Source organism: Lygodium microphyllum, chromosome 5 (assembly GCF_053477565.2).
Source record: "Lygodium microphyllum isolate KBCC chromosome 5, Lygodium_microphyllum_v1.1.10, whole genome shotgun sequence".
NCBI classification, from domain to species: domain Eukaryota; kingdom Viridiplantae; phylum Streptophyta; class Polypodiopsida; order Schizaeales; family Lygodiaceae; genus Lygodium; species Lygodium microphyllum.
This window is the reverse complement of record NC_141139.1, coordinates 159,024,625-159,096,713: the sequence shown is the minus strand read 5'-3', so window position 1 is coordinate 159,096,713 and position 72,089 is coordinate 159,024,625. Positions and strand designations below refer to the sequence as shown.

Sequence of the window (72,089 nt, the reverse complement as noted above, 5' to 3'; positions counted from 1 at the left end):
GATGGGGTCCCTTCCCCACCCACCCGTCCATTTTTAACCCACCCTTGGGGCCGCTCCCTTGCAGTTTTCCTTCATTCCCTGATTTTGCTATCCTTCCATGTGAACGCACCTTACATTCCCTGAAATTCCAATCCAAACTTATAGCCCTATTCATCCCTTTGACCTGACCATTTTGCCTTTTTACCAACCCCTGTTCCGACAGACGCTTCTTAAGTTATTAATTTTTGAAGTATTTTGCATAAATTGGACCGTTTTTCATGTGAACTCGTCTTGCTTGCTTCGGACCGGTGATCTGCCATGATAGCCATGTCCTACCCTTCCTCCATGACATTTTTTCTATTTGCTCCATGTCATTTCGATGTACAGTTCATGCGTTATTAATTTTTGCGGGTTTTCGAGTCTTTTTCGTGCTTATTTTTCACAATTTTCCATGTGAATCTGCACTATTTTTACCAGAATTCCAATTTGATTTGACAGCCGTGTCCTGCCAGCCTTCCCCCCAATTTTTCCTTTTTCCTTCCCCCTTTTCCAATTGTCGAATTTTTAGTTATTAATTTTTTCGAGCATTTTTCTATGCATGTTTCGTGTTTTTTGCATGTGAACCCCTTCTAATTCCCTCGGAACTCAGTTTTGATGTGACAGCCTTGTGTAACCCCTTCCCTACATTTTTCTTGTTTTCTACCCTCTGTTCCGGTGAATCGATTTTTTGTTATTAATTTCCAACCTCGTTTTTGTGTGCCATTTTTTCATTTTTCCCTTGTGAATGAGTCCTATCTCGGTCGAAACTGTGTTTTCACGTGATAGGGTTGTTGGACACATTCTTCTGCACCTTTTTCCTTCTTTCCGCCCTGCATTCCGACAAGCGAATTTTCCGATATTAATCCCCGTATGTGTTTTCGGGCTATTTTTTTACATTTTTTCCATGTGGACGTCCTCCTTCTCCTTCGGATATCCCATCTTACTTTTCCATTATTTTCCCCTCCTCTCTCGGCCCATTTTTCCTTTTAACAGATTTTCGTTTCAACGAACGGTTGATGAGTTATTAATTTTTCTTTGTTTTCTCGTGTTCTTGCGCGCCTCACCTTGCGCGTGAACGCGTGCGTTTTCGTTTTTCCGTATCTCAAGACGCCCCTATCGCGTACGCAACTTGTGTATTGATGTCCCTGCCCCATCGGGTCCCACCACCGCGAATTTTTTTACCCCCCCCCCACGCATGCGCGCGGGACAGGGGCATGTCACCTTTTCCTCTCTTTTTTTTCTTTTAATTAATTAATTAATTTATTAATTTTCTTTATTTATTTATTCATTTTTCAAAAAACCCTCCCCTAACGGGCATCTCCCCGCATCCCAACCGCCCCCCTCACACACACACTCTCTCTCTTCTTCTTTTTCTTCTTTCTCACTCCCCGACCCTTCCTCCCCCTATCCCTCACCCTCTCACCTTCTCCCTCCACCTTCCTCCCACTCCCTCTTCTCCTCTGCCGCCCCTTCATCCCCTCCCCATTCACCCTCCTCCCCTATTCCTCCTCCCTCTCGCCCTCCTGCCCCAAGCGTACTCCCCCTCGTTCCCACCTCCTCTGCCCCTCCCACCGTGATGCCAGGAGGCATATCTCACGGTGGATTCCGTGCCATGGTGGATTCCGTGAGGTTTTATGGTGGATTTCGTAAACTTTGATGACCGGGGCTCATACACAAAGTGGATTCTTTGTGCGAGAAGTTGATGGGGACGCCTATCCTTTTCTGGCGTTTCATTAATTTAGTGTGTACATGGGTGATTCCATAGCGGGTGATTCCACAAAATGCATATTAAATTAATAAACGTTTATGAGTTTAGAGTGCGCACTCGTAATAAATTAAGGTTAGGATTAATTTCTAACCGGTTGATTTATTTATGTAGTTGAAGACTGCTAGGTATTTACTTTTGTCGGTTTAATTGTATTATTTTACTAACGATTGTGAATGCTTCAGTTGATGTGTAGCGATAGCAGCAGTGGCAGAGGAAAGCATTGGAGGATAGCGTGTATTCGCATTATTACTTATATTTTGATGGGCGCATACCTTAGGCATGGCGCCTATATTTTGTCATGCCTATTTATTGAGGCGTTGGATATTTATTTATTATTTTGTATGCACATGGGCGCATGATTTTGATATTTGTATTTGGACATTGTATTGGGTACGCCTGACTCTTTGGGCGCCGCCCATTATCTTTATTTCTATTTTGTGCTAAAGCAAACTCAAAAGCCAAAAGCGTGCTATTTTGTAATTTGGGCTATTATTTGAGCTTGAAGATGATTAATACATAAAATGTATGCTTTGTGGAGCGCTCACACAAGGCATGGGGGGAGATTGCACCCAATTGGTCTCTTGTTCATGTCGTGCATGCTTTTTACCTTGAGTTTTGTGCAAAAAGTAGAGTTCTTTTATTCTTGGGAACCTTCCGGCATTCACTACGCAAGCATACGGCATTCGATCTGCACACCAGTGGTATCAGAGCGAAGCTGAGATCAAGAGCTTCCAATCACTACCCATCTTGTGCGAAGGCGGAGCTCCTAGAACGATCGAGCTCTATGGTCAATCTCATCGCAAACGGTCGATACGGGTGGATTCCTGGCGGTCAAGAACCCCTATCTGCATCCTCTGATCGCGAAGGACCGGCCTGAGGAGGCGGAGGACCGCGTGGATATCTCCTACATCAAGTTGTCTTCAAACAGAGATAAGACTCCATAGCTTAAAAGCTTAAAAGCTTTAATTCAAAGGTTTAAAAAAGCTTATTATTAAGCTTAATAAGAAAGCTTAAGTCAAGAATTTCAAAATTGGTGGCAGCGGCATCTTCTTGTCAGAGTCGGCGGCGAAAAACAGCCCCCCCTCCTAAATCCAATTCGTTGGCAAACAGACTTAAGCCTTCTAAAGCTTAAGTCAATTAAGCTTAAAAGAAGCTTAATCATATGAGTCTTTCAAGTTTGCTAAATTCTACAAGTCTTCTAAGTCACTCAAGTTCTACAAGTTCTAGTACTCTGCAAGTCTCATAAGTCTGCAACTCTGCAAGTCAGACAAGTCACTTGAAGTCAAAACTGACTTCTGTTCAAAACTCCTATAAGGATTGTTCCTGCGCAGAAACTCCGAACTGCAAAGTTGTTCTTTGGAAGGTACTGTTCGCATATGCAGACTTGTTGAACTAGTTTCAGCACACACAGAAGGATAAAACATAGATTTTTCAAAGATTACAAATCCCGCAATAGCCAAAGACGAAGATTGTGAAAGCCACACACAAAAATATGTAAGCCTTGTACACCCGATCTTGAGCTACGCTCATCCCGCTAATTGGATTTTGAGAGTGTGAGGTCTTTTGAAGTTTTGCAGGATTACGAGACCACATATGGATGATTTAATGGCTGAAGGCGATCTTCCTAAACTTACGATGGAGCAAAAGCTGGATTTAATTATGATGTAGTTGGATGAAGAACGACGAGTCCCCCGGCAAGCATTACAAGTTCAATTGGCTAATTTACAAAGATCGACTACTGACAAAGAGGAACCACAATCTGAAGATCTTATCCGACGTACCATCAATGTGACTCTCGAAGCTCAATCCATCCGCAAAGAAACAAAGATAAGTAAAAGAAATTTCAAATTTCTTACTTTCAATGGCACTCGAGATGGAAAAACTGTTCTTGCATTCATCAGTCAGTTTGATGATTACTTTCATGAGGAAACATATGCAGAAAAAGATAAAATCAAGTGTGTCACTAATCATTTAGTGGATAGAGCATCTCTTTGGTGGACCGTGGTTCGTAAGAGCATAGATTGTCCCACTACCTGGGAGAATTTCAAGAAGAAGTTTATGCAGAATTTCCTTCTTCCACAATTCCATGAAAAAGCCATAAAGCAATGGGATCTTCTTCAACAAAGAGATCGTGAGCCCATTCCTTAGTACACCGAACACTTTTGGAATGTATTACTCCAGTTACGCATGCTTGAAGACGTACCTGAAGCGACACACAAGCGCAAGTATATGTCTAGATTACTTGGGCATTACTACGCTGAAGTCAATATGTTCAAGCTTGCAACTCTTGAAGATGCAATTTCTTTAGATCATGACACTGAAGACAAGCTTCGAGGAAGAGACAAGCGTTCACAGCAATTTCAAGCCAATGGTAACTATGGATCTAAGCAATTCAATTCAAATTTTAGAAGATTTAATCAAGGTCAATTTCCTTCATCATCTTTCCGTAAGTCTTAGGCAAAACCACCTGCTTTACCATCCAATATCAATCAAAACCCCAAGCCAATTCCACAGCCAAATCCTAATATTCCTAGACTTCCTGCCATTGCAAACAATGTATCTAAAGCCAAATCTATAGTGTGTTACAAATGCCACCAACCTGGACATCTAGCAGCCAATTGCCAATCGAAGAAGCCACCTATCCATATCAACTATCTTGGAGCAATGGAAGATAAAGAACATGAAGAAATGCCTGATTTCACGGAAGATGAAGATGACATTACCATTCCTTCGGATACTTTACCAGGTATGCCAACTCCACATTCTTTATTGACAATGAAATGTTTAGTACATGGAAAAGAAAAGATTATTTTGTATGATGATGGTAGTACTCATGATTTTATTTCTGCAAAGTTAGTGAAAGAATTGAAATTACAAACTATTCCTACGCATTATCGCATTAAAGCAGCATTCTTAGGTACAAGATATAATGGAACACAAGAGGTGCATGATTTAGAAATTCAAATTGGTGAATATATTGAAAAAAGGAATTTTCTAGTTGTACCATTATAGTCTAGTGATATTATTTTAGGTATGCCTTGGCGACATCAGCATAACCCTGATATAGATTATTCCACGCATTCAATTAATATTCATTTTCAAGGAAAACATATTACATTGTATGGTATGCATGCATCTAATGCTTTTCCACTCCTTTCTCATACTCAAGCTAAACGTGCATTACACAAAAGTAGTAAATCTTATCTAATTTGGGTGAATGAACTGCAAGTTAAAGAAAAACATATGCACCCTAGGCATAAAGAATTTCTTGCACACTTTAAAAACTGTTTTACAGAAGATCTACTACCTGGTTTACCTCCTTCACATCCTGAAGACCACAAAATAGATTTAATTCCTGGTACACAACCACCTTGTAAAGCACCATATAGGCATAACCAGATAGAGCAGAAAGAAATTCAAAATCAAGTTGAGGGATTACTAAATAGAGGATTGATTAGACCTAGTAGTTCTCCATTTGGTGCACCTATTTTGTTGGTAAAGAAGAAGAAGAATACTTATCGTATGTGCATTGATTATCGTGCTCTAAATAAGATTACTGTAAAGAATAGATATCCAATTCCTAGAGTCGATGATCTTATGGATAAACTGCAAGGTTCTGCCATATTTAGTAAAATAGATCTTAAATCTGGTTATCATCAGGTGAGATTAGATAACTCTAACATATTCAAGATTACATTTAGAACACAATTTGGTCATTATGAATTTTTAGTGATGCCTTTCGGATTGACTAATGCACCTGCTACATTTAGTAGAATGATGAATCATATATTTTTGAACTATCAACATTGTGTTATTGTATTCTTTGATAATATCTTGGTGTTTAGTCAAAATGAGAAAGAACATTATGAACATTTGTCATTGGTTTTCAAGTTGTTGAAAGATAATCAACTGTATGCTAATCCGGAAAAGAGTGAGTTCTTTAAAAAAGAAATTGAATATTTAGGTCATATTGTATCATCAGATGGTATTAAGGTTGACCCTAAGAAAATAGAAGCAATATTGAACTGGCCTATACCTAAAAATGTGCATGAGTTACGATCTTTCCTAGGTCTTGCTAGTTTTTACAGGAAATTTGTGCGAAATTTTTCATTAATTGCTTTGCCTTTGACTAAACTTTTAAAGAAATGTATTGTTTATCATTGGTCGGGTATGATGCCAGGATGCATATCTCACGGTGGATTCCGTGAGGTTTTACGGTGGATTCCGTAAACTTTGATGTCCGGGGCTCATACACAAAGTGGATTCTTTGTGCGAGAAGTTGATGGGAACGCCTATCCTTTTTGGGCGTTTCATTAATTTAGTGTGTACATGGGTGATTCCATAGCGGGTGATTCCGCAAAATGCATATTAAATTAATAAACGTTTATGAGCACACTCGTAATAAATTAAGGTTAGGATTGATTTCTAACTGGTTGATTTATTTATGTAGCTGAAGACTGCTAGGTATTCACTTTTGTCGGTTTAATTATATTATTTTACTAACAATTGTGAATGCTTCAGTTGATGTGTAGAGATAGCAGCAGTGGCGGAGGAAAGCATTAGAGGATAGCGTGTATTCGGATTATCACTTATATTTTGATGGGCGCATACCTTAGGCATGGTGCCTATATTTTGTCGTGCCTATTTATTGAGGCGTTGGATATTTATTTATTATTTTGTATGCGCATGGGTGCATGATTATGATATTTGTATTTGGACATTGTATTGGGTACGCCTGACTCTTTGGGCACCGCCCATTAGCTTTATTTCTATTTTGTGCTAAAGCAAACTCAAAAGCCAAAAGTATACTATTTTGTAATTTGGGCTATTATTTCAGCTTGAAGATGATTAATACATAAAATACATGCTTTGTGGAGTGCTCACACAAGGCATGGGGGGAGATTGCACCCAATTGGTCTCTTGTTCATATCGTGCATGCTTTTTACCTTGAGTTTTGTGCAAAAAGTAGAGTTCTTTTGTCCTTGGGGACCTTCCGGCATTTACTACGCAAGCATACGGCATCCGATCTGTGTACCACACCGGGCCGCCCTTCATCCCCTCCCCATTCACCCTCCTCTATCTTCGATAATTTTAGGGAATCACTTAGGAAGGGTGTTAATTGATGATAGAGGAGGGTGAATGGGCAGACGGATTGATATTGCACAGACAGCGCACCAAGGGAGGCAGCTTCAAATTGCTTACTGAAGAGGTTCTGGTGGTGAGTCTGCTATCCTGAACTGCGGGGTGTTACCACATTTTCCATAGTGTTCTCGCCCAAGGGTGTTTCCACCTTTTCTTGGAACGAGGTCTATTATGACAGGGAATTTCTTCCTTTTCTCCCATAACAATTTTGTTTGTTTTTCTTTTTTTTCTTTTGCTTTTTCTTTCCTCATTTTTTTTCCTTTTTTTAACTTTTTTATTTCTTAATAAAAGGAATGGTAGAAATACCATATATCAGGAATAACCCCGCCACCGTTGTTGGATCAGACGAGAAGAGAAATGTTTCTGTGAGGGGGTAGTAGAACGAGACCGCCTCATGAGGATAATCATCATGGCTATCAGAATCACAACAAGAAGGACAGTGTGAGGCCCAAAAGGGAAAGGGTAGGTCGACTGTGATTGTTAAGATCCCCAGGGAAGGAAGTACTTTTTCACGCGATAGCCATTCATGAGGAAAGGATCATTAGAGGCATCAACGGTCTGCACCTGAACAGAGCCGTTAGGATTGAGGCAAGTACCTTGTACGAGCCCATCCACCATTGTTGAAACTTGCCAGGAAACTTGCCAAATCTCAAATCATAGGCTAGAACAATATCACCTTCTTTGAACTCCTTGTGCTTGATGAAACTGTCATGATAGGCCTTGCGTCGCGCTTGAGTAGTTTCCATGCACTGTAGAGCCATTCACCGGATCTCATCCAAGCATTCCAAGTGCAGGAGACGACGTTGCAGTGACTCACTATCTCCCAAGCGTTCTTTAACTGCCACTCGCAAAGAGGGCAATTCCAGCTCAACAGGGAAGATAGCTTCTGTACCATACACTAGTTGGAAAGGGTTTGTCCTGTAGCTGCCTTATGGGAGGTTCTAAACGCCTAGAGGGCCTCTATAAGTCGATCGTCCTAGTCGCGATGATGTGCGGCAATCATTCTTGTCAGAATCGAGCAAAGGTTGCGATTGGTGACTTCAACTTGGCCATTGGCTCTGGGGTAATAGGGAGTGGACTTACGATGGCGGATCTTATACAGTTCTGTCAGCTCCTCCATGATTTTGTTAAGGAAATGAGTACCTCTATCACTTACCAGCTCGAGGGGACTGCCAAAATAGGTGATGATATTCTCATACATGAACAGGGCTACACTATTACCATCATCCCGCTTTAGGGCTTTAGCTTCACACCACTTTGTGACATAATCCGTACATACTAGGATGTATCTGTTCTACTTCCGTCTGGTGGGTGGATCAATGGGACCCACAAAATCAATCCCCCACTTCTCAAACAGCTTTAGGGAAACAATGGGCTGCAGTGGCATGGCACTTGTTTTGGTGGGTTTCCCCATTCGCTTACAAGCATCACATCTTTTACAGTAATCATAGGCATCCTTGTGGAGGGTCGGTCACCAGTATCCTGCTAATAGAGCCTTCCTGGCTGTCACTTCTCCTGTGAAGTGTCCACCACATGGTTTGTCATGACATGCTTTCAATACTATGCCAATTTCATCCCCTGAAACACATCTTCGCAGCACTTCATCTTTGCCCTTCTTGTACAGTGCACCGCTTAGCAAAGTGTAGGGGGCTGATTCTAACAGAAGCTTCTTCTTCTCACGGCTTGAGATGCCAGGAGGATACTATTGAGTTGCTAGGAGATTGGCTATGTCTGCATACCAGGGAGTAACTGTTTCAACTAGAAACAAGGAAGCATTAGGAAGGTCTGGATCATCCTGTTCCTCTTCTTTTATTTGAGGGATCCGGATAGATGATCGGCTAGCACATGGGAGCGGCCAGGCTTAGTGACTACTTCGAAGTCAAACTCCTGGAATAGGAGCAACCATCTCATCAGTCGTCCTTTAACATATGCTTTGTTCATCAAGAATGGCAGGGCCTCATGATCCACATAGAACTTATGTGTGGACAATAGATAGTGTCGAAACTTCTCCAATGCAAACACCATTGTCAAGCACTGAAGCTCTGTCACTGTATAGTTCCGTTCCCTATCCGTGACCTTTCGGCTTGCATAGTATATTGGTTGATCTAATTTGGATTGGCATTTTTGACATAGGACAACACCTAGCCCTTCAACTGATGCATCTGTGTGCACATGGAACTCCTTCGTCCAATCAGGAGGCTGTAAAATAGGTGCTTGAATTAGGCATTGTTTTAAGGTATTAAAAGCTTCTTCACAGTCATACGTCCAAAGGAAATCCGCCTCTTTCCTTAGGATCTTGTGTAGAGGAGCTTCCTTGGTTGCAAATGTGCAATAAATCTTTTGTAATAGCCCACATGGCCAAGAAATCCTCTCAATTGCTTGAGGTTCGTCCGTGCTGTTAAGGCGGCAATCTTTTCAATCTTTGCCGGGTTTGTTGCAATTCCTTGTGCAGAAACAATATGGCCCAAAAGCACTCCCGAAGAGACGCCAAAGACACATTTGTCAGGGTTGAGAGAGATCCCATACTCTAGGCATCTATCAAAACATTGCTCTAGGTGTCCCCAGTGCTCCGGATCAAACTATAGACACAGAAGTCATCAAGATACACCTCAATGAAATTATGCAGATGATTCTGGAAGGCAGCCATCATTACTCGTTGGAAGGTGGCAGGAGCATTAGAGAGCCCGAATGGCATCATCTATAGGCATAGGTCCCCCATTCTGTGGTGAAGGTTGTTTTAGATTGGTCCTCTTCTGCGATTTGGACTTGGTTATACCCACTAAATCCATCCAAGAGGGAATAAAGCTCATGGCCTGCCACTGTGTCGAACACTTGGTCTGTAAAAGGGATAGAGAAATGATCCTTCTTGGTCTTTAAATTGAGCTTTCGAAAGTCAACACATATTCGAAGTTTCCCGTTCTTCTTGGGTACTACCACAATGGGCGAAACCCATTCATTGTTAGCCACGGGATAGATGAACTTTGCTTCAAGAAGTTTCAATAATTTGGCCTTCACCAGAGCGGAATAATTAGGATTCATCCATGTTTGTCTTTGCCGTATAGGTTTGGCATCAGGATCTAGATCAATGTGATGTTGGCATACTGTGGGGTCAATCCCCTTTAGGTCTTTGTAGGACCAAGTAAACACATCTAAGTTCTCCTTTAGTAGGTGTAGAAGGACCACTAATTCTTCTTCTGGAAGATTGAGACCCACTTTCAGGTGACGTTCAGTACCCTCAGCATCCAGGAATGTTACTTGTCTTTCACCTTCCACTTTGCGGATAAATGTTCCACGAATTGCTTCTGGATAGAGGTCTGACTCTTTCAAGAGAGTAGTATCCTCGTCTAATGTCCCACTAGAACTAGTGTCCTCCTTCTGAACATATGACTCATTTGTCTGTTTAAGTTGCTGGAAGGGTATCAAAGCTTTGTTTGCTTTTGTTTGAGTGGTGACCTCTTCAGGACTCAAGGCTTCATCTTCAGAGGATGCGTCCAAGAATGTCACATAGCACGAACCTGCTAGAGGCCGTGGCTTTAAGGGCTTGGCCTTCTGTTGGGCAGGGGGCATCATCATCATCTTTTCTTTGGACTTAACAGTCAGGATGATAGGAGCCATTGGTGAGCTTAATTTTTATGCTTTTAATCCATTTCTTATACAAATTCTGCATACTTTGTGATCCATTGACCAACCCAAACGGAACCATGGTCGTTCCATCCAGTACCCCGAGATATTCGGCCTCTAAGGCCTCTGTAGGGACATCAACAAGATCATCCTCTATCAGAAGGAATTTATCATTTTCACTTTCATAACCTGCTTCATTTTCTTCCTCATCATTTTCATCCTCTTCCTCTGAAGGCTTTGTCTCTGCTTTTGTAGAGGCTCTATAGGAGAAGAACAGATCTTCTACCTCTACATCTGCTTCTGCTTCTGTCAATCAATTCTGACTCTGCTTCTGCCTCTGGCTTTAATTCTGGCTCTGTTACTGTCTCTGTGACTGTCTCTGTATCCGCTCTATCTCTGTTCTATAGCCACTCTGTATCTGCTCTATCTCTGTACTGTCTTTGCTCTATAACTGTACTTTCTCTGTACTGACTTTGCTCTATCTCTACGACTATCATATAACAAGGAGAACAATACATCCATGCTTCTATTTCACTGTCAGAGGTGATTTCAAAAGTGAATTCTAGTTGAGGCAGGAGGTATTCACCCATGGACAAGGATTTTACATCCCGTGGCAGCAGTTGGGTTACAGTGCCCACTCTTAGGGACTGTGCCTCTGTTTTCTTAGGAAAGATTTGCTTAACAGCTTCTTCATCTCCTAATGTACCATCTGTTGCCTCGTTAGAGGAGTCGGTTATGACGTCAATGGATGTGGATCCATTTCCTTTTTGCAATCCATACAGCTTTAACACTGCTTTGTTGGTTCCTCTGCCTAGGGTTAGGGTTCCTTTGAACCAGTCTATCCTGGCTCTTGCTTCAAAAAGCCAAGGTCTTCCCAACAGCAGAGGGTATGAGGTCCCATAAGAATTTTATTTGACCACCAAATATGTCAGCCAATAGTCTCTTCTTGCAAGGGTTGTTTTTACATATGGGAGGATGCCCAACGGTTTGACTCTACTTTGGTCTGCCAATCTGATAAGCCACTGTGTAGGTTGAATTCCTTGCAACCCTAAGTTAATCCATCTCTTCGGGATGGATTCCATTCACGAGACATAAGCTTCTACTCTTTCTCCAGAGGACTGACTTAGATTCATGAACTCCTCTCACATCTGCTCTTCAAAACCTTCACGCCTGAATTTAGTGAGGAAGGCCAACTTTAGGTCGTTCCATATGCCAAAAATTCCTACTGCTTGTCTCTCATACCACCAAAACGCCGCGCCCTTGAAAGTGGCAGGGAATATTGCTAACCAATGCTCAAGGGTTCTGGCATTGTTAGCCACACATGCTATCATAAACTCTGCTACATGAAGATCAGAGTCTTCATTGTACTCTCCCTTTAAAACAGGCAATGGGGCTACATTTGCTGGCCTATCATCAATATTTCACCAGGATGAATCTGACTAGGAAGGGGACCTTGAGTCGCCATGGGGAGTTCCGTAAAGAGTGCTTTTAGGGTGTCAAAGGAGGCTTCTGCTGCTGCGAGCTTGTTCTCAGATTTGATTTTTACCTTCTCTCTTCTCACGTACCTTTGGACTCGTTCCAACGCTTGCCTCTTTATTGCGTCATTCATCAGGGGGCTGGCTTCAACCAGTTGTTCTAGACTCAACAGAATAGTATCAAAGGGGGCTTCAGTATCTGATAGATTCTCTGGCCAACATCTCTTCTACTTCCTTCTTCTCAACATCTCTAAATTCAGCTTTCAAACCACTACAGAGGGGAAGATATTATGTTCTGAAAGTATCAAAGCTCATTCTTCTTAGAATTGTTGTTGCGTCATTATAATAATGCCAGCTTCTGAGGGTTTCAACAGTGTATGTTGTGAAAAATACTCTGTCTAGCAACTTCCAGTGGGTTGCTAGTTGGACAAACATAAGATTATCAGTGCACCAAGCATCCCATGTATCTTGCTATTGAGCATCCGCGAATAAATTTCAACTCTTTTCCTTCTTGTCTTTGTGAACCTCTACAGACCAAGACTCCTGAAGCTTCTTCACAATCTCCCACTTGATGATGTCTGGAAACTTCTCAATGAATGCCAAATCTTCCATGGATGGTCATTCTCTCTGTTTCTGCTCTTCAGTTTATTCCCAAACAATTTGCCACCAAGATGTAAGTTTCTGCTGCTTCAACAGGAAGAGGAAACAATCCACCACATAGAGCATGCATCATGATGGTGATATGTTTCTGCCATTGATGGATGAAAATATTGTGGAAAGTGGCTTTGATGATGAGAAATTTCAACTCTTCAGTGGAAGGAGGAACTTTACAAACATCCATTGAATTCTCCTCTTCTTGACAATGCCATTTCCTTTATTTTTAGCCTCTTCTGGTGCTTGTTGATAGCAAGTTTCCCTAGCTGCACACTAAAAACATGGAGCCCCAAGAGGAACACCAAGGAAAAGGGAATTCTCTTGCAAGAAAATCTATCTTGTAGCATCAACAAGCTTTTATTTCATTCTTTTGATCATCAAAACAAAGAAAACAACAATTCTTCATGCAGCATCATAGTAGATTTCTCCCACAGATTTGATAGAATCAACCATATTCTTCAACATCTTCACAAAATCCATCAATAGAACAAAGATCACAAGGGAATACACCATCTTTGAATGGAAATGAATCACGTATTATTCATCTTCAATGTCTTCATAGTTCTCTCTCTCAATCTCTCATATACAATTACATTGTTTTGATAGAATTGACTATCTCTGACTCTCTCTCTCTCTCTCCATCAATAGGACATCATATCCTCACTACAATTCTCTCATAATAACTATCAATAATCCTTCTTAGGTCGTGGATTCACCTCCCAATAGGTATGTCTGATATGAAGAGTCACTAGAGCCACTACAGTGTCTTTTCACAGCTCACTATTGTCAATGTCACTCAGTCTTCTCTTCAGTCTTCAGAGCTGCTTCTTCCACTTGTTTTAGCTCTTTTGAACTTAGATTCATCCTTTCCAAAGGTTAGAAAACTTTTCCAAAGTCACAGGTACATTCTACAGAACACTTACAGAAGGTCTAGAGAATAGTCACAGTACAGCACCAGAATAGCTACAGTACAGTTACAGTACAGAGACAGAGCAGAGACAAAGGGTCTACAGAAGGTTACAGAAGGTCATCAAAACCTCATAACTCATACTCAAACCATTCCAAAATCTCAAAAACTATTCAATAAGCTTTCAAAAGATCTCAATCTTCATCAATCATCAATCCATACTTTATACAGAAGACAATCAGAACAAAACATAATCTATACAGAAGGTATACAGAACCAATCAGAAACTATCAGAACATCACAGAACCTTATATCTCCATTGAGAATCATCATGAACTTCCAAAACATAATCAATATCATCGAAAACACTCTCAAATACTGCCATTAACAATCATACATCACTCTAATCCCATCAAAAATCAATCATTTAGTCCTCAAAAACAACAAAAATCAGTCAAAAATTCAGTCTTTTTCCACTCTCAACATATCTCCACACTTAGAAAGAAAGCGTCCTCGCGACCCAAGGAAAAGAAGAATATAAGTTCACTAAAGAGCTCAATTTTGTCTTCTGTTAGATCTTCAATAATCTTGCCAAAACACGATCCCAACTTATCACCTGTATCTGAGAGAAAAAACTACTAAAGGAAAACTCCATTATTCATTAACTCATCTGATTAATCATTTAAAAGCCATAACAAATTTTTAAAGGATATAAGAGGTTCTCTTCAGCTTTCCATCATAGGCTTTCCATCCACACCAGCAATCTTTTGAAAAGAGCTCTCGAACAAGTATTCGCAATCAACACGAACTCATCACATACAATTAAGACAACACATACACAAACACTAACACAACCATTTGAATGACACCTCCAAAAAGAGATATATATCATTAAAAATCTTCCAAAATACATTGCAAAGGCATTAATGAAGATGATCTCTTTTAAAGGCTTGGTGGTTTTGAAAGTGTTCTGTACAATGTATGTGTGACTTTGGGAAAGTTTTCTAATCTTTGGAAAGGATGAATCTAAGCTCAAAATAGCTAAAACAAGTGGAAGAAGCAGCTGCTGAAGACTGAAGAGAAGACTAAGTGACAGTGACAGTAGTGAGTTGTGAAAAGACACTGTAGTGGCTCTAGTGACTCTTCATATCAGACATACCTCTAGGGAGGTGCATCCACGATCTAAGAAGGATTATTGAGAGTTATTATGAGAGCACTGTAGTGAGGATATGATGTGCTATTAATGGAGAGAGAGAGAGAGAGTCAGACATAGTCAATTCTATCAAAACAGTGTAATTGTATATGAGAGATTGAGAGAGAGAACTATGAAGACATTGAATATGAATAATATGTGATTGATTTCCATTCAAAGATGGTGTATTCCCTTTTGTTCTTTGTTCTATTGATGGATTTTGTGAAGATGTTGAAGAATATGGTTGATTCTATCAAATCCATGGGAGAAATCTACTATGATGCTGCATGAAGAATTGTTGTTTTCTTTGTTTTGATGATCAAAAGAATGAAATAAAAGCTTGTTGATGTTACAAGATAGATTTTCTTGTAAGAGAATTCCCTTTTCCTTGGTGTTCCTCTTGGGGCTCCATGTTTTTGGTGCGCAGTCGGGGAAACTTGCCATCAACAAGCACCAAAAGAGGCTAAAAATGAAGGAAATGGCATTGTCAAGAAGATGAGAATTCAATGGATGTTTGTAAAGTTCCTTCTTCTACTGAAGAGTTGGAATTTCTCATCATCAAAGACACTTTCCACAAGAAGTTCATCCCACAATGGCAAAAACATATCACCATCATGATGCATACTCTATGTGGTGGACTGTTTCCTCTTCTTGTTGAAGCAGCACAAACTTGCATCTTGGTGGCAAACTGTTTGGGAACAAACTGAAGAGCAGAAACAGAGAGAATGACCATCCATGGAAGATTTGGCATTCATTGAGAATCATCAAGTGGGAGATTGTGAAGAAGCTTCAGGAGTTTTGGTCTGTAAAGGTTCACAAAGACAAGAAGGAAAAGAGTTGGAATTTGTTCGTGGATGCTCAACAGCAAGATACATGGGATGCTTTGTGCACTAATAATCTTCTATTTGTCCAATTAGCAATCCACTAGAAGTTGGTAGACAGAGTGTTTTTCACAATATACACTGTTGAAACCCTCAGAAGGTGGCATTATTATAATGACGCAACAACAATACTAAGAAGAATGAGCTTTGGTACTTTCAGAACATAATATCTTCCCCTCTGCAATGGTTTGAAAGCTGAATTCAGAGATGTTGAGAAGAAGGAAGTAGAAGAGATGTTGGCCAGAGAATCTATCAGAGACTGAAGCCCCCTCTGATACTATCCTGTTGAGTCCAGAACAACTGGTTGAAGCCAACCCCCTGATGAATGACACAATAAAGAGGCAAGCGTTGGAACGAGTCCAGAGGTATGTGAGAAGAGAGAAGGCAAAAATCAAAGCTGAGAACGAGCTCGCAGAGCAGAAGCCTCCTTTGACGCCCTAAAAGCACTCTTTACGGAAGTCCCCATGGCAACTCAAGGTCCCCTTCCTAGTCAGATTCGTCCTGGAAATATTGATCAGCAAATGTAGTCCCATTGCCAATTTTTAAGGGAGAGTACAATGAAGACCCTGATCTTCATGTAGCAAAGTTTATGGTAGCATGTGTGGCTAACAATGCCAGAACCCCTGAGCATTGGTTAGCAATATTCCCCGCCACTTTCAAGGGGACGGCGTTTCAGTGGTATGAGAGACAAGTAGCATGAACTTTTGGCACATGGGATGACTTGAAGTTGGCCTTCCTCACTAAATTCAGGCGTGAAGGTTTTGAAGAGCAGATGCGAGAGGAGATCATGAATCTAAGTCAGTCCTCTGGAGAAAGAATAGAAGCTTATGTCACGCAAATGGAATCCATCCCAAAGAGATGGACTGACCATCATTTGGACGAAGGAATCTAAAAAGGAGTGTTTCTCAGGGGCCTACAACCAGAAGTTTGCAAGTTCGTGAATTGAGAAGACCAGTCAATCTACAAGCTGTAGTGGAAGGTGCAAGATTGTATGACGAAGTTGAAGCAAGGCTCTCAATGACTCCAGGAAGAAGAGTCCTACCCCCTCATATGCCTGGAATGGTATACCCACCAAATGCAGTTCCAGGGACGATCCCCTATCCTTATCCCCAGATGCAAACAGTGCCACAATATAGTGCACCTAATCCAGTATGGTCACCACAGACGACAGCACCTCAAATGATGGTTCAACCACAACAACAGTGGCCTCAAACAGTTCCTCCAATGGCGAATCAACAACAGTGGAATCCTACCAACTGGAATCAACAACCCCAAGTCTCAACCAGATCTCTGAATCAGAGCCAGAGCAGAGAACCTTCTGGATCTACCCAACCAGTGTATGCAGTAATTATAGAAGCTTCCCAAAATCCCACAACAAGCACTTCAAGAGGTGAAAATCTGAAGGACTACTTATCCAACTCAATTGCAACTATCAAGAAAGAGCTTTTGGATGTGATTACAGAGCAGTTACAGATGCTAAAGGTGAATACCACCAATATATCCACTCCTGTGGGAGCTGGAAGAGATATGATGTGCTCTAATACCTGGTGTGGAAAGTGCCATCAAGCGGGACATTTATCCACTAAATGTACCCGAAAACCAACCATTCTGGAGCCTTCTGTTCTTACTGTTTGCGGAAAAACCATACAGAGGATATTTGCTCTCTAAAAGAGATGCATGAACAAAGACAGAAGGATGAAAATGCAAGATTCAACTTGCTAGACTCCAAAATGACAACACAGGATATTGGACCCAAGCCTAGAGTTTTTGGTCCTAATTTCGGTCCAAGGAGGTTTCCCTCTCAAAGTTACAGAGGAAAACAGTCGTGTGGTGGTCAGAGATCAGAGGTGTAATGTTATAGGTTTGGAGAAAAGGGACATATCTCCCCAAATTGTTCAAATCCTAGAAGATCAGTGGATTACAAGCCCTTATGCAGCCGATGCAAAGGAGAAGGCCACACTGCAAAGGACTGTCCCAGTCCAGTCCCTGTAAAGGCCAATGCCACTGATAACCAACAGAAGGTACAAGAGCCTGCTTCCAATCTGGTAGAGTTGGAAGTTGTTGTTGTTATGCGCACTAAGAAGAAATAACCAGTGGTTCAGAATGGAAATGACTCTCCTGCCAAGATTGTGAAGTTCAACCTACCTACAGAGGGACAGAGCAATAGAGAATAGAACAGTACAGTACATAGCACTACAGTGCCACAGAGAGCTACAGAGACAGTCCCAGAGACAGGGCCAGAGGCCCAGGAGATAGAAGATATAGAAGTATTTCTAGAAACAGAAGAAGTGCCGATGTTGCAATTGTTAGAAGAAAAAGGAAAGATGAAAATGGGTGTAGCCCCATTCCCTAGCCGGCAGGAAAAGCCTGTGGATCCTATTAAAGATTATGACTTGGTCAAAGACCTAGACACTTTTAAACCAAACCTAACATTCCGGCAGTTGCTGATGCTGTCTCCCAGCTGCTGTCGAAAGAGATTCAAAAGCATCTTGACACGAAGACGTGGACTGAGGATTGCTCCTTCAATAGCGACCGAGACCAATAAGGCCCCGAAGCCTGTAAAGAAAGTAGATGTGGCTAATGCCTTCCTAGATCCTAGAACCCAAGAGATTAGTGTATGGATAGAAGGATGCTTCATTTCAGATACATTGATTGATGGAGGCTCATCAGTAAACATAACGACGGATGTCACAATGAAGGATTTAGGGTTGCAAGGAATTCAACCTACACAGTGGCTTATCAGATTGGCAGACCAATGTAGAGTCTAACCGTTGGGCATCCTCCCATATGTAAAAACAACCCTTGCAGGAAGAGACTATTGGCTGACATATTTGGTGGTCAAACCAAATTCTTATGGGACCTCATACCCTCTGATCTTGGGAAGACCTTGGCTTTTTGAAGCAAGAGCCAGGACAGATTAGTTCAAAGGAACCGTAACCCTAGGCAGAGGATCCAACAAAGCGGTGTTAAAGCTGTATGGATCGCAAAAAGGCAATGGATCCACATCCATTGAAGTCATAACCAACTCCTCTAACGAGGAAACAGATGGTACATCAGGAGATGAAGAAGCTGTTAAGAAATTTTTCCTAAGAAAACAAAGGCACAGTCCCTAACAGTGGGCACTGTAAGCCAACTGCCACGAGATGTAAAATCCTTGTCCATGGGTGAATACCTCCTGCCTCAACTTGAATTAACTTTTGAAATCACCTCTGACAGTGAAATAGAAGCATGGATGTATTGTTCACCCTGTTACATGACAGTCGTAGAGACAGAGCAGGGTCAGTACAGAGAAAGTACATTTATAGAGCAGAGACAGTACAGAGGCAGAGCAAATACAGAGTGGCTACAGAACAGAGACAGAGCGGATATAGAGACAGTAACAAAGCCAGAGTCAAAGCCAGAGGCAGAAGCAGAGTCAGAACTGATGACAGAAGCAGAAGCAGATGCAGAGACAGAAGATATGTTCTTCTCCTACAGAGCCTCTAAAAAAGCAGAGACAGAGCCTTCAGAGAAAGAGAATGAAAATGATGAGGAAGAAAATGAAGCAGGTTATGAAAGTGCAAATGATGAATTCCTTCTGATAGAGGATGATCTTGTTGATGTCCCTACAGAGGCCTCAGAGACCGAATATCTCGGGGTACTGGATGGAATGACCATGATTCCGTTTGGGTTGGTCAATGGACCACAAAGTATGCAGAATCTATATAAGCAATGGATTAAAAACATAAAAATTAAGTTCACCAATGGCTCCTGTCGTCCTAACTGTTCAGTCCAAAGAAAAGATGATGATGATGTCCCCTGCCAACAGAAGGCCAAGCCCTTAAAGCCACGGCCTCTAATGGGTCCGTGCTATGTGACATTCCTGGACGCATCCTTTGAAGATGAAGCCTTGAGTCCTGAAGAGGTCACCACTCAAACAAAAGCAAACAAAGCTTTGATACCTTTCCAGCAACTTAAATAGACAAATGAGTTATCTATTCAGAAGGAGGACACTGGTTCTAATGGGACATCAGACGAGGATACTACTCTCTTGAAACAGTCAGACCTCTACCTAGAAGCAATCCATGGAACATTTATTTGCAAAGTGGAAGGTGAAAGACAAGTAACGTTCCTGGATGCTGAGGGTACTGAACGACACCTAAAAGTGGGTTTCAATCTTCCAGAAGAAGAATTAGTGGTCCTTCGAGACCTAATAAAGGAGAACTTAGATGTGTTTGCTTGGTCCTACAAAGACCTAAAGGGGATTGACCCCACAATATGTCAACATCACATTGATCTAGAGCCCGATGCCAAACCTGTAAGGCAAAGACAAAGACTTCCGCTCTGGTGAAGGCCGAATTATTGAAACTTCTTGAAGTAGAGTTCATATATCCCGTGGCTAATAGTGAATATTACTGATCACCCGTTATTTACTGAGTCCTTTTTCAAGACCTTAATTTTTGTTGTTCTATTTATCCATTAGATCCTGCAAATCTTCTTTCTTATTCCCTTATGTATTATCATTTCCCTCTTTATGTTTCTCTTCTTTCATCTAGTCCAGACACCATTCCTCTCTTATCCTTTACCCCTTCAGGATTTCCTCATATTTCTATTTTTACTACATGTCCTTTCATTACAGATCCTACCTTACCTCCAACTCCTTCTGAACCTCCACCTACCGTTCCTCTTATTCCTTCTATTTTTCCAGCAGAATCCCTTCATTCTTTTTTTATGTATTCTTTGTCTTTTCCACCTTCTTTATCCCTTCATTTACCTTCCTTATATGATCTATCCTATCCTCCATTACAATGTTCCCCTTTTATTCCATTGCCCTCTCCATCCGATTACATTAACCTTCCTCCTCAGATAGTGCTAGATACACCAGGGTATGATAGTGACATACTTCGTTGACGACAATGGACACGACATGATTCTGTGACAGGACCTGACCTTTTATTCCAGGGTCATGGGATACCTTTGCAGCATGTTCAAACTCTTACCTCCATTTTGCTAGAGTACATGTTAATTTTGGGGATACCACTGTTCACGTTGTAGCTCATTTTTGTTGGTATCTTGCTTTCATGCATCAACAGTCCACCCTTAATACTCGAAAGAGTATCCCACAGTTGGCTGATTAATCCAAATGAGGATGTAGCTGTTGCTCACATGGATGTTTTGTATTACTTTGCACAGGCCTTCCCTACCAGGTTCATAATTTTACTAGAAATGATGTGTTGTCTACATTTCCTCCAAAATGTACCTTAGTACTTTGTAGATGAGAACAAAGCCTTGGACCGCCTTAAATTTAGTATGCAATTTAAGAAAAAATACCTTCATCTTACTTAGTAGGAGGGTTTTCATGATCATATCCTCTCTTTCTTAATGGAAACTTCTTCTTTCTCTCCAAATTTTTGGGGATTTGTGCCATTCAGACTATATTTGTATATGGGTATTTTTTGTGTTGGATTTTGTTTGTTTTTTATATTGTAAGGAGCTGATGAAGATGAAGCTGTGAAGATTGCTAATGATGGTTATAACATGGTTGCAGTGAGAAATTGGATGCTGAAATCTTATATCTTTTAATAGTTTGAGTTATTTTGGTTTTATGGTGTGGGAGCTTTTGCTCAACCGCCAAGACCCACTGACCACTTATTGCTTCAAGCGTTCCAAGCGAGCTCTCAAGGCTATCTCTCACCTAACCGATGTGTTGTCGATCCTCTCGGGGTGTAGTGAGCTTACCTTGATGCGGAAATGAGTTTCCTCCTCCCTCACACAAGCTGATAGCTCCACAATCCTAGATGCTAGCTCAAGCATCCTCAAGCCTCCTCCATCTCCAAACTCCATCCACCATAGCCGCATGCAAGACAAGAGAAGAGAAGAGAAGAGAGAAGAAGAGAGAAGAGGAGATGGTGAAGAGCTTCACCCTCTTGATCCCTCACTCCCACACACTCACTCACTCCCTCACACTCTCACACTCCCTTCCTCAAGAGCACACACACGAGCAAGATGAAGAGAAAAAGAGAAGAAGAGAGGACTCTTGTTAGCCACACACCAAAGAATGAGCTTCCATTCACTTTTTGAACTTTATATATATAAACCCTAAAACCCCATGGGCACCCATCCCTTTTTACATGATCGGCCATTGTGGCAAGGTCCCTTTTTATAATTCCCTCTTCTTGCTTCATGCCCTAGCGTCTTTTATTTTACAAGTTGCACAGGAGGGATCCTGGCGCTCTTTTGCAAGAGTTTTTAGAGTTTTTGAGGTGCATTTCCTTTAAAATTGCTCTTTTTGCCTCAGTTTAGCTTTGGAGGCCGCCTCTACGCCTTTGCTCTTTTTCCATTCTTTTTCCACCTTTTCCTTTATTTTTCCGCCATCTCGATTTGAGGTTAACATTACCCCCCTTCGAGAGGCGGGTGCCAGTCCCATGGCACATTGAGCTGGTTATTGGGGAAGGGTAGGCGGTTGGCAAGTTGTTGGTTAGGTGATGGTAGGGCCATATGTGGGCTGGGCTGCTTTGGAAATGTGGGAAATGATGGTTGACGGAGAGCCAATGAGATGTCAAGTGGATGATGGGGCTTCCGAAGTTGATGGTTTGTCACATTTTGCAGTATCTGAAAGGAGAAAGTGCGGTGCTCTACCTAAGGGGAGTGTCTGTTTTAATGTGTGGTGCATTGTGCTTATGCTGGTGGAACGGGGAGCTGGGTCTGGCTTGGGTGATGTCCCATACTTGAGGACCCCATTTGTGCGATAGGGAGGTGCGGTGAGTATAGCATAGGGTGACAGGTCTAACCATAGGCAACCATAGGCAAGTGTCCTGCCCTTGGGGTGACCTATGCGTGAAGTGGGGGCAAAAAAGGGCTAGGGGATTAGAAACGAGGCCAGTTGACCGAGGTCACCGGACGTGCCTAACTTAAGGACCCCTAGGTGTAGGGATTGTGAGCCATGTGCTGCGACCTGCGGGTGGATATGTTTTTCCTTCTTTCTTTCGTTCTTCTTCTTCTTCTCTTTTTTTTTTTGGATTGGGTTTAGTAGTAGGGAATTGTTAGTCCTCATCCTCAGGAGGGGGTGGTGAAGGAGATTTAATGGAATGGCTCAAAAATCTCTAGCTCTGCATGAAATTCTTAAGGTTTAAGTGAACTTGGAGGGGAGTGGTGGAGAGGAATGGATGACTGCAGCGAGTGAATCGCTCATGTTTTCAAGAACAATGGGGCAGAAAGAAGGGAGGAGGCTTGCTTGCATCATCAGGTAGGTCATCGCACAATTATATCGATTGTGTTAGGATAAAAAAAGAGCAGAGGAAGGCCGTGTTCGGTTGGGGTGGGTTCTTGCCTAAGTAGGATTTTTAGGAGCCTAAGATAGTTGCAAGTGGTGATGAAGGCAGGATCCGGGCAGGAGGAGAAATCAGCGACAATAAAGCATGTCATGGTGGCATCTAAGCTGTTAGAGGTGAAGGTGAGGGTCTAGGTTAAAGTGGTGGTACAAGGGTTGTATATTATAGGGAAGTCGTAACGGCCATGGGCGTTTGGATCAAAGTCTACTCCTATTCGTTGAGGGTATGCCATGTGGGTAAGGTTGTTCCTCTTCGAAGGGAGAGTGTTACAGAAGGCCATCAATGCAAATACGTTGTCGTCGCGCAGATGCGCCTTTGCCATAGTGGTTGGCACTTGTATCCAGGCACGGACCGAGGCACTTCAAAAAATTTATTCTACTAGTATTCTGCATCCTTGGTGCCCCAGAGGGTGGGATTCCTCTCTCTTTCCTTCAACCACTGTTGGCTTAGCCGGCTTCCGACGTTGATCACCTCGTCCAATTTTTTAGTGGGAAGGACTCTATGCAGGGCATTGGGGATGAGGAAGCTAAAGGTGAAGGGCTGCTTCTCCTTTTCTTGTCTCTCCCAGATTATGATCTCAGCATGAAAACTAGGAGGCATGTCATTTGGGCATGGTGGGAGGGGTACAGATGGATGGGCCATAGGGTTAGCCCTTAATCTTTGTCTGGCTTCTTCCACCAGCTTCCTCCTCTTCTCCCTCATGGTGGTTTTCCTCTCCGCAGATGCGTCTGGGCTGGCTGCCCTTGCCCTTCATGATGGGGTGAGGGGGTTTTGGAACCACTTCATCTTCAAAACTGCCTAGGTCGATTGTAGTTCTATCTCACTTCCTGGGCGCTCTTGCTGTTGTACCCCTTCTACGAACCCCAGAGCATCAATCTCCTAGGGGTTTAGGCTGGCCGATAGCAGATACCTCTCAAGATTGTGGGAGAGAAGGAATGAGTCTCACTTGTAGCTTTCTCACTTACACAATGGGGGAATACACACAAAGATGGAGGCTGAAAACAGTTTTCCTCTTCTTAGTTGTGTAAGCTAAAAATAACTCTAGTACAAAGAAATAGAAGAATCCTATATATGGGTCTCAAACCAAACTCAACTAACTAAGGTGGCATACTAACTGAGCCACGAACTAGAGTAGATAAGGATAGCTGTCATCTAGCTATTATTCATGGGCGGTGCACCAACCGCATCTGCAGCTAACAAGTCAGTGACATAAATGCACAACGGTCACCCTGGCATATCACGAGTGGAGCTCGATATCTCAACAATCCCCCTCGAGCTCAATCCCAATTCCTGCATACCAAGTAGGTCTCTGAACTTGTACAGCTTCTCTGCACCCAATGCCTTCGTAAATATGTCAGCTACCTGATCCTCTGTGCTGACATAAACTAGATCAATAAGACCTAGTAAAACCCTCTCCCGCACATAGTGATAATGCACCTCAATGTGCTTTGTTCTAGCATGATAGACTAGGTTATTTGCCAAGTGTATACTACTCATGTTGTCACAATAAATGACAACTGGCCCATCTGTAGGCTAATGCATATCATAAAGTAGCTTATGCAACCAAGCTACCTCACATGCAGCCATTGCTCCGCCCCTGTACTCAGCCTCTGTGCTCGACAAGGCAACTGTAGGCTGTTTCTTGCTGCTCCAAGTGACTGTAGCACTCCCAAAAGAGAACACATATCCACTGGTAGATCGTCTATCAGAAATACTACCAGCCCAATCAGCATCAGTGTATCCATGCAACTGTATCTAAACCCCAGTCTCATAAAGTAGTCCATACTGCAATGTGGACTTCACATACTTGAGTATGCGTCTAGCCGCATCCAAATGTGGTTTCCTTGGAGCCTGCATAAATTGACTTACCAATCCAACAGCATAGCTCAAATCTGGCCTGGTAATAGTCATATAAATCAAACTTCCTACTATGCGTATGTACATAGTAGGGTCTTCCAGAAGCTCACCTGCATCTGCGCTCAGCTTCACATTTTGCTCCAAAGGAGCTGAAATAGGCTTATAGCCTGTCATCCCATATTTGGACAGCATGTCCAATCCATACTGCCTCTGCAAGAGCCGTATCCCACTTGGTGATCTAATCACCTAAATGCCCAAGAAATAACGCAGCTCTCCCAAATCCTTCATCTCAAACTTCTACTTCAATAGCATTTTCACATGAAGGATATCTTCATCACTGTCACCTGTCATAATCAAATCATCAACATAAATGACAAGTAGCATAATGCCTTTCTTTGTTTTTCTCACATAAAGTGAGAAATCTACCTTGGAAATCTGAAAGCCAATAGTGACAATATATTGTCCTATCTTGTCAAACCATTCTCTAGGTGCTTGCTTCAAGCCATACAAGGCTTTCTTCAACCTACAAACAAACTTAGGATGAACAGCATGTACATAACCTGGTGGCTGCTCCATATAGACCTCTTCTTGCAAATCACCATGCAAGAAGGCATTCTTTACATCCATCTGATGTAAAGACCATCCCTTTGATGGAAAGCCCCCATTACGAGGAGAAGCCTTATGTGAGCATGGATATTGGTTGAGTCCTGACTTGTATGTTAGATGAGGTCTATGTGATCGGAGGACAAAAAGGTGACCATTGTGGGTAATCTTTGGGTTAGACGACGGAGTAGTTAAGCTGGTAATAACTCAAGGCACATTGCATCGAGTTGCAGGGTAAGGGATTATCAAGGGCCTCTATTTTGGGGTTTGGGATCTACAGAAGCGGCCCCTGGCTAGGGGGGTCCTAGGGGGGCTAGGGGTCCAGGGCCGACTAGTGGAGCCTCATATGGTAGGTTGGATAGGCTGGCCCAATCGCCTTCACAAGCTATAAAGGCTAAACCCCTTCACAGCCATCTATTATCTATCTTTCACCCAGTTAGAGTTGTTCCATCTATCCTAAAGCTCTTCATCTATCTTCTATCTATATAGCTATAGCTTCACAGTGGAAGTCCACGGCTGGATGGAGCCATCTTTGTATCAATTCTTTGGAGCTAAAGATTTATTTAAATTCTCCTCTTATCTATTGTGTACTCTCTATCTCTTCCTTAGATTCTGTTTGCTGCACCATGTAATTTTTATAGAAGGAATCAAATTTTTTATAGTACTGTCTAGGAGCTTGTTGTAGACCATACAAGCTTCAGAACAAGCTTCTCTTCTTAAGCCTACACACCAAATGCTCCTTTCTTGGCATAACAAATCCCTCTACTATTTCATGTACAACTCTTCTTTTAAATCACCATGTAGGAATGCAGTTCTAACATCCATCTAATAAAGTTCAAGATCCATAGATGCTATAATAGCAAATAATGTTCAAAGAGTGGTCATTTTGATAGCAGGTGAAAAAACTTCTTGAAAGGTGATCCCTGCTTTCTATGTATAACCCTTAGCCACAAGTCTAGCTTTGTATTTAGGTATGCCATCCACACACTTGATTTTATAGACCCATTTGTTCGGAATAGCTTTCCTATCTTTGGGCAATGGAACCAAACCCCAAGTATCATTTTGATATAAAGCTTTCATTTCTTTCTACATAGCTAGCTCCCACTTATCTTGAACTCACATGATAATGTCTCTTTATATGTGAGAGGCTCACTCTCATTTGTGAGTAAAATGTAGTCCAAAGAGGGAAAAAACCTCAGTATAGGTCTCTTGACATGTGTAGACCTTCTCACCCAAGGATATGTGTTATCAGGCAAGGGATCCACATGCAAAATTATCTCATTATTTGGCTACTGAACTGCATTTTCATGTTGTTATAATATAATTTCAGTCTACTACAATTCATTTTCAACATGCTGATTTGATTGCCTAAGCCGATTTTCAACATTCCTTTGCTACCCATTTTCATGTGGCTCAATAGTGATACGTTGATGATCAAAACCAGCATCAAGTGGAGTTGAATTTTTAGTGGGTGACTAATGGTAGTTCAAGTGACTGATCATGTTGAAAATTCACTTTCTTTTTGTCCAAATCATGAGATGTGGCATTTTTCAGCAACTTTGACTCATTAAATACCACATCTTGGATGTGTAGTACCTTTGTCATGCTTGGAACCTAAACTCTATAACCCATTTCACCTTCGTCTCCATAACCCATGAAGATGCCGCTATGGGATTTCATGTCATGTTTGGTTTTGCTATCAAAAGGTAGATGTACATAGCATTCATCACCAAAGATCCTTAAGTGGTCATATAAAGTAGCTTTGCTAGACCAAATCTCTTTACAAATGCCACTTTGAAGTACACTATGTGGAGATTGGTTGCAAATATGCACCACAGTTTCAAGTGCCTCTCCCCAAAATGATTGCGGGAGATTAGCTACGGACAACATGCACCGAATTTTCTCACATAAAGTGCGATTCATTCAGTGAGCAACACCATTAGATGATGGACTGTAAGGGGTTGTAAACTCTTGTTTAATCCCATTTACATCACAAAAATGATTGAATTCTTTAGATACATACTCTCCCCCATTGACTATTCTTATGCGTTTTAATTTTAAATCCTTTTGAGTATTATTGAAAAATGCATAAAAACTTTAAAGACGTCCAATGCCTCACTTTTCTCCTTAAGCAAGTAAACCCATAGCTTTCTAGAACGGTCATCAATAAAAGATACAAAATAACGGAAACCACTATGAGTTTTTATTGGCATGATACATATATCAAAATGGACTAAATCCAAAATACATGTCTTCGTAGAGGCTCCATGAGAGTACGAACTCTTTACATGTTTTTCCAAAGCACAGTCATCACAGAAGTCAAGCTATGAGTTTTTCACATCAACTCTTCCAATTGAAGAAAGTGCCTATAAACCCTTTTGACTCATGTGTCCAAGATGCTTATGCCATAACTCCATGTGTGATTGTATTTTTGCAACTGCAACAAACTTTCCAGGAATTGCCTTGTAGTGAAGATAATATAGAGTTTCCTTTTTACTACCTCTAGTGACTAGCATGGATCCTTTCTATATCTTCCACATTCCACTAGCAAAGGTAGTGAAGTAAGCCCTATTGTCTAACCGCCCAACAAAAAGCAAGCTCTTCTAAATGCTAGGTACATACCTAACATAATGAAGAATCAATTCTTGGCCATTTTCAAGAGCCAAGTATATGGTGCCTACTTCAATATCACATGTATGGTTATTCCCTAGGTAAACTTTCCCAAGGTTACCTATTGCATAAGAATAAGAAAAATCCAAAGATGGAGTTACATGAAATGAAGCACCACTGTCAACAATCCATGATTGTGACAAACCCTCGAGGGGTTCACTATATATATATTCTCTATATAACGTGCATTCATGGCCTATTTATAAATATCCTAATCTATGAATTTTTCTTGAATAAAACACAACCCTTTTCTATTCAATCTATAAGTAACCCCTTTATATGACACCCTTCTGTATGTAAAAAATGTATAAAAATGGTATTTTAAAAACCCCTTATTTTGAACTCACGTTATATATACATATATTCATGCATTGAGAATAGAACCACGTACACAATCAAATGTCAATTTGGGGTTGTTGCTAGATGACACAACCAATGCTTGAGATGAATTTGGCAAAGTCATGAGTAGGAAGATAGTCCTCATCTTAGGATCAAAAGCTGGCAAGGTTGCATCTTGTAAAATTGACTCAAAATACCAGTGAAAGAATTTAAATACTTTGAGGCGGCCTTAGACTCATCAAGCTTCGAGTTGACCAACTTTCACATGAGATGGACCTAATTGATAGGAGTCATATTCTCATACGTAGCCTTGAGTTTCTCCCAAACTACATATGCAATGGTGAACCCCTCGCAAAATATAATCTCTGACTATGATTTTGACATAAGTGATGAATTTTTTATTCATTTTAGCCCAATCTGCATTGTTTGCCATTGACTATGAAAGTGTTTCATTGCATGCTAGCATGAGTTTTATGCATCCATTGATGCTCATATGGACATGTTTTGATGCTAGGATATTGTGGTGATGTCTTGCAATATTGTTGAGCTGATTTGAGCTTGTGTTGTGCTCATTTTATCTATCATTTTGTAGTTATAATACAGTTTACAACCAACACTCATCTACATAGGCTATCCATAAAGCTTTTTGATACCTATTGAGTACATTGAATGGGATGTATTGCATATTTGGGTGTCATATACATGTATGGAGATGTTTATGGTTGAGCTATAGATTTTTATTGTATTTTCTATTTTTCAACTTAGTTATAGTACTATTGACTGTGATAAATACACTTGGTTTATATTGATGATATTTACAACTACAACTAGTAAACTATAATAGGTTTTCAGAGACTATTTGAAGGCATTGTTGTTACCTAATTGAAAAGACATTGCATTGTCTTGAATGGGTAGTATTATGGCTAATGCAACAAGAAGTGATAACATCACTTAGATTGTGGGGGAGAAGCTTGACAATAAGGCTTTACTCTATGGAATCTCAGAATGCAAAAATTTATAATTGGAAGAGGTTTTTGGGACTTATGTACTGGAGATGAAGTTGAACCAAAAATGCCAACAGATAGAAATCTGACTCCTTAGTAGCAAAGAGTTCATAAACTGTGGACGAAAAGAGCAAGTAAAGTACTATATTGGTTCTCATTATATATATCAGATGCTATGACCATGCAAATTATTAACTATCGGTCTCTGAAGAATGCATGGGAGATTCTTATGAAAAACATGCAAGGAAAATTTAGCTTAAGCAATAGTTTAATAACATGATTAGAAATGACAAAAGCATACAAACTTACACCACTAAAATTAAAACCATTGTTGATTAGCTTTCTTCTATTGGATCAAAGGTTGAGGATGATTATATGGTTGTATTAACTACCTTGAATGGTTTGGGTAAAGAGTACAAAGACTTTGACACATCTATTTCTGTAAGACCGAAACCCCCTGATTGGGATGAATTACTTACATTGATCCTATGTGAAGAAGTCAAACTTGGTTTGAATACAGATTCTAGTACCTCTTAGAGTAGAGATACCATCTTTTACTCTAATTAGAGAGCTAGAAGTGGTAGGGCTCATGGAGCCTCTCGAGGTTATGGTGATATTTGAAATGCTTATGGACAACAACAAACAAAAAATGCTTGGTAGAATCAAAATGCAGAAGGTCAAAGAGGATTAGGATCCTTTGGAGATAGGGAAAGATCACCCAGAGGCAAAGATAGTCCTTGGCAATCTCATGATTAGTCAAATAGAAAGACTATCATTACTATGGTAGGTATGGGAAACATAGCAAAAGACAGTCATAAAAAGTAGGCTAACATGATAGAAAAAGGAAAACAACATGGTAACTTTCCATCCTCTAGTAATGCTAATGATGATCAATTAGATAGGCTATTTTCTATGACACATGTATCGAGGGGCACACCCTAGCAAGGTAAGGCTTATGAAAAGTTGTATATAGACTCAGGTGTATCAAATCATATAACTCTACATAGAGAGTGATTTGATGAGATGACTGTCAGTTCTCATGGCTATGTATATACTAGTGATGATACATAACATGACATCAAGCATACATGTGTTGTACCGCTAGTCACGCATGGTGGGAAGAAAAAGAGTCTGTATGATGTGTTGCATGTACCATATATTATTTTAAAAAATATTATTTGTGGAAAAAATGGCAAAGGAGAATCTACAAGTAAGATTTAATAGAGATGTCTATTTTATTGAAGAGAGTATGGAAATGGCTACAAATCTAATTACTACAGGAAAAAGGGATGATATGATATTTACATGGATGCTACTGTTCTTGAGTTAAAGGCACCCATGTTTTCTCATTATACTTGAACAATTAGAGGTGTGGAAATCATGCGTAAGTGCATTAGACATGTAAACATTTAATGATTGAAAACCATATAACAAAATGAGATTGTACTTGGTTTGCCAAATTTCAAGTATATGGAGCTAGGACAAGTATGCTTTGCTTGCCTGTTTGAGAAGCGAGTAAGATTTCCATTTGTTAGACATGTCAAAAATATTACTAGATCATTGTAGTTGGTGCTTTCAGATGTCTAGGATCTAGCACATAATGCATTCCTTTGTGGTGCAATATATTATGTCTAATTTATTGATGATTTCAATAGATATACTTGGTTGCATATTCTAAAACACAAGGATGAAGTGCTAAATGTTTTCAAGGATTTCAAAACACATATTGAAAAAGATTTTGGATGCTATATCTCATGCTTGAGATGTGATGGGGGCGTGAGTATGTCTCTTGTTAATTTGATAGGTACTTGGTTGAGTATTGTATTAAAAGGTGGCTTACATAAATTTATACACCATAATAGAATGGCATGGAAGGGAGAAAAAATAGGATGCTTATGGAAGTTGCAAGGGCCATGTTAAATGAGAAGAATTTATAGGCTATGTATCGGACAAAAAAGCCTACAAATACTACAATATGACTACTTGTGAGACATTGGATATCAGGGATATAATATTTATGTGGTTATTTGTGATAGACCAGCCAATTATACTCATTTTGAAATTTATCTTTCTACTAGTACTATAGTGATGGACCTACAAGTGATGTGTCTTCTACTATTAGTCCTTGGACAACATGCTTGCATGGTCTTGGTTCTATATCCACTCACATGGATATGTCAATGGGGGGAGACTAGATAAAGGCAAAGAGAAGATGTTGAAAGATGTTACTAGGACACTAACTTCTGGTTATGAGTTAGCTTGGCAATGACAGTCTTGATAGTGGTATTCAAGTTTAATTTTTGAAATGAGAACTAATTAAGTAGAAAAAATACCATGATGATCCATACTTCTAATTTTTTCTATTTGTTGCTAAGACCCATTGACTGCTTATTGTTTCAAGCCTTTCTTTCAAGCAAGCACAAATTAGTAGTTATATTAAGCTAATATTAGATAACCATGGTAGGAGACTATAGTCATGATTAAGGCTTGCTTTAGGTTGATCATTGTGGGGTTGAGGTGGAACTTTCCCTACAAGGTAGAATTAATTTGGATGAAAAGGGATCAATTTGTGCACACCTTAGATTGACTTTATGATCTTTCTGCATTATGAAAGGTGTTGGATATGGAATGGCATATATTGCTTCATCAAGACCGATCATCTTCCCTGTATTAGAACCCACATTAAGTAGATATAGTGGATAGAAAATCTAAAAGTTGTTTAATGTTTATTTTGAAGGAATCTATGGTTAACCATACTATTAATGTGTCTAATTTCCATGTAACTAAAGTTTTTATGTGTTGTAAACCAAGAACTTTCAGTTGACATTAATTTTATTGAGTCACGTGTCCTTTCTCTCAATGCAAGCTGGCAATCATATGAAAGCATCACTTGTCTATAGAACATGTGCGATACTTTGGTAAGTTCAAATCAGAGATCATTGATAATGTGATCTCATACTTTGAACAAACGGTAATAAAAATATATATCAATCATGCCTTATATTTGTAAACTAATTGAATATCATATCATAAAACATTAGACGTGGCCATAAAATTTATACAGAGAGGTGACATCTCATCCCAAGGAGGAATGCACCTAGTGTGGCCAGTTAGAAGAGTTCATGGGCATGTGATGGATGGAGTGCTTGAGCTAATCCACCACTTGGAAGGCACGACCGATTCTATACTATCAATACCAAAGGAGACATGTATCCTTTCAGACTTTCCTACAAACTTGGAGCCTGAGATGGAGGCAATGATCTATGCATTGATTCCCATGGATGCCAAGACATCTTATCCGCTAAGAGAGGAAGCATCCATACCATTATATGATGGGTACCAAGTATCTCACTCGAAGACTCTACTTGCACTCCTAAGTGGGCAAGAAAAATACGGGTGGAGCGATGTGAGTGTGACTGAGTTGTTCAAGTACATTCTACATACGCTTCATTGATTTCTTTTTGGCACCATTATAAAAAATCATTGTGATTTTTCAAGGTGTTTTATGATTTCTTTTCAAGTTGCTAAAGTATGATATAGTACTACTTGAAAATACCATGCATGAGTCTTGTGATGATGCACAACATGTTTTACGAAAGCTTGATATGGATCATAACAGTATCCATGCATGTGTCAATGATTGCATGCTATTTCGAGGAGAGTATGAGACTATGGAGACATGTTCAAAGTGTGGTACTCAGAGGTATTGACAGGACTTGCAAGGGCAAACCATCCCTCAAAAATTTGTTAGACACCTTCCACTTATCCCCCGTATATGTCACATGTTTCATAAGTCAAGCATGGTGAGCTTGATAACATGGCATGCATAGAATAGATCCACAGATGGAGTCCAACAAATATCAGCGGATTCATGCGTATGGAGCCACATTAAATCTACCTTTCTGAGCTTTGCACAAGAGCCAAGGAATCTTCGACTCGGTCTTGCTATGGATGGTGTGAACCCATTCGGTTTCTCCTCAACTTCTTATAGTGTGTGGCCTATAGTCCTTGTTAACTACAACATCCCGCCATGGCTTTCTATGAAGAAAGCACACATAATCCTTAGCTTGCTCATTCATGGCGGCTACAAAGTCAAGAATATGGACATCTATCTCTGTCCATTAGTCGTTGATGAACTACCTCGTGCTCCTTGGGTTTTGTCCACTAAAGAAGAGCACATTGTGAAGCACATTATCAGGTCTATTTGTGCTCCAACAAGTATGATATGTTTTCTCAAATCCACTTTTTCTAAAGATGACCAACTATCAGGGATAAAATCCCATGATTGGCATAAGATATGCCAGGTTTGTACTACGAATGGATTGTAAGTGGCCTGCGTATTTTGCTATTTGGAGTCTAGTCAATGTTTGTAATGCTTCTTCATTTGTGGCAGTTTGTACTACCGATCGCGATCCCAAGATGCCTTACTCTGAAAATATGCAAGGCGATTTAAAGTTGTCAAATTTAGTGCAATGGATCTCACAGAAGGAGATCAAGACATCCTCTATTGAATCCGCAAGTTGGGGAGTAGTGGAGACGGTTTGTCTCTTTGAGAAGTACCTGCCAACCAACATGCTCATGATACAAATCCACCTCCTGTTGCATCTTGTAGATGAAGTGAATATTGGGGGACCTATCTATACATGATGGATATTCTTCTTGGAGCACTTCATGAAAAAAGTCTTTGTGCAACAATGAGCTCGACCAAAAGGTAGCATGGCTGAAGGTTGGTTGGTGTCAGAGGTATTAGTGCATATTTCATAGTGACTATCAACGGTGGATTCGGACAACATTATGATGTGGTCTGCTGAAGGACAATGATAGACTAACCGGAGATGTGGTGGTTGAAAATGGGGTAGAAAAAAGGATGGATGCTGCAATGGAGGAGAAAATGAATCGTTTTTGTATATTGCACCATGTATCCATGGAGACATGGCTCATTAGATATGAGCAAGCCAAGAAGAAGCATGATCAAAATTTCAACGCAATATGCACCATCGACCGATTCGATATCCCAAGGCCATGGAGGAGATGTTGGGGTTTATGTCTATGTGATGGTTACATGGAGCTTTGATTACAGTCTCTTTCGAAGGGGTGGAGGTCTCTATCGAGGAGTGGGAATACTCGAGGGGATGTAGTCCAAAGATGACCACATGTTTTATAAGCTCTCGTATCTAGCTTTTATATATGACAACTAATCCAACTGTTTCAATGTACAGTACAAAATATACAGTGCAGCATGGTTGTGCGGGTGACATTTTCGCGTTGAGTACATTGAAAAAATGCACTTCACAATGGATTGTGGTATCATGGCAAAGTTCGAGCAAGAGAGTCAATGGTGAGCCATGGATCCAAACACCGTTATAGATGAGATGGAGTATTTTGAAAATTTGCAAAGTATTATCTCATTGGATTACCGTAGCTTCTCCATGATCATATTCGATATGCAGTGGTATAAAGTGGAACTGGAAGGAGCGAGGACAACCGTTCTCAATAAGGTCCATCTAGATTTCTCAAAATAGATTCTGAAAAAAGATGGATGGATCTGTGTGACACATTTGTCTTGCTGGCCCATTGTGAACAAGTGCATGAACTATTTTTTAAAATTTTATTATGACACAGATATGTCACAAATGTTGAATCTCTATTGTATGTGATTTTGAATAGTAATTTTCTATCCAAACCCCCAATAACCTTGATGGTGTTATGTTGTGCCTTTAGCTCCTTGAAGTATAATGGAGGGGTCAATATTGCAAGGGGGTGGAGGTTGAAGATGGCTTGGAGCATGTAGAGGAGGTAGAATTGGGTAACGATGACGGAAAGACAGGAGGCCAAGAATTATTTGAGAACGAGGTGGATTCATCATTTTGTGGTGACCTATCTATCGACCTTCCAATGTACGCAGAGTTGTGCCAGGAGATTGACATGGGACCATAGGCTACATCATACTTGCAGTATCCGCCTACTCAATTCATTGATGAATCGCTTATAAGGGTGCTCTAGAATATGCATTTTAAGTCACATCATTTTTTAAAGAGTTATATTACCGTGCTTTGCTTGAATCTTTATATTGATTATGCTAACATCACTTTCTTTCTTTGCAAGTGAACTTTGACGATATTTGGAGAGCACGATGAGTTGAGGGATAAGCGATGAGGAGTTGCAGGAGATATTCATAGGTATGTATTCAGATCAGATGGCTCGATTCAGAGATATGGTGGAGCAGGAGCTTATCGGACACCATTAGGCCATTCCATTAGATCTACTTTGATACGCTCTAATGCTTTGGTTTTTAATAGATGAAGTCGACACTCCAGACTTAGGCCAGACGGATGGAGTGGTTTTGGGGGATGCTGCAGAGACGTGGATGTGGTGAACCCGTGGTCGGCTCGAGATACATGCGCTACTCGTCGCTCTCGTGCAGGTTTGAGAGAGCGTAGCTTATGTGGTTGTTATGGAGGCACCAATGTAGTACATTTTATGCTCATTTTGACGACCATTGCACACTCAACATGTAATCCATTTGTAGAATATAAATATAGCACATAATGCTACATGTGACAGGGTAGTGAGCCACAATTTATTTTTCTCTGTAACCATCACTATTAGCGTTGTAAATTTACTACACACGCCGCTATTGGCTTCGCAATATGTGTCGCAAAATGTCACTATTGGCATCAGTAAATACTGATGCCAATAACAACAGTTTCATGGAGACGCTAATACCGACGCATTTAGCGACGACGTGGACAATTTTTTAATGAACATTTTTCGTCACTTTGAACGTTGATATGAGGCCTATATCTTGTAGTGATTTGTAGTATTCTTAGTTCGCATTGATGGGTTATCTTCTCTATTTTTTATTCTTGGAGTATTAGTATTTTTATTCTATCATTAGATTCATGATGTTAGAAGGCCTAATAGGTGAAAACAATACAGTCTATCTGGAACCGTTTATAGGTTGCCTTTTATATTAAAATGGCCTAAGGATATTTAATACATGCAAGGGTTGAATATAGACATGTTTCTAAAATAAAGAGACTACTTGTACACATCTATTCTCCACGTCAAACCATAGTAAAGTGGCTAGTTATGCTAATTATGTTGGTATGTAGACCATCTTTTATATGTGAAATGGGCAAAGGGAATCTGTTACCCACAAAAGTTGGACATATGTATATCTCTAGGATAAAGAGGCTAGTTGCACACATACATTTTAGGGGGGGATCAAAGCATGTCTCTAGAATAAAGAGGCTAGTTGCACACATGCATTTAAGGGGGCTAGTTATGCTATGTAGCGATAAATGTTTTAAGATACAATGTGCTAACTATATAGTACCAAAAAAGTTGAGGATATGGCTGTGGAAATTAGATCTCACCAAAACTATTCAGGATGTAGCTATGCAAATTATATTGCCCCAAAAAGTTAAATAGAACAAGCCATAGTAATTTTGTGGCTAAACTTCACAATTGTCAAAGCAAGGACTCACAATTAGGGTTTCTCCAAACTTGAGAAGGACTTTGAACTACTTGCTAGTCAAGGAGCCGCATAGGATTGTGGTATAGAAGAGAAAAATGTGAGGCACTCCGTGAAACACAAGAGATGACACTACAAGATATAGGCCTTATACCGACGTTAAAAGCGACAAAAATGTAAATAAAGAAATTTGCCCCCGTCAACGCAAAAAGCGTTGTTATTGGCGACGCCATAGAACAGTCGGTATTAGCATCGTTATCGGCTAATAACATGTCAGTATTAGCTGATAACGATGCTTTGTGACACTAATAACGATCCCAATAACATGTGTAGGGTAAATTTGTGACGCTAATAGCGACGGTAACAGGATTTTTTTTTTGTGGTCTGTGATTTATTTGGGCCATACAAAATAGTTTTTGCAATGTGTACAATGCTTGTGTAAATAAAGACAAAGTGTACTTAAATCATAACACTGATACATGAAATAAATGCATGATCGCATAATGAAAGCGATTGGTACAATCATGGCAAGATATCACTACTACATAGAAAATGTCTACACAGATCACATGACCAAAAAAGAAGGGTGTGTGAGCTCCAGGGATCCAAGGGCAGGCTATAGATCCTCGCCATCGTCCTGCCGCAAAGGAGCATCGAACGGACTCTGTAAAAAAGAAACAACTATACATCAGTCCACCATACAATAATGCATTCTAATTAAACATGGTAACTACGGACAAGAAAGATGAGTGACTTACAGGGCCGCCGTGTCCATACAATCGGTCGATCAATGCAATGAGACCGTGCCTCTCTGCATATCGAGTCTCAAGGCTGGTCGGATCGTGATTTGTAATAGAGTGCTGCAAAGGAAACAAAATACTAACTGTGAGAAACACGATTGTCAGTACAAAGGATATTGCAAAAAAATAAGCAAGCAAAATAAAAGAAAAACTTACAAAGTCCTCCAGATATGTCCTATGGCCGCCACTCCCAAGATGATGGACCACTCCAGCCTCTAGTTATGCCCTCGCCGCCTCACGCTGCTGTCTCCAACGTCTTAGAGAATTTGTAGCCTCCTCCCTTAGTCGGCGCCAGTCGTCTGCGTCTAGCCACTTGGGCTTTGCAGCCCCACTCTTGAGTGTTATACGTACAATCATCTGTGTGACATATATGCATGCATGCACTCCATCATCCAGCCCATAGAAAACCTATCTGCTGCGGCTGGCACTAGAAACTCCTCATGCAAGGATGCTTCTATGTAGTCCTTGCTCCCCTCTGGTATGTTTTTCCAATGATCCAAGAAGTTGTGCCGAAAAACTTGTTGGTACAACTCTCTAATGCGAGCCATCACCCTCCTCTCCTCATCATTCATGATGATGGCTCCTATCATCGACAAGGTAGGCATATCCCAAAGGGGTATGCCTAAGATGGGTCCTCTCCCACCTGCGACCACGCTCCTGGGCATATCCAGGAGACCCCTGTACATCTAGTGTACCGATTGGGGTAGTATCTATTAGAGTAACACCCATAGGGGTGCCACCTGCAGACGGCTGAGCAAAAGCCGCAGTGACTGGAGTAGATGTCCCCACAGGTGTGACAAATCCCGGAGGTAACACAACTCCAACAGAACGACGAGACGGAGACACCGCGTCCCTCTCCCTCTCTTTCTCATTTCCTCTCCCTCTCTCATTTCCTCTCCCTCCCTCTCCCTCTCCCTCTCTTTCTCATTTCCTCTCCCTCTCTCATTTCCTCTCCCTCCCTCTCCCTCTCCCTCTCTTTCTCTCTTTCCCTATTATGTTTAATGTTTTTTTCATCTCTCTCTCTTTCCTTTCCCTCCCTGTCCCTGTCCCTGTCCCTGTCCCTCCCTCACCCTCACCCTCTCTTTCTCTCTTTTCCTATTATGTTTAATGTTTTTCTCTCTTCCTCTCCCTCTCTCTTTCCCTATTATGTTTGATGTTTCCCTCTCTTTCCTCTCCCTCCCTCTCCCTCTTCCTTTCCCTCTCTCATTTCCTCTCCCTCCCTCACCCTCACCCTCTCTTTCTCTCTTTCCCTATTATGTTTAATGTTTTTTCTCTCTTCCTCTCCCTCTCCCGTTTCCTCTCCCTCCCTCATTTCCTTTTCTCTCTTCCTTTCCCTCCCTCGTTTCCTCTTCCTCCCTCTCCCTCTCCCTCTCCCTCTCCCTCTCCCTCTCTTTCTCCCTCTCCCTATTATGTTTAATGTTTTTTCACTCTTCCTCTCCCTCCCTCTCTCTCTTTCCCTATTATGTTTACTGTTTCCCTCTCTTTCCTCTCCCTCCCTCTCCCTCTCCCTCTCTTTCTCTCTTTCCCTATTATGTTTAATGTTTCCCTCTCTTCCTCTCCCTCTCATTTCCTCTCCCTCTCCCTCTCCCTCTCATTTACTCTCCCTCCCTCTCCCTCTCCCTCCCCCTCTCTTTCTCTCTCGTTTCCTCTCCCTCTCTCAATACACATGAATTTTAACAAAAACAAGTAATAGAGAAAGAGAAAACACAAAAACAAAGCAAGAAGGAACAATGCACTCACCGTAAAGGCTCGAAGAAGGGTTCGGTGACTCCTCTTTGCAATGGCGGCTCCTCTTTGCCCTCCGTACACTTCCTCCTCTTCTTCGCGAACGGCAGCGGTGGCGGTGATAAACTTTCCTTCTCTCTCTTTCTCTCCCTCTCCCTCTAAAATGCAAGTGATGTTCACTTTCTCTTTCGCTCTCCCTTTCGCCCTCTCTTTCGTGTATGCGTGCATCACCGCTATTTTGCGTCGCAAAGCGCGGTTGTTATACCTCCATATCCTTGTAGTGTGAATTGTGTGAAATATGAAGAGCCACTTAGAGAAGGGTTAAATAACAAAGATAATGAATTATGCACATTGCATAGTAAGCGCCATGCCATGCCATGCACATACATGCTACACTTTCTGGAAGTATAGCAAGTAAACTGCATGTCACACCTTTTTTAAACCCTCTCCTACTTACTCTAAAAGGGCATCACTTTACTTACAAAATGTTAGAATAGCCGAGATATATTAGAGCCCCAACATGCGCATGTTAGTTGACATGTGCTATGTAGGCAACAAGGCTAGCAAAGAAAATATGCCACATGCAAGTTCAGTTTTTGAGTGGAATCCACCACCAACGAGCAAAAGAGCTGAGACAAATGTAGTGAGAGGAGAGAGAAAGTAGAGAAAAGTGAGGATTGAGGAGGAAGAAAGAAGGTGTGGACACCAAAGGTTAACAATCTCGATGTAGTCAGGTCTACGAAGCAAATCAAAGTGTCTCCATTTTTAGAGGTGCTTGGTTTACTCCGCCAAGTTCCCCTTTTTAGGGTTTACAATCAACATCATGGGGGCCTGCGCAAGGCAATAGAAACTTTGGTAACTTGCATGGGTTGATTAATTTGACATGCATGTGTCCCGGCTCTTAGTAACGTGTGGCATGACTGTGAAAGGGCTTAGGGAACTATAAGATATAAACACCCACGTGGCTACGTGGTTCAGAAGGTTTTGTCTGGGCATGAAATTGACGGCGAGGACCAATCAAATCCTCAGCAGAGACAAAAACTCTCTCTTCTGACACACACACCCACCCACCAATGCAAACCAAAACAAAGCCTCGAGAAATAATGATGTTGGACTTGGCGTTGACAGTGTTGGAGTTGGAATGGTCTTCCTGGTATACCTGCCATCCAACCATCATCACCGTCATCAACCTTGGTATCTGGTTTTCCATGACCATCGTCAATACTGGTATCTGGTTTTTCTGCAACTCACACTCCCATCAGTACACTGCAATCTAGAGTCTCCCCTCGCTTTCTTCCTCTCTAGCTCATACTCTTTACTCCTAGTCAGACCATCAGTGATCACTTATCACTAGTCCCACTCTCAGTCAAATCACTGGACACACTCAGTAACCTCACTCTGCTCATCATGATTACTCGTTAGTCAGTCCAATCTCAGGGGTTTTTCTCCCTTCCGTATATAAATTTCCATATGCATGACGCCAGCGTTCACCTTCGTTTGAGCATTTGTGATCAGGAACATTAAATACTTACCTCCAATTTAGCTTAGATTCACCAATCTAGTTCTTTTGGTTCAGATAGATGGTCAAATTGAGCTGTTGCACCTATATTCTATTGGCATGCTCACTTAAATCAGAACATGATGGTTGATTAGCTTCAGTATAGTCAATCAACTTGTCTTCTATTCTTAATCAAATGTACACCTAGGTCTCGATCCATTCAACTTTCATACATGTATCTCTTATCTGTATCCATCCTCACTTACATCAGAACATGGTGCACTGATTAGATTCATTATTACAGCCAATCAACTTATCCTCCATCCTTAATCCCGGTCTGATCAAGATCATGAGTATGGTCCTTCATGATGATCACGTGGCGATTGTGCCGTTCCGGGCAGAAACGCTATATGAACACCAAGCCCTAGCTGTGGTGGAGCCTGCAGATGGGTTGGGCACTGTGCACACAATCTATGAGGAGACCTTGAGTGAGGATCTTTGTGTGTGCCACGAAACATCAAGTGATGACTGTTGCAGTGTTGATCTAATGGGCGAGAATTACCAATCAAATGTGTTTGATCTCGCGTGTGAGGAGGAGATCAGGGTAAGCAGCGCAAGCAGTTCAACAAAATCAGTGATCATCCAGGCCGATTCATATGATTCTTCCAGTGTTAGCTGCACCTTGCAACGCAGCATTCTAGCATGGTGAGCAACATGAAATCCTCTCCAGGCACACCATTAATGACAGCAATCCAATTGTGGACTGTGAAACCTTGCAATGCCATTTTTGAGGGGCTTTCAGAATTGCTCGGTAACCTTACTGTAAGTCTAGAAATAAGCACTAGACTTGAAGTATCTGTCCAGAAATTCAGCAGTAGCTGCAGTCCCTTTCCGAATTTCCAAACATATCTACTTCTTTTTCAAAGGACAAGGTGGGATTGATATGAATTAGGGTGCAGATAGTTTGAATATATCTTAAATTTGTTCACTTGGCAAGCACTCAGTTCTTATGAAACACTATCAATGGATCACAACTGCTTCTGAATCATTCATCTTTGCTCATTTACTGATATCGAATAGTTTTGTTACAGGTATGATGCTACTGGGCTTCCTGCTACTGTTTCTGTTTATGTGGAAGGGAGAGAATTCAAACTTCACAAGGTTGGTTCCAGAATATTTCCACATAAAGAGTTACTAGTGTGTACCATAAGCTGGATGGATGCACCTTTCAATGAGAAAATTCAATTATCACAAGCTTAATCATTGAAAATTAGTCAGCCTATTCTTATGGCATTGGGTAGCCAGGTCATGAAAGTTGCATACCAATTTAAAGATACTGATTGGCATCACAACGCATGGTTTATATAAGAATTCAATGGAAAGTATTGCTCAATTGATGCAGAGTACTAATTGGGCCACATATTAAGGCTGGCAATTGTCCATTCTCATGAGGTTAATGGAAAAGAGTGCATTCACATATGAAGGCTGGCAATTGTCTATAATTCTCATGGGGTTCATGGAATTAAAGAGTGCATTTACAATTAAAAGCTTGTTGGATCTTGAATTGCAACTCCTGCTTCCCTTTTTTTGCAGTTTCCCCTGGTTTCTCTAAGTGGGTTTCTTAAAAAGCAGCTCATGGGGTCAAATGAGGTTCATTTGCCAAGCAACTGGCCTGGAGGAGCTACCAGTTTTGAGGTGGCTGCAAGCTTCTGCTATGGATCAGGCATATCCCTGAGAGCCTCAAATGTAGCTGCAGTTAGGTGTGCAGCTGAGCTGCTGGAGATGACAGAAGAATACAACAGGGGCAATCTATGCCGGCGCTGCGACCAGTATCTCCGCCAATTCGTACTGAGGAGATGGACAGACACCCTCACTGTACTGAAAGAGTGCCAAGGGTTGCGACCACTCGCAGATGAGCTACTCGTTGTGGGGGAGTGTGTGGAGGCCATAGCCACAATGGCATGTGGGCAGGCTGCTAACATTGTGGAGATCCATGATTCTGAGCTGGGAAGTTTATTAGGTGGGGAGGACTATGCCATGGAAGACATGAGCAGGCTCAAGGCCAGTCCTACAACAACCAACATGGATGAGCTGGACCTCATAGACCAACAACAGTATGCTTGGATAGGGGATCTTGTGGAGCTACCATGGCATCAATTCGCGCAGGTGGTTGCAGCAGTGCGGCGTCTGGGGATGCGGGAGAAGCACATAGGCAAGGCCATGGTGATGTATGTGGAGAAGTGGGTGTTCCCGTGTTTTGACCATCAGGGCAGGCAAGCTGGGTGTGTGAGCAGGGGGTGTTGCTCCCAAATTCGGGGGGCCAAGCCGGCAGATGAGGCAATGGCATCAATGTGCGCCAATCTGGAGGAGATTGTGAGGCTTCTGCCCCATGTGGAAGAGGATAATCATCAGGCCAACATGATCCCTGTGGATTTCCTCTTTGGCCTGCTAAAATGCGCTGTGCTGGGCTGTGCAAGCACGGAGTGTAAGGTGCAAATCCAGCTAAAGATAGCAGGGCAGCTACATTTGGCCAATGGGAGGGATTTGGCACTGCTATGCGCACCCTCTGCCAACTGTGAAGAGGGGTTGGAGGTCCTGAGGCAGATTGTGGGCGTTTTCTTCTCGACCAAAAATTACAGGGGAGACTCTCATCATGCAGAGGCTGTGACTGATCTCTGGGACCAGTTCCTGGCGGGGCTGGCACCATGCCCAAAGCTAACCACTCGGAAATTTGCAGAATTGATCGAGGTTATCCCGTCCTCTTCGCGGCCGAACCATGATCGACTCTACCGCGCCATAGATGCTTACCTCCAGGTAATGCTCCTCTCTCTCTCTCTCCCTCTCGGACAAATATGCATGTATTCTATGTAATATTAAAAAACATTCATATATGTGTGTGTGTGTGTGTGTGTGTGTGTTTGTTTTCATGCATGCATGCCGAATGGCTATCTCTTATTAACCGGGTTTTCACCGGCAATGTGTATGTGTTCTTTAGGAGGGGGTGGAAGGACACTTGAAACTTAAATTAGTAACTCTGAATTAGTATAGTCTGTGGAAGACCAAATATACTTAAGTCTTATTCCTCATAATGCTAACCTAGAAGGTAGGAGAGTAACCCAGCAGATTGAGTGGCAACTTAATCAATAAGATAGCTACCTAAGGAATATGTGGTTGCTCCAGAGTTAAAATCCTACACTGAGTGGATCAATGGTGTCGCATCTTAGAGATGTAAAGATTAGAATGAAGCCCAATCACAATCATTTTGAAATAGATTCATTTTTTATTTAAAAAAGGATAGGAATATGTTGTTCTTTACAAGCTTATGTGACTATTCAAATCGGCTAATAGCTTTATCCTTATCTCAAAGAAAATACACCCATATATTTATGGGCTTAGTCATCAACAATTCAAATAAAGTAAAAGATCCTCCCAAAGCTTCAGTAGTGAGTCATCTTACGAGAGATATCAACATGCATTTGCTCAAGAGGAGGCTCTTGGTTGTTGCTCTCTTTTCTCTTTTGGAAGTTACTTTCTTTGCATTTATTGCATTTCATCGGAGTTAGCTAATTGTATAACCATTATGTCTTTATATCTCCTTGACAACACAAAATAAATGTGGCCAAAATACTCATGTCAAAACTTACTAGTGCTCTTTCCAATGGCGGCTATGAGAGATGCAAGGTGGTATCGGTTGCAACATATCTCGATTAACATCTTTGAAAATAACATTAGTGACGTCATTAAAAAACTTGATTCTCATACTGTCAAAGAGGTCTTGGAGTTCTAGTATGTGATTGGAACTTATGGATAGTACAAGGTTTTTATTGATTTGAGATACATACAACATTCATGAAAGCTTCTTAGATGTTCTCACCCTTCATTGTAATGGGCTCTCTTGGAGTCCTTTGAGATTTTTATAACTCTTTCTTGTTACTAGTCATGTGAATGAGAGGCTCCATTATCTAATAGCCAAGAGTCATCTAACTTTGAAGTTGATCCAAGGAGCAAACATCCTCAATCACCATGAACAACTTAAAGAACTCAACGTAGTAATTTTTGAGTAATTTGCATATATCATTTGTCTTTAATAGACTTTATAGTGCTATTCATTTTATCTTTCTTTTTTCCCTTCTGATCTAAACTCACAATAGCCTAGACATTACAATATTCTAATCTTTTAGAAACTGCAACTCACTTTAGCAAGAATGTCTTCACAACACTCCACTCTAACTAACCATGTATCCTTCTCTCTATCCCCATAAAGCAAGAGCATAAGAGGAGCTTTGAGGTGCAGTGAACTCACCTATCCTACCTTCCTGTATTATAGTCCAAAAGCTCAAAGGCTCAAAGATGCTTCGATAACCCATGTGACACGATCCGATATCATTGCTCCATCACATCCTCCATCAAGTACACCAATCATAAGAGAAGGAGATAGACAAGAAGAAGGAGAATAAATTCACATCATAGGATTCCTCACTCTCTCACAAGCTCACACACAACTCCAAACTCAACCCTCTTTATTATGAATGGAAAGATGATGAAGAAAAACAAGAAGAAGATATGGAGCTTTTGTATCCCAAGTTCCACACTCAATACAAGCTCTCACACTATCTCCCCATCTCATTCTCAATAATGGAAACAAGATGAAAGGATAGAAGAACTGAATGGTTACTCAAACATTGCACTGATGATAGAGCCTCTGCAACATGAATCCTTGCAGTTGAGATCTCCCACCATTATGTAGATCAAAATTAGGATTAGCACTAGGGTTAGGGCTGGCGTTCCTTTTGCACTTTAGGGTTTCCACAATTAGAGATTAGGGTTTGCATCCTTTCTTGAGCAATCTACCTACTTTGTTGGCTCTCGGCAATTCTTTCCTTTGCTACGTATTTCTACCTTAACCTAATTTAATCTAGCCTATGCTATTGCAATTATGTATTCATATGTGCAACTCATACAACAATTGTGAGCCTAATGAATACAACTACTAAAAATAATACAATTTCCATGTTGTGGGTCCTAGATCTCACAAAATAATACAACCACAATAATAATATCGTATCCATGAAGTAATACACATGCCTTAAAAAATAATGCATTGAAGCCCCAAAGATAAGAATCCTACATGATGTGAGCTATAGATCTCACAGAATAATGTTATCACAATAATAATATCATATCCATACACATGCCTTAAAAAATAATACATTGAAGCTCCAAAGATAAGAATCCTCAAAAACTAAATTTGGCACTTATGCTTTGACTTTTTTTCACCTCCATTTACTTTGCCTTCCACATTTCATATTAGCATTCTTTTTGTATTCCTTTACCATGTGATTGATCTTTTTACAATACACACAACTTTCCTTTGAACCTCTAGCCTCCCATGCTTTCTTCCCATTTTTAGCTAAAGTGTTTTCTCAAATAAAGCTTGGGATGGGAGGGAGGGATATCACTCATAAACATATGCATGCATCATGTGGGTTCAATGTAAGAGATTTTTCAAATACTAGCCTTAGAAATCTTTTCTATAGTAGATTTTCTAGTTGTGAATCCTAGTCTAGTTCCATAGCATGAGATGGCTAGCAACAAGTCTTTGAGCTACCTTCTACACCACTCAATTGATGGATACTCTAAATACAATTACAACAAACATATAACCATCTCCCAACAACAAGAAAACCAAGGCTCATGGAAACCAAATAATGAAAAATGATAAGAAAGACACTCTAACAAAGCTACAACATCACATCTCAAATCTATATCCATGTCCAACCACCTTGTGACCATGTACCTTGAATCCACAAGATCTTAAATGAGAGCATCCAAAAAATATCTCCAAAAAAGATTCACTTAGAAACAAAGGATTAACCTATTATGCCATAAACCCATGAGTGATACACAAATAAAAGATAAAAGCTACAATAACTAAAGGAGCTTGGAATACCTCTTTTGAGTCTCACATCAAAATTCATGATTGTATTATAAAAAATCACATCAAACACAAGGCAAGGTAATTGAACAAATGCATTTATAAGAATCACATCAAGGAAAGGCAAGATAATGGAATTATGTAAGTAAAGAAGCTAAGCATTTGTCCTTAAGGCAAAAGAATAACAAAACAGGAGAGTTGTCCTCTATATGCACATCATATTTAATGTAAGGGCGTAAAGTCCAAAGACCCAACCTTAAGTGCATCAAAGCAATATCACATAGCTTTTGTAGCTAGGTATCAAGATTTTTATCACCGTAGACCTATAGATCATTAGGTTGCAAAATCACAACATAAAATTTCACATCTTATTGAGCAATAATACTCACTGATAATTGCTAACAATTTCACAATTTCCATTTTGGTGCTATCGTGCAATAGTATTAAAAACCCACACACCATGTACCATGTGTACTTCTAGCTAGGCTCTTATTTTGGCTCCTTGAAATAGAGTTGGTAGTAGCAATCTTGGCCACTCCCCCTTCAATCTTTAGCTTCACAACTCTTCTACAACACTTGCTAATGTAGCGCTTCGGTAATATTGACACATATCTCCTTTTTAGGCTCATTTTGTGTAAGCCCATGTTACTTCTAGTATTGTGATATTGGGCCACTTATGTTTTTCATTTCTCGTGTAAGTGGATTAGCAAGATCCATTTAATTTGTATAACCTACAAATACATACAAGATTCATTTTTATACAATCATCTACATGGGATGGATAAATTAAAGAAAAAAGAGGGTACCACAAATAGTAGGGCATTAAAATTACCTACAAAATTCAAACAATGTATTTATTGATAGGGATTGCATGCATGTGATATTTTTTTGATACCAGATTACCTAGGTCTTTAGTATGAAAGAATGCTCCCCGAATGCTCCTTCAAAGATACTTTCAAGATTCCTTGTTCGCTTATATTGTAGGAACAAGCTTGCAATTCCTTCGTAAGACATGAGTTGTCATCCAAATCTCATGGAAGCAATCAAATAATTGTGAAAGTAAGGAGGCAAGGAGTTGAGGGTGGTAGTGACTAAACTCTTTTCATCCATGACATCATCAATGTTGAGAAGTTATTTCTTAATGTCATAAACCTTTTATGCATTCATCCAATAATTTACCTCTTCTATTCATGCTAAAAATACAAAGCTCACATATTAAATGTATGATACAAGGTTCTTTGCAAGTTTAGTTAGGCCATAAAGTCTCACATGGCATAAAGTGGTCACAATGTGTAAATGCAAAATAGGTAGATTGTGACAATGATATAGCTCCCCCTATGAAGAAAAAAATGCAAAATATGTAGGTATGGTAGTTGTCTCTAGATGAGGCTCCTTGCCTCTCTAGAGACCTCTTTCAATCATTATGTTTCAAGGATAAATCTCTACGATGAATACTTTGTGCATCAAGCTTATCTTTATAGATGAGGTACACAAAGACATCCCTTTTGATGTAGAGGAAAATAGTGTCTTCCTCTTAGTAAAAAAATTTACTTCAATAACACACATACATAAAAATAATAGTCCCTTGGTGAATGAGAAGTACACTCACTATAGGGCTAGTGAAAGCGTGAGATTGATGAAAATGGGTGAGAGTGTTGGCACAAGATACTAAGATAATGTGAAGTCTACTTGATATATGTACATCTAAATGTATTAGAGAACATGATATGCACTTAAAGGAGTGTTTCGCTAGCTCCAATATATATGCTATGATTTCAAGAATTCTTAGATTGCTAATGCACAAGAAAATCTCTTGTTGAAATCCTAATAGAAGTTCCTTTGAATTATTAAGGTTTATGGTAGGTTTCAAATTGCCCTTCACAAGAATATGCTTAGGATCAGAGTAGTCTTCCAATCTCTTGAAAATAAGGAAATACTTAGGATAAGTGAAGTAGTACACCTTTCCAATATCTCCACAAAGAATTTGGGGTTTTGTTAGAGCCCTTCTAATAGAAAATGAGAAATTCCCTTCAAAATCTGATATTGGAACTAAGGCACATAACACACTTTAGACTAATTACATGGCTAGGTAGGAGCATGTGATGTCAAGAATCGCGTGGTGGGGGGACTTGCTCAAGATGATGCGCCGAACACACACAGAATGCACAAGGAGAAGCTCACTCAAGAGACAAGAAGAGAGATGGAGGCCAAAACGTTTTCTTGTTGATTTCTTCTTCTTCTTCCACACTCTTTACAATGTACACAAAATATAGATAAGATACAACATAAAGGAAAGTGGCCTACTAAGTCAAACAATGCATACCCGACTACACTAGTCAACTGGCGCTATAACTATGTCAGCTGTAAATAGGTGTAACAACCTGAATATAATAAGTAATGAGACAGTGGCCATGTGAGAGTCATAATGACCACCGACGTGCTAAGTGTAGATGTGTGGACACATCTAACCAGGCTGTCCATCATCAATGTCCACTTGTCATCTCAACACTCCCCCTCAAGCTCAACTGCATCTCTGCAACCAAGATGTCCATCATCAATGTCCACATGTGTTGGGGACACATCTAACCAAGCTGTCCATCATCAATGTCCGCATGTGTTGTGGACACATCTAACCAGGCTGTCCATCATCAATGTCCGCTTGTCATCTCAATACTCCCCCTCAAGCTCAACTGCATCTCTGTAACTCCAAGTAAGCTCCGAAACTTTTGAAGCTTCTCTGTACCCAATGCCTTCATGAAGATGTCAGCTATCTGATCTTCTGTGCTAACATACACCATGTCAATCTCACCTGCTAGTACCTTCTCTCTCATAAAGTGGTAGTGTACCTTAGTATGTTTTGTCCTGGCATGGAACACAGGGTTCTTAGCCAACTGTATACTGCTCATGTTGTCACAATAAATTACAAGTGGACCTTCCACCTGCACATCTAAATCAGCCAATAACTTTTGCAGCCATACTACCTCACATGCTGCAACAGCAGCACCTCTATACTCAGCCTCTGTACTCGACAAAGCAACTGTAGATTGCTTTTTGCTGCTCCAAGTAACTGCTACACTACCAAGAGAGAACATGTATCCGCTGGTAGATCTTCTATCAGACATAATACCAGCCCAATCTGCATCTATGTATCCAAATACATGTACATCTGTACCTGCCTCGTAGAAAAGTCCATAATGTAATGTGGACTTCACATATCTCAATATGCGTCTGACTGCATCCAAATGTGGCTTTCTAGGTACTTGCATAAACTGACTCACAAGACCAACAACATAGCTCAAGTCTAGCCTTGTAATGGTCATGTAGATCAAACTCCCCACTATCCTCCTGAACATAGTAGGGTCTTCTATCTCATCCCCAACATCAGCAATCAACTTTACATTCTACTCCAATGGGACTGGAAGTGGTTTGCATGCTGTCATACCATACTTGGACAACATATCCAAGCCATATTATCTTTGGGATAGCCATATACCATCATCACATCTGATCACCTCAATGTCAAGGAAGTACCTTAGCTCACCTAAATCCTTCATCTCAAACTTCTTCAAAAAATCCTTGACTTCAGCAATCCCACTATCACTATCACATGTAATAATCAAGTCATCCACATAGATGACTATGATGACCAAACCTGCATCTCCCTTTCTCACATAAAGTGAGTGATCAGTATCAGAAACATAAAAGCCAATAATGACAAGATACTCTCTAATCTTTTTAGACCATGCTCTAGGTGCTTGCTTGAGCCCATAGAGCGCCTTCTTCAACCTGCACACATACTTGGGATGCTCTAAATCTTCATAACCTGCTGGCCGATCCATAGACACTTCTTCCTGCAAATCACCATGCAAGAAGGCATTCTTTACATCCATTTGCTGCAACCTCCAACCTTTGGCTGCTGCCAAAGCAATCACACATCTGACAGTTGCCATCCTAGCAATTGGACTGAAGGTTTCATCATAATATATGCCATATGTCTAGGCATAGACTTTTACAACCAGCCTAGCTTTGTACCTACTAATAGAACCATCTGCATTGTGCTTAATCTTATAAACCCACTTACATCCAATAGCTTTCTTGCCCTTTGGCAATGATACTAGATCCCAAGTCTTATTGGCCTCTAATGCAACCATCTCCTCATCCATTACTGCATCCCAATGAGTATGACCAACAGCCTCCTCAAAACATGTGGGCTCAACATCCTCAACTAGTTTCACCATATAAGCATAATGGTGAGCTGTATAACCTTCAAAACCAAATCTTTTAATAGGGTATCTAACCCTGCTAGATCTACGTACCACCGGATCACTCAATGGAGCCTTTACATTATTATGAGCTCTCAGTACACCTGGTGTTCTGACAGAAGGAATGCCAAGCTCATCATCCAAGCTCTCTGAGCCACTGAAGTCTCCATCAAGAACTGCATTCATGCCATCTAACACTTTATTATTTCCTTTGTCTTTACCTGTAGTGCTACTAGATGCACCTGAAGATGTAAAGCTACTCCTTAGTCTCCCAGACCAAGGACTATTAGATGACGTCTCTGGTCCACTAAGAGTCCGTGATTCTTTATTTTCAACCTGCACATGAGTGTCATGATCATCATCATCATCCAATGCATCACCACTAGATGCATACCAACTACTCATTTCATCATAGATGACATCCCTGCTCACTCTGAACTTACATGTGACAGGGTTATAACAGCAATACCCTTTCTGCTCTAAAGAGTATCCAATAAAGACACACTTTTCAGCCTTTGGATCTAGTTTCTTTCGTAGCTCATCTAGCACATGAACGTATGCAACACAGCCAAATACCTTCAAGTGCAATACATCAGGCTTCTTTCCAGTAAAGCATTCTTCTCATCCCATGAACTACAACTGTGGGAGTTCTATTCATAATATAAACAGCAATATGAATAGCCTCAGACAAAAAATGCTTAGGCATATTCTTTTTAGCCATCATATGCACGTGCAACTTCTGCAATGTGCATGTTTTTCCTTTTTGCAACACCATTTTGCTGTGGGGTATACCTGCATGTGAACTATCTCTTTATCCCATGAGACCTCAGAAAATCACTAAACTCATTCAAGAGGTACTCTTCCCCTCCATCTGACCTCAAGCACTTTACTTTCAAGCATGTTTCTCTTTCAACTGCAGCCTTGAAAGTTCTAAAGTGCTCAAATGCTTCACTCTTTTCCTTCATAAAATATTCCCACAGCTTTCTAGAACAATCATCAATGAATATGACAAAGTATGAAAGAACTGCCTCTAAGAGATACATTTTATGTAGGCCCCCAAATGTCTGTATGCACAACATCAAGGATATTTCTTCTTACATCTCTGTCATGTGAAAAGGGTTGTCTTGCCTGCTTAAATTGACATGCTTGACATACCTTATGAAATTCTGCAACTCTAAATGTAGGCAAACCTATAACCAGCCCTTTGGACTGCATTAATTTCAGCCTTTGTACATTTACATGTCCAATGCGTTTGTGCCAAATTTCAATATCTGCAATAACGCATTTTTCTTTAGTATACATAGCAGCATTCATAGTAGGAATTCCAGCATCCAGAGTAAACATATATCTAACTCTACTTCCCTTTTCTACCAACCTGCACTTGTCACTGAAGTCTTCTACAAAGCAGTCCTTTGCATTAAATCTGACTTGCAGCCCTTGCTCTACCATTTGACCGACTGACTCCAAGTTCTTTGTAATAGATGGCACATGTAATACATCTGAAAGACTCTCTGTCTTACCATCATGCAAGGACAAGGAAACTTTTCCAATGTGTGAAATTGGGTGGCATGAATCATCACCCGTTTGCACATAACCTGCATTTTGCAAATCCTGCATCTCTCCAAACCATTCTACATGGCTGGTCATATGATTGGATGCACCTGAATCAACATACCAAACATCATCATGTGTTCCCTTTCCTGTAATAGCATTCAGCGTATGCTACATAACAAATAGACATTCATTTTTGTCTTCATTCTGTCGTGAAGACGATGCATAGTTTCCTTGCTGCAACTTACCACTGTGAATATCATCTTTCTTAGCATAACATTGGGCTGCAATATGACCTATTTTGCCACAATAGTAACACACAATACTAGAGTTGTTAGAGCCTTTGTTTTGCCATCCACCTCTTCCTCTAAAGCTCCCCTTGCCTCTAAAGTTACCACGATCTCCTGAAACGTGCATATCGCCAAAATTGCTGATTCAATCTGTTTTGATGGTTGTCACTACCACGTCCTGTACCACGGCCTCTTGAAGAGAACCTGCCATGTCCCCTTCCTGAACTAGAGTAGAAAGCTTGAACCTGTTCACCACTTCTTTCAGATGCCTCACTCTGCATGTTGATCTCTTCAGTGATCATAAGGGAGACCAACTCATCAAAATGTGGAAATGGCTTTCTGACATATATGGAAGTTACAAAAGACTTCCAAGCCTTTTCATTGTTAAGTCCACCCAAGGTAGACGACACCAAATCATCATCATCGAGCATTGCATCAATCGCTGCCAATGCATCTGCAATGCTCCTTACCTTCAGTGCACATACTCATTGATAGACATCTTCCCTTTCTTCAATGTATTCAACTCTTGCTTGAGTTGAATCTTTCGTGCCTTTATATTTACGAAAAACATACTTTCAAGTATGGTCCAAGCTGCATATGAATTCTCTGCATTTCTAATATGTCCCAATATATTATTATCAATTACTGCAGACCGCCAATACATGACATTTTTATCTTTTACATTCCATTTCTTTCATGCCTTTGTCTCTTCTATAGTTGGAGGATCACTCACCTCCGGCTCCTTTTCTTCACCTAAAACAAACTCGTAGAGGCCTTTTTCAATAAGGAAGTTCGTGACACAAAACTTCTATAAAGGGTAGTTGTTCTTGTCGAGCTTCTCAATGATGGGGCTTCCACTGTTCTCTGCCATTATCAAAAAACTAATACCAAACAGCAAGAAAATCTTCTGCAACCCTCGACCTGTAGTGCACAGCAATACACTAGACAGCCTTTTTCACTGTCTACTCAACAATACATGAAATTTGCAACCTGTTTGCAAATAAACCTTATGTTTGCTTTCTGCAAACACCTCAAGAATTACAGATTTTCAATCTGTAACTTGCGCACCCACTTTTGATCAAAACAACCGAAATCACAGTGTACTCTGAAACTGTTGTCTGCAATCTTGCGGCTCTAAAACGGGGCCTGAAACGACCTCAAATGCCCAAAATAACTGTGGGCAAGCCCTAAAGGGCTTATCTACAAAATACACAGTGCTCTTTGCGCACACCAAATCTCACTGCAATCTAAGATTTTTGCTCTGCCCTGCTTCTGGTGCCTCCATAGGCACTATCCAAGAGAAAGAGTGGAAGGATGAAAGAGCTTCTTACCCGTGGCTTTCTTGCTCGAACCTTGCTTCTTCTCCTTCACTTCAACCTTTGAAATCAGCCTCTCTCAGTGGCGTGGCTCTGACACCATGTCAAGAATCGCGTGACGGGGGGACTTGCTCAAGATGATGCACCGAACACACACAGAATGCACAAGGAGAAGCTCACTCAAGAGACAAGAAGAGAGATGGAGGCCAAAACGTTTTCTTGCTGATTTCTTCTTCTTCTTCCACACTCTTTACAATGTACACAAAGTATAGATAAGATACAATATAAAGGAAAGTGACCTACTAAGTCAAACAATGCATAACCGACTACACTAGTCGACTGGCGTTATAACTATACCTGCTATAAATAGGTGTAACAACCTGAATATAATAAGTAATGAGTCAGTGGCCATGTGAGAGTCATAATGACCACCGACGTGCTAAGTGTAGATGTGTGGACACATCTAACCAGGTTGTCCATCATCAATGTTTGCATGTGTTGAGCTTGTCACCTCAACATGTGCCTTGTTGATATGATGATGGGACCAAACTATGATGGTTGATACATGTGAATTGACCATTTTTCGACAAGGAAAATAACATGATCACTAAGGAAAATAACATTTTTGGACAAGGAAAATGACTAAGCCATGGACCACCATCCAAACACATACACTCATAATAGTTATTTAGAAAACAGGAACCCCTAATAACTTGCTACATGATGCAAGGTGTCTCATGTGTATACTCCACTATGCTTCCCCACTTGACACAATGGTCAAGTCCACATAGTCCATCTCATAACCCTCAATGATAAAGGGATAGATCCCTTGTAATTTCTAGCTAGGAATACCACAAATTCTAGTGTCCATTGTGAATCTTGCAAGGCATTATAACATTGGGTACTTCAACTATAGCTGGACAACTACAACTAGTTAGTATTTAATTAACCTCAAATAAGAAATGATAGCCAATGTTGAATTGTATGTCCGCTTCATTGCCCTAAAGCGGCAAGGGAGTGTCGCTCAACAATCCATTTCTCATCTTTCTCTCTCCTCTTTTCCTTCTCTTTCTAATTTTTTATTTTCTCTCTCTCTCTCTTCCCCCTTTTACTCTGCCCCCTCTCTCCTCTCTTTTCCTTCTCTCTCCCTCTCCTCTTTTTTTCTTTTTTCTTCTTCTTCTTCTTCTTCTCTCTCTCTCTCTCTCTCTCTCTCTCTCTCTCTCTCTCTCTCTCTCTCTTCATTCTCTTTTTTATTTTTTTCTTTTCTCTCTCTCTCTCTTCTCTCTTTTTCCTCTATTTTTTATTCTCTCTCTCTTTTTAAATTTTATATTTCCTCTCTCTACATGTTCTCTCTCTCTCTCTCTCTCTCTCTCTTCTTCTTCTTCTTCTTTCACTTTCTTTCTCCCTCTCTCTTAAAGTATGTAAATTTTATATTTTCCTTACATATAATTATATTTCTTTACGTTTATATTCTCTTTCTTCTTTTCCTCTCTCTCTCTCTCTCTCTCTCTCTCTCTCTCCGCCCCCTTTTCTTCTCCTCCCCTTTCTCCTATTTTTTCTTTTTTTCTTCTCTCCCTCTCTCTTTTAAATTTTATCTTTTTCTTCTCTCCCTCTCTCTCTTTTAAATTTTATATATATTCTCTCTCTCTCTCTCTCTCTTTAAAAATATTTAAAATTTAAAAAAGACTTTTCTCTTTTCTCTCTTTCTCTATCTGCCTTTCTCTTTTCATCTTTCTTCTTCTTCTTCTTCTTCTTCTTCTTCTTCTCTCTCTCTCTCTCTCCTTGCTTTTCTTCTCTCTCCCCCTCTCATCTCTTTTCCTTCTCTCTCTCTCTCTCCTCTTTTTTCCCTTTTTTCTTCTTCTCTCTTTAAAATTTTTTCTTTTCTATTTTTTTAAATTGATATTTTCTCTCTCTATAATTCTCTCTCTATGTTCAAATTCTCTCTTCTTCTTCTTCTTCTTCTTTTCTCTCTCTCCTTTTCTTCTCATTGTCTCTCTCTCTCCCCCCTCTCCTCTCTTTTCTTTTTTCTTTTCCTCTCTCTCTCTCTCTCTCTCTCTCTCTCTCTCTCTCTCTCTCTCTTTTGTTTTCCTCTCTTGCTCTCTTTTCTCTCTATATTTTTCTATTTTCTCTCTTCCCCTTTCTCTCCCCCTATTTTCTCTCTCTTTCAAATTATATATTTCCTCTTTGTTTCTCTCTCTAATTCAAAAAGTATATAAAAAAGGTTTAATTTAAAAAACACTATTCTCTTTTCTCTTTTCCCCTCTCTGCGTCTTTTTTTATTTCTTCTTCTTCTTCTTCTATCTCCCTCTCAAAGTATGTGAAAAATTATGTCCAAAAAACTTTAAATTAATTTTTTTAAAATATTTAATTAAAAAGTTTAGTCTAATTGAGAGAGAGAGAGAGAGAGAGAGAGAAAGAGAGAGAGAGACAACCTAGGCCCTATGCATGAGAGAGAGGGGGGGAGGGGGAGAAGAAAATTGTTTAATTAAAAAAACACTATTCTCTTTTCTCTCTCCCCCCTTCCCTCCTCTCTTCATCTTCTTTTTTTATCCTTTTTCTTCTTCTTCTCAAGGCCTAGATTTTCTCTCTCTTTCAAATTATATATTTCCTCTCTATCTCTCTCTCTCTAAGTGAAAAACTATATAAAAAATGTTTAATTTAAAAAAGACTATTTTGTTTTCTCTTTCCCTCTCTCTTCATCTTTTTCTCTTTCTTCTTCTTCTTTTTTTAATGCTTCTCCTTCTTCTTCTTCTATCCCCCTCTCAAAGTGTGTGAAAAACTATGTCTAAAATTTTTAAATTAAAAAAGGCTTTTAGAAATATTTAATTTAAAAAATTTAAATTAAAAAGTTTAATCTAACTATGAGGGAGAGAGAGGAGAGAGAAAACCTAGGCCCTACACATGGAGAGAGGGGGGAGGGGGAGAAGAAAAATGTTTAGTTAAAAAAATATTATTCTCTTTCCTCTTTCCCCCCTCCTCTCTTTGTCTTCTTCTTCTTCTTATTATTATTCTTCTTCTTCTTCTTCTTCTTCTTCTTCTTCTTCTTTTCTCTCTCTCTCTCTCTCTCTCTCTCTCTCTCTCTCTCTCTCTCTCTCTCTCTCTCTCTCTCTCTCTCTCTCTTTGTGTGTGTCTATCTCTCTCTCTCTTAAAGTGTGTGAAAAACTATACTAAAAATTTAAATTAAAAAAACTTTTAAAAATATTTAATTAAAATAAAAGTTTAAATAAAAAAATTAATCACAGAGAGAGAGAGAGAGAGAGAGAACCTAGGCCTTACAAATGAGAGAGAGAGGGGGAGGAATTTAATTAAAAAAGGGAGGGGGGAAAAGAAAGAGAGAAACTATAAGTGAGAGAGAGGGGAGGGGGTTTTAATTTTAAAAAGGGAGGTGAGGGGTTCTAATGAAAAAAGGGAGGGGGAAGAGAAAAGGAGAAATTACATGTGAGAAAGAGGGGAGGGGAGGGGATTTTAATTGAAAAAAGAAGGTTTGGAAAAGGGAGTAGGTTCGGGAAGCCCTCTAGAGGTTTGGGCCTTTCCAAACCTACAAAAAAAATAATATAGTAGTGAGATTAGGTATCAAACCATAATAAGTAGTAAAAATATATTGGGTCCTATATATTCACCATTGCTTTATGCCCATTAACCAAAGTAAGCTATTTAATGAATGCATCAATTTTAAAAGGACATCCAACATAAATTTCAAGGATTTAACACATGCACGAAATCTTGTTTACCCTAAGATATGGATACAATATTTTGGAGTACTATAAGATTTAAGACAAAGGAAAATTTGGCACAAATTGTAGGTTATTCATGAATTAGTAGACCCTACTATGGCATTTGAAGGCATAGGAAGTTTCCTTACACATGGCACAATAGGCAAATGATCTTTGCCTTGAGAGTAGCTAGGCTAGACCAAATTTATCTTAACAATGGGACATGGTGGATTAGTCTAGATATTAGAATGTCATTGCTCTCTGGGATCCCATCCTCGGATCATATTCCGATCTTGTGTACAGTGAGAGTTATCGGAGGTAAGCTTAATTATTGTGACCCACCTTTACTTAGGTTGAACACATCCTTTTTGTCTAATGTACAATATTTTAACCTCTTGAGTGATGTCTAGAAGTCCACAATTGAGATAGGAAAGGAGTCAAGTACCAACTAGTTGGTCTACTATGCTATTATGGGCCAAGATGCCAAATAATTATGGTGAAACCTAGGCTAAAAATGAAGAGATACTTCCCATATTCTCAATAGCATGTGGTAAAAGAGATGAGAACAGGCAAATCACCTAGCATGGATTACATTCCTATTGAAGTATAATAATTCATGTGGGTTGCATACTCAAGGGAGATCTTTGCAAGCTGTTGAATAAGATCATACTTAGGGGGAATTTCATAAGGAACTCAATAAAGGCCTGATAAAACTAACCTCCATAACTCTTGATTGATCCAAGTTGAATAGTTAGATGGCCAAATCTTTGGCATATAATATCACCTTTTTGTTGAGAACAATAATACATCCCCAACAACATGGTTTATTCATGGGAGGATAATCTAGAATAGATTTTGAATTTAATATTCTCTATCAACCATGCCTTATCAATGCAATGGGAGTTTGTGCTCATTGATATGGGTTTTGAAGAAGCAAATGACATAATAAGTTTCAATTTTGTTTCTAAGGTTATGAGATCAATAAGACCTAGCATTGGTTTCTATGCTATGATCCAAACACTCTTCCCTAGCACATCTATAGTGATGATTGTCTCAATAGCATCTATTCCCCCCATGGAAGGGGAGTCTAATAGATCCACTTCTATTGTTATTATAACTAACCCTTTGCTAAGGAATCTAGATAGAAAAGTACAATACAAACTCGTCATTAGAGGCTTGCAATTGGTGCAAGACAAAACAATTTACCATCCAATTTTTTGCATGCAATAACTCCAACATTGTTGAGGCTGAGTGACAATCAGTGAAAGGGATGTTGAACATATATCAAGAGTTATTTGGACTATCAAGCTCAATAAGAAGTGCCTCTAATATAGAGCTGCCCTACCTAGGACTTAATAATCCTATAAATTAGATTAAGGAGCTGGGACTCAAACAAGTCCAGCATGGATAAATGATTCGATATCTTGATGACTACCTTGTTGAGCTTGGAATTACAATGAAACAAATCAGGGATAATTGAACGTAGTAGAAGATCCAAGGTAAGCTTAACAATTAGAAATATTGTCAACTCTATTTCATAGAAAAGTTGTTGATTGTGAAAGAAATGATCATGTCCATGACTATATTTCTAGCAATGGTGTTAAAATTTAGGAAGAGTACATGGGTGATTGAGTTAAAATGGGTGTGCGTCTATCCTCAATAAAAACCAATCGGCTTAAGCTAAGGTTCATATGTGGCCATAGATCACAAAGAATGCTAAAGACAAGGGGCTAGGCTTACTAAAGCTAGAGGTGAAGGCCAAAGCACTAAACTAAATGGATATTTTATTTTCTTAATTATTAGTAATAGAATCATGAAAAATTACTAGAGTATAAGCCCACCAACAAGAAAAGTTGATCATGCAACCATATATACAAATCACATAAGGTTAAATGCCACATTATGGAGCAATTTAGTTAAAGCCTCTCATGGAAACTTGCACAAAAACAAAACCACCAACTAAATCAAGACCAAGACAAAACACAAGATTGCTAAGGATAGGGTAAATTTCATGTAGTAGGTACACCCAAGGATGGGGCAAACTAGGTGATAATATAGATGCATAAAAGGTAGTCATTGGTTGATCTTGGGGATAGCAACTAGCCATGAATGCTAGGTGAGATTTGTAACTTCTATTGAACTAGGTAAGAACTCAAGAGGAGTGGTATTTCAACTAAAGCAATAGTTCTTTGAACACATCCAACAAGCAAGAAAGATGGGGAAGGATAAAAATGCAATAGTTAAAAGCAAGAATTTCATGTTAAATTAGCAAGATAGTATAGCCATGAAACTTGCATAACCAACATGATGTAGGAACCACTTACCTAAATACAAGGGTACACACTTGGGGTTGGCACATGTAGTTACCTTTAGCTAACAAATTTCTTATTCAACTAGACAAGGGAATGTCTATTGATGGATTCACTTGTCCCGCTTTGTAAGTCATTGTTTTTAGGGTGATGCATTGTGATGTGGTTTAAAATGCACATGCTTATCATGCCACTTAAGTATCATACATGTATTGTTTTTGTTAAAGATTTAATAAGTCTTATTTGACTTTGGCTATAAATACTTTTATAAGGCTTTTAGTGTTATTTGATATGATGCATTATTGTTGTTATCCCTTACTATCGCTTGAATTATAGTGAGAATATCTTGCCATCTTATTATGCTTTTGTTTTTAAGACTCCTCATATTAGAGTGCAATAAGGCCTACCCAAAACTCCTACTGGGGCACAAAGGACTTACTAAGCTACTCAATGGACTAATCAAGGTCCAAAATGACATCTAGTGTAGCCCAAGTACATGACAAACATAGTAGCGTGTCAATTGATCAAGGAGGATTTAATTGGATCCTCCACTAGAAATCATGATGAAAACACCATGGAAGGCTTAGGTTTATGGATTATCTATATTAACCATTGGGCCTACATATACTTCAATGGCAATCATTGTAATTGAATGCACCCTTTACCAACCTTTTGACCACTCAAAGTGGAATGTGACAATGGACTTTGGGGAACTCCACCATTGGTCATACATCTACTATTTTAGTTAGATTCATTTGAGGACTTTACCATTGGTCATACATTTAATAACTTAATTATATTTGCCACCTATAGCCATTGTGATTTTTGTCACTTGAGGAGTTACATTGGTAGATAGGTGGCAATAAACTTTGGTGAACTTAGTTACAATTGATACTTACATAAGGCCATAAAATAAGCTTTGGGAGCTTTCCCATTGATGATATGGAGATTATATGTCTAGTGACCTTTTCAGATTCAATCCTTACATAAGACAAGGCATTGTGATTGTGTGGCTTTAAGATATTTAAGAAGGCATGTTTTAGTTTTGATATTCCTCAACTTTATTGCACTGCCTATGCTTGGAAAGTGACCATTATTCTACTCCTTAACTCATGCTTGGAAATGTTCATGGATTCATTGACGCAGTCGCACCCAGAGCTAACACAAGAGGAGAAGCTGGCGGTGTGCAAGTGGCTCAACTGCCAGAAGCTGTCGCGCGGGTGCTGCATCCACGCAGTGCAGAACGAGAGCATGCCCCTGCGGACCATCGTCCAAGCCATGTTCATGCACCACCTTCACGTCAGCGCCCCCTCCCCCTCCCTCCAGCGCTCCGCCTCCTGCAGCGCCCGCCCCCACCACTCGCATGCCGACGCGTGTCCAGACCCCGCTCCAGCCGAGACCTGGCCCCCAGCCACCGAGACGGACACGTGTCGCACCCCGACTGCGTGCGCCCTCAAGCTGGCGCGCCCCCCTCGTCCCTCCGCATGTCGACCAGCTGCTGGCGCCGCCGGCGGGCCCACCACCCACGAGCAGCTCGCTGACGTGGACGCCATCCGGGACCGCCTGGAGACGCTGGAGGAGGAGATCGGGCGGCTGAAGCGCGGCCTCGCTGAGATGCAGAGCAGCAGCGCCAACGGCGGGGATGCGCCCACTTGGCGCGAACGCAGCGCTGGCGCGGGCAGGCGGCACCGGTGGGCGTTGCTTGGGCGTGGTGGCCGGCGTGGCCACGACCAGGAGCATGCGTGCCAGCATTTCTTGGTTGGGAAGGCCCCCTCCTGCTGTATTCGCCATGTTGTTGCGTCGCCGGCCAATCCCCATCATCACCATCGCTGATGAGCCTGCAGCTCTTCTTTGGGTATTATTATCTGGTTTTCAATGAAATCAGCTCGTGCTTTCAACTCCCCGTTATGGTAGAACAAGCTTAGGTTGTGTTTTAACCTCCCCCCTCAACTCAATCCTTACCTTCAGAAAAAGAATTTGGTTTAGCATTCTATCGTTCCAAAAATACTTGATTTCCCAATATGTCATGTGAAGATTTAAAAAGTAATAGCTAAAGTACGCTAATGCAATCAAGCCAACACCAGCTCAAGCTTTGTTTTCAATAATAAAAATATTACATGAAATTAATAAGAATGTAGACAAGCAAAAGCAAGACAAAATATGTCATGTTCCTTAAGACATTGATACTCACTCACTCTAGCACATGATGTATTTATATCACTACAATAGATAGGGCAATAGTGACTAGTATAACAACACAATTGGTTGGGAAAAAAATTTGCACTCAACATCGTTGTGTGCATTGGTACTAGTGTCAATATAAAATTGTCACAATTAGCATCGCTATTAGCATTGCTTAAAGTGTTCATATTAGCATTGCTTAAAGTATCACTATTTAGTGCCCTCAAAAGTATCACTTTTAGCAATGTCAATAGCAACGAATGCATGAAAAGTAGCAACAGTAATAGTGACAGCCGTAAGAAAAGAAAATTTGGGCATGCCACATTAGGCTAGCAAGAGAACCTTGCCATTATCATAATTGAATATCTTGATTATTAAGTATTTAGAGCCTACATTATTTGGCACATTGCAAACACTTGAGCAAAAGCAAAAACAAGACATATTTATGGATTATTGTAGAAAGTGTACATAGCCACTATCAGTAGGAAAAAAATTCATATATAATCGTGATGTGGATAATTGGTAAAACAACCGTAAGTTGCATACAATGTAATTTCATTGAACATATATATAGAATAGACATCATGAGCATAAGGTCACAAGCTACAAATATCGTTAAATGTAAGAAATAAACATCATCATCATAAGTGATGATGGCCCAAAAAGGTTGTACATGCTAGAGAGGAGAGAACATAGTACAAGAGAAAAAACAAAGGGATGCTCCAAGTAGTCAAACTCCAAAAAGATAGAATCAACATCGAGGGACTCCAAGATTTGTTATAGCTCATTGCCGTCTAACATCTTATAATGATGAAATGGCTCCTAAAAGAATTCTGCAATGCAACCAATTACTAATCCAAAGTCAAATACAATGTAATGAAAACAATAAGTTTTCTTAACAATTAAGAGAGTAATGTCATATCAGTCCCCCCTATGTATAGACCTTATTGGTGAGGGTATTCAAGCCATGCTTTTTTCCATATGTTCTTTCTACCATAGAGGGACATTGGGCTATGCCCAAGTACTACACCAAAGAACATCAACAAGTGTCGTTAAAACCACGTTAGCACTATGAGAAATATGGAGAAGAGTAAATATTTTATAATAGAACTAGAGAACTTACAAAATTCTCCAAATACGCAAACCAACCACCATTGTTGAGCCGATGCTTTAATCTACCCTCTAATCACACTCGGGGAAGTTACTATACGTATATCCTCTACATCACATGCGTTCAAGGCCTATTTATAAATATCCTTATATGTGAATGTTTCTTGAATAAAACATAACCCTTTTCTATTCAATTTGTGAATAACCCCTTTACATTACATCCTTCTATATATAAAAAATGTATAAAAATGGTAATTTAAAAATACCTTATTTTGAACCCACGTGATGCACACATATATTTATGAGTAACTTACCCGAGTAATCACACCCTTTCCATATCATTAGATCTATTGCTATCATCGCTCCAAAGAGAAAGCGGCCTCCTCTGTGATCCTCCTCTAGCCCTCTTTGTCCAATCGGCTCAAGTTTCCTCTTTTTCTCTTTTAGTGTCCTATATATATTGAACCACATGTGCAACATATATCCCAAATGTGCTTGATTATCCATCTGGTGATGAAGAATTGATCAAAAGAAGTTGGCACATGAAACTCCACATGCACAAAATCTATCATGTAGTGCTTGGAATTCTATGGCAAGTACATCCATGTAGCTAACATGTTGTATTGAAATACTTACTTATACAACTCATCCAAACGTCATATGAGTCTCTTTCCCCTATCCATCATGAGAATAGTATAAATATCCTCATCCACCAAGTAGGAGTAGTTTGGTGGAATAGTTGTGGTATGTGCTCTATCGCTACTAGAGGGGATGGGCATAGTGATGTTAATTAGTGTCACTTATGTGACACCTAAACATCGCTATGGGCATCACTATGGTTATGTTGCTTATGGGACACATTTAGTGACGTTTTATGCATTGATTAAGCAACACCTAAGTGTCATTTATTACGTTTCTTAAGCAAAGATAACCATTGCTTACACGATGCATGGAATTTTTTGTAATAAGTGTCATATAAGTGATGCTTGAATATTTGGATGTAACTTATATGATGCTCTTATTTTAAAAAAATGAGCGACAAATTCATGAAAAAAAACCTCTCTCTCTTTCCCTCTCTCTCTCTCTCTCTCTCTCTCTCTCTCTCTCTCTCTCTCTCACATGGATAGTGGCATATATAAACACATGGACATGAAGTCCACACCATGTATTGTCACCTCCATATACAACATATCCTTGGGGGAGTTCTATCTTGAGATGGCAAGCTCAACACATGCGGACATTGATCATGGACCGCTTGGTTAGATAGGTCCGGATATCTACACTTAGCACGTTGGTGGTCATTATGATCCTCACATGGCACTGACTTATCACTTTTTTTTTTTTTTGCACCTATCTACAGCTAGAATAGTTACAATGCCAGTTGATTAGTATAGTTAATTATGCACTATTTGACTTAGTAGGCCACTTTTCTTTATGTTGTATCTTATCTATACTTTGTGTACATTTTATTGTGTATTTTTTTTAAAATAAGAAAATGTTTTGGTCTCCATCTCTCTTCTTGTGTCATTGAGTAAGCTTCCTCTTATGTGTATGATGTATGTTTGGTGCAGTAGCTCAAGCAAGTCTCTCCACCATTGTAATTCTTGACATGGTATTAGTGTAGTGCCAGTGAGAGAGGTTGGTTTTTAAGGCTAAAGTGAAGAAGAAAAAGCAAGGATTTGAACAAGCAAGCAATAGGTAAGAAGCTCTTCCATTCTTCTACTCTTTCTCCTAGAGGCATCGGAAGCAGGGGAAAGTGAAAATCTCAAATTACTGTGAGATTTGGTGTGCAAGCAGCGCAGTGTATATCCTACAAATAAGTCCTTTTATATTTCTCACTATTTTTTTGGGCATTTGAGGCTGTTTCAGGACCCGTTTTAGAGTTGCAATGTTGTAGAGAGTAATTTCAAGGTATACTGCGACTTCAGCTTTATCAATTGAAAGTGGGTACATAGGTTGCAGATTTCTAATTTCTAATTTTTGAGGTGCTTGTGAGGAAGGAAACATAAGTTTTATCCACAAACATATTGCAAATTACATGTACTATTGAGTAATCAGTGAAAAAGCTTGGTGTATTGATGTGCACTTGTTGTGAAAGATATAAGAAGACTTGTTTGTTTGTTGTTCTATATCATTTTTGTGATAATGGTAGAGACTAGTGGAAATCCCATCATCGAGAAGCTGGACAAGAAAAACTACCTTTCGTGGAAGTTTTGTGTGATGAACTTTCTCATTGGAAAGGGCCTTCATGAGTTCGTTTTGGGTGAAGAAAATGAGCCAAAGCTGAGTATCCTTGTGACTACAGATGAATTAAAGGTATGGAAATAATTGAATGCAATAGACAAAAAGATGATGCATTGGCTATCTATAGTTATTATTAAGACTATACCGGAATATATCACGAATGCAAAAACTTCACATGTAGCTTGGATAATTTTTGAGAACATGTTTTCAATTTTAAAAAAACAAGAAAGATTCAACTCAAGTAAGAGTTGAATACCTTGAAGAAAGGAAAAACGTATGTTAATGAGTATGTTTTGAAGGTGAGGAGCATTGCAGATGCTTTAGTAGTGATTGATGCAATACATGATGATGAAGATTTGGTTTCATCTACTTTAGATGGCCTTAATAATGAAAAGGCTTGGAAATCATTTGCCACTTTTGTATATGTACAGAAGTCGTTTCTAGATTTTGATGAATTGCTCTCTCTCATGGTTACTAAAGAGATCAATTTGCAAGGTGACTCATTTGAAAGAAATAGTAAATAGGTCCAAGCATTCTACTCAAGTTCAAGAAAGAGATATGGAAAATCCTCTTTAAGAGGCCATGGTATGGAACATATTGGCGATAACCAACAAAATAGATTAGATCAACAACTTGGTGAAATGTAGGTTTCATGAGGCCTGGATACTTTAAAGACAAGGGGAGATCTAGAGGAAGAGGTAGATGGCAAAAAAGACGTTCTAAAAATTCTACTATTTTTTGCCATTATTGTGGCAAAATAGGTTATATATGCAATCATCCCATTTTATTATAAGAACGATGATATCCGCAGTGGTAAATTGTAGCAAGGAAATTATGTGTTGCCTTCATCACATAATGAAGACAAAAAAGAGTGTTTGTTTGTTATGCAACATATGATGAATGCTATTACCTGAAAGGGGACATATGATTATGTATGGCATGTTGATTGAGGTACACCTAATCATATGACTAGTTATGTTGAATGGTTTGTAGAGATGCATGACTTACAAAATCTAGGTTACGTACAGATGAGTGATGATTCATGCCACCCAATTTCACACATTGAAAATGTTCCATTGTCCTTGAATGATGGCCAGACAAAGAGTCTGTCAGATGTATTACATGTGCCATGAATCACAAAGAGTGTTGCAAGTTTGATATAATGCAAAATGTTGTTTTGTAGAAGACTTTAATGATAAGTGTAGATTGATAGCAAAAGGAAGTAGATTTGGCTACATATTCACTTTAGATTATACAAATTCTGTAATGAATGTTCCTATGCATGCTAAAGAAAAAGGAGTGGTTGCAGACATTGAAACATGGCATAAACATATTGAATATGCAAATGTGCAAAGACTGAAATTAATGCAGTCCAAAGAATTAGCTACAGGGTTGCCTGATTTTAGAATTGTAGAATTTCATAAAATATGTGAAGCATGCCAGTTTGGTAAGACAATCTAATTTTCATGACAAAGATGTGAGCAAAAATATACTTGATATTGTGCATATAGATGTTTGGGGTCTACACAGGATGTATCTCTTGGTGGCATCAAATACTTTCTCATATTTATTGATGATTTTTCAAGGAAACTATGGGTATATTTCATGAAGGAAAAGAGTGATGTATTTGAGCACTTTAAATCTTTCATGGTAGCTATTGAAAGAGAAATATGCTTGAAAGTTAAGTGCTTGAGATCAAATGGAGAGGGAGAGTACCTCTCTAATGAGTTTAGTGGCTTCTTGAGGTCTTGTGGGATAAAGAGACAGTTTACTTGTTTATAGGTATATCCCATAGCAAAATGGGTTTACAAAAAGAAAGATTAGGCATATTGTTGTAGTTGCACAGGCATTGATTGGTTGAAAAGAATATGCCAAAGTATTTTTGCCTGAAGTTGTTCATATTGCAATCTATATTATGAATAAAACTCCCACAACTGCAATTCATGGAATGACTCTTGAAGAATGCTTTACATGTAAGAAGCCCAATGTATCACACTTGAAAGTGTTTGGCTGTATTGCATATGTTAATGTGCCAAATGAACTACAAAAGAAGCTTGATCCAAAGGCTAAAAAATGCATTTTCATTGAATGATCTATAGAGCAGAAAGGGTATGCTTGTTATAACACTGTCAGAGGTGAGATGGTATGCATCTACTTGTGATGTATTAGATGATGATAATGATCATGATAGCTATGTTCAGAAAGAAAAGTAAGAATCGCAAAGCCATAGTGGACTAGAAACATCATTTGGTACTACACCTAAAATTAGCCCTTGGTCTAGGAGACTAAGAAGTAGCTCCACATCTTTAGGTGGATTAGAAAGAAAAGCAAGAATCACAAAGCCGTAGTGGACTAGAAACATCATTTGGTACTACACCTAAAATTAGCCCTTGGTCTAGGAGACTATGAAGTAGCTCCACATCTTTAGGTGGATGTGTTGAAAGTAAAGAAAAAGGGAAGAAGAAAGTGTTGGATGGTAATGATGCTTCTACTAGAAATTTGGGATTTGATGGAGATTCTAGTGGTCTAGAGAGTTTCGATGATAAGCTTGGTATTCCTTCAATCAAGAAACTAGATATATAGAGAGCACATAGTAATGTAAAGGCTCCACCGAGTAATCCAATGGTATGCAGGTCTAGGAGGGCCAAATACCTTGTTAAAAGATTTGGTTTTGAAGGTTATGCAGCTCATTATTATTCTTATATGGTGAAGGTAGTTGAGGATGTTGATCCCACTTGTTTTGAGGATACTGTTGGTCATGCTTATTGGGATGTAGCAATGGATGAGAAGATGGTTGTATTAGAAGCCAATAAGACTTGGGATTTGGTACCCTTGACTAAGAGCAATAAAGCTATTGGTTGTAAGTGGATTTACAAAGTCAAGCATGATGCATATGGTTTGATTAGCATGTATTATAAGGCTAGGATGGTTGTTATTGCAAAAGGCTATGCTCGACATATGGCATAGATGATGAAGAGACATTTAGTCAAATTGCCAGTATGGCAACCGTTAGATGTGTGCTTCCTTTGGCAACATCCAAAGTTAGAGTTTGCAGAAAATGGATGTCAAGAATGCCTTCTTACATGGTGAATTGCAAGAAAAGGTATATATGGAGCAACCAATAAGTTATGAGGATTTAGAGCATCCCACATATGTGTGTGGATTAAAGAAGGTGCTCTATGGGCTAATGTAGTGGGAGCCCTCACTCAATTGCCAAGACCCAGGGACCGCTTATTGTTTCAAGCATTTCAAGTGAGCTCTCATGGCTATCTCTCACCTAGTCGATGCGATGTCGATCCTCTAGAGGTGTAGTGAGCTTACCTTGATGCCGAAATGAGTTGCCTCCTCTCTTGCACACGCCAGTAGCTCCACGATCTTAGATGCTAGCTCAAACATCCTCAAGCCTCCTCCATCCCCAAGCTCCATCCACCATAGCGGTGCGCACGAGAAGAGAGAAGAAGGGAGAAGAGGAGATGGTGAAGAGCTTCACCCTCTTGGTCCCTCACTCCCACACACTCACTCACTCCCTCACACTCCCTCTCTCAAGAGCACACACACAAGCAAGGTGGAGAGAAGAAGAGAGGACTCTTGTTAGCCACACACTAAAGAATGAGCTCCCATTCACTTTTTGAACTCTATAAACAAAACCCCGAATTCCCATGGGCACCCATCCCTTTTTACATGATCGGCCATTATGGCAAGGTCCATTTTTCTAATATCCTCTTCTTGCTTCATACCCTAAGCCTATACCCATCTATTCTTTTACAAATGGCACAGGAGGGAGCCTGGTACTCTTTTACAAGAGTTTTTAGAATTTTTTGAGGCACCTTTCATTTAAAATTACGCTTTTTACCTTAGCTTAGCTTTAGGGGCCGCCTTTTCTCTTTTTTCATTATTTTTTCACTTTTTCCTTCATTTTTTCGCCATCTCGAATTGGGGTTAACATTACCCCCCTTCGAGACGGATGCCAGTCCTGGCACGTCTAGCTGTTTGTTGGGAAAGGATAGGAGGTTGGCAAGTTGTTATTCAGGTGATGGTAGGGCCACATGTGGACTCAAATTCTTTGGAAGCTTTGGTGATGATGGCTGATGGTGAAGCCAATTAGATGTCAAGTGGATGATGGGGCCTTCCAAGTTGGTGATTTGCTGTATTTTGTAGTACCTGAAAGGAGAAGCTGCAATGCTCTACCTAAGGGGAGTGTCTACCTTACTGTGTGGTGCATTATGCTCGTGCTGGTGGAACGGGGAGCTAGGTCTAACCACAGGAAGGCCTGGGTGATGTCCCACACTTGAGGACCCCGTTCGTGAAGTAAGGAGGTGCGGTGTGTGTACCGTAGGGTGACAGGTCTAACCATAGGCGAGTGTTACCTCCCTAGGTATGTCCTGTCTTTGATGTGCCCTAAGCGTGAAGTGGGGGGTCAAAAAGGGGCTAGCGGGTTAGGAGTGGAGCCGGTCGACCGAAGCCACTAGACACACCTAACTTGAGGACCCCTAGGTACAATGATCGTGTCTTGTGTGGTCGTGGTCGTGTCTTAATGTGAGTCTTTCTTTCCATGTCTTTTTCTTTTTGTGATGCGTTTTCTTGTCTTTCTTTCTTTCTTTTATTTTTCTTTTATTTTCTTTTTATTTTCTCTCCCATTTTTTTTAAAAAAAAGACAAGATGACAGCCAGTTTCTAACTCTCATCATCAGAGTGAGGTGGAGAAGGGGGGCCAGATAGATTTTCTCAAAAAATGCCAGCTCATCATGTATCCCTTGATATTCATGTGAACATGGAGTGAAGTGGTGGAGAGGTAGGGATGGTTACATCGGGTGAACTGAATATTGTTCATATATTCAAGAAGAGCTAGGCAAAAAGAAGGTAGAAGGCTAGCTCTCATCATCAAGCACGTCATGGCGCAACTATCAATGTGTTAGGATCAAAAAAGAGGGGTGGGAGGCCACATTCTTTGGGGTAGGGTCCTTCTTAAGTAAGAGTTTAAGAAGCCTAAGGTAGTTACAGGTGGTTATAAAGCCTAGATCAGGGCAAGAGGAAAAGTCGGCGAGGAAGTGGATCATGGTCATGTCTAGGCTTTCACAGGTGAAGGTGAGAGCTTGTTCAAAAGAGGTACAATTAGGATTATAGATAATGGGGAAGTCATAGCGTCCATGGAGGGTAGCATCAAAATCCACTCCTATCCTATGAGGGTACGCCATAAATGTAGGGTTGTTCCTTTCGTAGGGTAAGGTGTTGCAAAAGGTCTTCTCTACATGGGCTGGTAGTTATAGCCTTGTACAGAATGTGGCACTTCAAAGATCTTATTCTGCCAAAAGTCTGCCTCTTCGGTCCCCCAGAGAGTGGAACTCTTTTCTCTCTCTTCCAGCCATTACTGGCCTAGTCGGCTTCCAATCGCAATAACTTTCTCCACTACTTTAAGTGGCATGACTCTCCTCAGGCTGTTGGGCAGAAGGAAGCTAAAGGAGAAGGGGTTTTTTTCCCTTTCTTGCCACTCCCAAACTATCACTTTCAGCGTGGAAACCTGCTGGGAGGTCATCTGGGCATGGTGGTAGGAGTAGGGATGGTTGCACTACCAACTTGGCTCTCATTTGTTTCCTGGTTTCTTCCACTAGTTTCTTTCTCCTTTCCGTGAGGGCGGCTTGTCTTTCCAAAGATGTGTCAATTGTTGGCTACTCTTGGGAATGTGGCAAGGGGGGTTGTGGGATCACCTCTTCTTTAAATTTGCCCATATCACATTGGAGTTCGGCTTCATCCCTTTGTCAGTTTGCTTGCTGTGTTTCCTCTTCAAAGCCTAGAGCATTGACCTCCTGGGGGGGTTAGGCCGGCCATCAATAAGTACTTCTGTTAATCATCAAGGCTCAGTCCCATGACATCGGGTTGGGGTGGCACGTGCAGTCCTGCTTGCAAGGCCCTGCGGGCTATGCTTAGTTTCTTTTTTGCCACCTCAAGGGACTCCCCTTCCTTTGAGTGGGAAGGATTTATGTTGAGTGTTGAAGGCTACTTGGGTGGCCTCTGCTTTGCTCTTTGTGAGGATTTTCTCTTTTTCCACAAGAGCCAGGCAACGCGCCAAGTTCTTCATCCTCTGTTCATTCTGTCTCACCCATTCTTTGGCTCTCTTCTTCATTTACTCTATGCCTTCCCCCTACCTTTGCACCAGGGCTATGAGTCTTTGCTCTTAGTCCTTCAATTCTTTGCTCATTCTCTCATGCTCTTTTCTTTCTAAGTTCATCTTCTCAGTCAT

General features: G+C 40.2%; 1 protein-coding gene across 2 annotated transcripts; it reads left to right on the top strand.

Annotated features, from left to right (window-relative positions):
- The first annotated feature begins 40,734 nt into the window (after positions 1–40,734).
- LOC148036593 (BTB/POZ domain-containing protein At5g48130-like) lies at positions 40,735–62,326 on the top strand. 2 transcript variants are annotated; one of them, XM_087679169.1, is made up of 4 exons: positions 40,735–41,646; positions 42,033–42,102; positions 42,535–43,755; positions 61,464–62,326. In XM_087679169.1, exons 1-4 carry the CDS (start codon positions 41,291–41,293, stop codon positions 62,148–62,150), a joined length of 2,334 nt encoding a protein of 777 aa, XP_087535295.1. In that variant the 5' UTR covers positions 40,735–41,290; the 3' UTR covers positions 62,151–62,326. The 2 variants fall into 2 exon arrangements, with proteins under 2 accessions (XP_087535295.1, XP_087535296.1); XM_087679170.1 differs by having other exon boundaries at positions 41,545–41,873.
- The last annotated feature ends 9,763 nt before the right edge of the window (positions 62,327–72,089 follow it).

Coding starts and splice junctions, on each gene's coding strand:
- LOC148036593 (XM_087679169.1), top strand. CDS start 41,291: ATGAGTATGGTCCTTCATGATGATCACGTGGCGATTGTGCCGTTCCGG. Junction 41,647..42,032: donor CAACGCAGCATTCTAGCATG/GTGAGCAACATG, acceptor GTTTTGTTACAG/GTATGATGCTACTGGGCTTC. Junction 43,756..61,463: donor CCATAGATGCTTACCTCCAG/GTAATGCTCCTC, acceptor TCATTGACGCAG/TCGCACCCAGAGCTAACACA.